Raw genomic sequence first — 72,089 nt, 5'->3', positions numbered from 1 at the left:
GATATAGTTGATGGTGACAATGTGTTAGGAAAATGCCTAAATATTTAATCTTTTGTTTGTGCCATTGAAATGGAAAGGAATTTTCCAAAGAGAGCCTAATCGGGCCAGGAATGTAAAAATTCAACACTTCAGTTTTATTCGCATTGATTTTATAACCTGAATGCTTAGAATAGAGGTCTGTTTCATAGAGGAGCGGCTGTAGCGACTGAGTCGGGGATCCAAAGGATAATAGGATATCGTCAGCATATAATGCAATTTTATGCTCAGAAGGGCCTACCTGCACTCCGGCTATATCTGTATTAGCTCGGATCCTTGCTGCCAGCGGCTCCATAACCAAGGCAAATAGCAGGGGGGAGAGCGGGCATCCCTGTCTGGTGCCATTAGTAATTCCAAAAGTGGAGGAGGTGAGGCGATTAACAGAAACCGTGGCAGTAGGGGATCTATAAAGCGCTGAGAAACCATCTAGAAATTTGCCAGAGAAACCCATCTTTCGGAGTACCGAGAAAGTGAAGGACCAAGATATCCTGTCAAAAGCCTTCTCGGCATCCAGTGCTAGTAGCAGTGAGGGTAATTTTTGTTTATGAATAGAATATATAAGATTTATGGCTCTCCTGGTATTATCGGAGGCCTGACGGCCAGAGATAAAGCCCACTTGGTCCGGGTGAATCAATTGCGTGAGTAGGGGAGCTAAGCGGTTGGCCAAGATTTTTGCATAGATCTTAAGGTCAACATTCAGCAATGAGATCGGGCGATAATTGGAACATTGTGTGGGATCTCTCTCCGGTTTCAGAATCACAATAATGTCAGCTTGCACAGTTGCCGGCGCAAACGATGCTCCTTCCAGAACATTATTAAAAAGTGAGGTAAGATGAGGGGCTAGTTTCGTGAGGAATGTTTTGTAATATTGTGTGGTGAAGCCATCTGGGCCAGGTGCGGCCGACGATCGCATAGATTTGACAGCGGCGACCGTCTCCTCCAACGAGATAGCCTCATTAAGAAGAGAGATTTGCCGCTCCGTCAGGCACGGCAAGGGAGTATCTAAGAGGTACGAACATACACCCTCCGGACCATCAGAGGAGAGATGAGGGGCAGGAAGGTTATATAAGGAGTTATAAAAACCTCGAAATTCCTCTACCATCAGTTTAGGGTCATAAGTGAGCGTATTCAATGTATTAGAGTATAATTTTTCTATCATTCCCATAGCCCGCTTACTTCGCAATTTATTGGCTAAAAGACTATCTATTTTATCCGCTTTATCATAGAATTTTTGACGGAGCTTCTGTAGAATGGCTGCCGCACGTCGCGATAAAAGAGTTTTTAACTGACCTCTGAGGTTGTTGATCTGCAAAAGTAAGGAGTCACTCGGGGAATTTTTATGTTGTGCTAAGAGCGCAGAAATTGAGATTCCAGTGAGGAAACTTCCAGTGTTGCTTTCTTACGTATGGCCGAGGCCTTGGACATAAGATGACCACGGATAGTGGCTTTGTGTGCTTCCCAAACAATACTAGGAGAGACTTCTGGGGAAACATTTTCTTTAAAAAAAAATTCCAGAATTGATTTAGTATCTAAAAGAGTGGAGGGATGTGAAAGAAGAGTGTCATCCAGACGCCATTTACATGTCTTATTAGGGGTCTTGTAGAGTTCTAACAGGATATACACTCCCGCATGATCCGTCCATGAACAGGGAGTGATGCCTGCATCAGAAATTAATGTTGTGAGTGATTGAGATACATGGATCATATCGATCCGAGAGTAATGTTGGTGAGGTGCAGAGAAGTGGGTATAATCCCTAGCTGTGGAGTGTTTAAGACGCCAGGTGCCTCTTAGATTAAGCTGGGTGAGGGAGGATATTAACGTGAGAGAGGCCTCAGTCGGGGATGCTTCCTTCTTATTTTTTGGAGAGTTAGATTTATCTAAGAGGGGATCGATCACAGTATTAAAGTCCCCACCTAAAAGGATGTGGCCCTGTGCTACTCTACTAAGACGCAGAAAGTGTGCGGAAAAAACGTGATTGGTCTTGATTCGGGGCGTATACAGACACAAGTGACAGAATTTCTGTGTTAAGCCTACCAATCACTATGACGTATCGCCCTTCAGGGTCAGCTATGGTTGTAGTGTGTACAAATGGGATGTTACGATGGATCAGTATGGCCACCCCCCTCTTCTTACAATCAGTAGAAGCAAAAAAGGTTTGGGTAAACTGCTTACCTTGAAGTTGAGAGTGTGTACCAGTGAAGTGGGTCTCCTGGAGAAAAACTATGTCAGCCTTTTCTCTTCTACAGGCGGACAACATTACTGTACATTTCTTGGGAGAATTAAGCCCGTTAACATTGACTGAGAATAACTTAAGTGCCATGTGAAACCAAAGAATGGAAAAGGATCAACAGAAACCCATCCCGGGGAGGAAAAGAGCAAAAAAGGAAGAAAAGGGACAGCAAGAAACAAGGAGCAGAGATGTAGAAGAAGAGAGAGTGATAGGAAACCCATACGGGTAAACACCCTGAAACATAGGGTCCCAATCAAGGACCGCTATACTAATAGTAGACATTATATACGAAATCACAAATAAAGGGAGCACGGGTGTAGTGGGAGCAGAGAACCAATGCAGGAGAAGCAGATTCTCCTGGACCGTGATAATTAAGGCGGTAATATCCGAAGAATCAGTTATATAGCTCAAAACACACAACAAAAAGAAAAACCAAACAAAACGTACTGTGTCGTGACAAGGAAGGAAAAAAAAAAGGGAGGAGGGGAGTAGGGGGAAAAAGGGAAGGAGACAAGGGCAAGGGGGGGAGGAGGGATAGGGGGAGGAAAAGGAAACAAAGGGGAATCAGGGTAAGCAAGGCAAGCTCAGCGTAATAACATAAAACTAGGAACAGCATATAACAAACATTAAAGCCCAGTAGTCGAAATCAAAACAATAACATTTGTATAAAGAAGGTAAGATGGAAGCTATAGCCCCCATCTGGCAACAAAAAAAACATATGATAAGGAGACACATCCCTAGAACAGTGGGAGTTATCTTATTGTAGCTAAGAGTGTCTGTCAAGATCAGGGAGGGTCATTGGTGTCATTGCGATGACGGGTCACTCTTGTTCATTCAGGCAAAGGGATCTGAGGGTGGCGTGATCCAGAGGAAGAAGCAGCCTCACCATCAGGCGACGGTACTGGGAGGAGATCTAGTTTAGCCAACAAGTCCTGACCCTGAGCTAAAGTTTTAACGGAATGGTTGGAGTTGTTCTCTGTAACCTGTAACATAAAAGGGAATCCCCATCTGTAACGTATTTGATGCTGTCGTAGTATCCTGGTAACGGGCTGGAGATCTCGTCGCTTTTGAATAGTAGATGGAGCTAGATCCTGGAAAATCTGCAGTTGCATATCCCGGAAATAAATTACTGGGGAATCTCGAACCGACATCAGGATCCGTTCTTTTGATCGATAATAGTGTAGACGAACTATGACATCCCTGGGTGGTTGCGACGGAGCAGGTTTCGCTCGGAGCGCCCTGTGAGCTCTATCACAGAGACAGTCGCCATCAGAGAGACCAGGCAATATGTGCTGAAAAAAGTCTTTCAAAAAGGACGGTAGGGCGGAGCTTAGAATTGATTCCGCTACATTGCGAATATGCAAATTATTACAACGGGACCAATTCTCCTGATCTTCTTGTCGTTCTTTGAGAGCCTCCATCTCATCATGGAGTCTAGAGAGTTCCGAGTCCAGGCGTTGCTGAGAGCGACAGAGGTCATCTGTCTTAGATTCAAGAGCGTCCGTACGATTACCTAGAGCTGTGAGATCAGATTTGAAGTCAGCAATGGCTGTGGAAAGTTCTTGCTTAAAGGCAGATTGGACCCCCTCAAGTAAACTTGTCATGACTGCTTGGATCTGTGGGTCTTTACCCGTCTCTGATGAAGAGGGGGAGGAAGGAGAGTCCGTGAGCAACGCAGGAGTTTGAGGGCCCTTAGATTTTGTCCCAAAAAAATTTGTGGGGGCCTGTGTATTTTTCTTATTTCTTTGCCTCATTGTGGGGGCCAACAGGGTAGGCGTGGTGTCACAAACGTAAAAGGAGACACAGACGCTGTTTGATAGATGTGTGTTAAGTAGAAAATGGGAGGGTAAAAAGACAAATATTGCGGTCCAGGTAGGATAAATTGCGGCGTTAGGTCAGCATCCTGGGTTAGTGCCCTAAGAGTGTGTTAAAATTACAGAAAGGGCTCTATGGGCGCTCTATCGGTGACAACTGCTGTAGAGAGTATATGCCCATACAATACGAACACACAGTGGTGCGTCTGGAGGGAGAAACAAAAGCCGGCGGAGTCACAGCTGTCCCGACAGTGCGGCAGATAACCAGTGCGAGGTGTCGAAAGCAGGTGGCTACAGTACGGCCCCGGAGCACAACACCCTGCAGGCTGAGGGGAGCAGGGATTAGGCTGCGTCAGGGGGAGAAACAAAAGCTGGCGCCCCACCACAGCACCTCCAATGCAGCTAGCTTCCAATGTGCAGCTCCAGGAACCGGCAGCTACAACGCGGCTTCGGAGTTCGCGGCCCTACAGGATAAGGCCCGGCCACGGTCCAGCCAGTGACCAGGATTCCCCCAAGGCCAGTTAACAGTGCAGCAGGAGAGGGGGAGTGATGGCTGCCAGAGCACAGGTCCCAGGAAGAAGGAGGCCTCCTGTGAGATACCAAGACAGGTAAGAACCTGGTCGGAGCCGTGGTATGGGTGGCGGGAGGTGCAGAGGCCAGCGGGGATCAGGGTGAGTGCAGCAGGGGGCTGAATGGGTGTCTAGACACCCGCCGATCGCAGCCCGCCCATCCCGGAAGTCCGCCGCGGGGGGCGCTCCGAACTTGAGGTCCCGGCCGCCGGAGGCCGCAGACCGCCGGAGTACACAGCTCCCAGAGCGGCATTGAGGCAGCGGCCGGCGGTTCACCAGAGTGGATCCAGAGAAGTGTGGAGGGAGCAGGGAGGGTTATGGATGGTGGGGTGGGTGTCTTCAGGCGGCCGGATGCCTCCGTCACGGGCGCACAGCGCTCTCGGAACTCACCCCCGGGCAGTCCCCAAACCCCAGGCCCCGGCTTCTGGAAGTGCTGTAGGCCTCAACCTTCATGGGCTGCAAGGTGGCGCCCAGCTCAGTATGTTACCTCTCACAGCCGTGGGCAGACCCAGAGGCAGCCAGGGGAGCCAGAGGGCACATCTGAAAGTGGTTTGGAGGTGAGGGTCTGCTTTTCTGGGTCAGCAGATAAATTGATAAATTGAGATCCCGGCTTCTAGTGGATCGGTATGCCGCAACCTGCACAGACGCAGAGCGCACCTGCCGGCTCCGCGCACCTCCCAATCCAATGTAGGGGGGCTCCAGGAGGCAGAAATTGGTCCCCAAAATCTCCAGGGAGCAGTATAAATGTTTAAAAATATATTCCTAAAGCAGGAGCTCCAGGTCAGCACATCTGCTTGAGTCTGCTGTCAGGCCACGCCCCCATTAGTCTGATTTTTCAATGGCTTACTGGACTACAATTTAGCTTCCACCTTTGTAGTTTAGTGTGCTTGCCACTCAGAATAATCCTAACAATCTATACCAGTCAATGCGTGAGTAAGAGGGAGCCTGCTAGGTCTATGGGAAAGGGGCTAATACAGGAGATGATCATATATAGCCCAGATTGATGGCCTTGGAATTAGTGGACCTATGTATCAGTAAATCCTGTTACTAAGTAATTATTTGGGATAAAACTTCTGCAATTAAGGTAATTGATCAGATACTTACAGTGCGGCAAAGAAATTCTTCCTGTACTCGTCCGTCGTCAGGCCAGACCACTTGAAAGAGACAAGTGCCATCAGAAGGAGCTACTAGGGAGAGAGAACAGTGTGAGAGAACTAGGGAGGTACTAGGGAGAAAGAACAGCAGGTAGTTGCATCAAAAGTATTATCCAGCAACTCACATTTATTTTGTGTATAGTCATTGCCCCATTACACACGAGAGGATCATTGTTATATGCCACACATACTGAGAATCAGTGTATCTGTAGCCCGTTAACACCCGCTGTAAGGCTATATATTCATATATATAGGGTTGTATTCAAATGTTTCCTCCCCTGCACGCACCCGTTCACACCCGCTGGGAGCTATTCAATTGTTTCTGCTGTCAGGCGCGATATCATCATTTCAGCTTGCTACCCCCGGGGGTGGCGAGCTGAAATGCACGAAAAGTGACCCAACGGCTAAACCCGACTACTAAGGGTGCGATATAGGCAATAACGGGAGCCACTTGAATATTGCCCCGCAATTTCCTGTCATAGATATAATCCCTGTCAGCTGCTACCATGTTCATCTCATTCATTGTAAATGGGAAAAAACCTTGTCGGAGATCCTCAGGCCGGTGTCCTGGAACAGGAATGCCTGGATGTTGTTGTCCTCTAAAATAGATAATGATAACTTAGCTGGAATATTCAATAGATACATTTATATATACATCTATAGTGACCAGAATCCTCTATAGGAGTGTCTATAATCTATAACATTACATACAGTATAGTGCTGTCCCTCCAAATCTTATTGCCCCCTGTTTATAGCACTCTGGGGGTTTCCCACCACTCCCTGAGTACCTGGGCTTCCCCTGGTTGCACCCCACTGAACTGATTAGATGCCATGTGCATGTATACAGCAACTACTCACCTGCTACGCTGCTGTGCAGAGCAGTGGTGAGGGAATGCTCCCCCATCCATTTCTCCTACTGCGGCCCATGGGTGTGATGTGGGACAATGCAACCTGTTCAGCAGTTCTCTATGGCAGAGCTATGGATGGACAGTCAGTAGTACTTTTATCACTGAACGAAAATAGGTTGCAGCACCATCCTGCAGCTGGCTTATGGGAACAGGAGTTCCCACTTCCCAGGTGATCATTCCCTATCTACAGATGTAGCCACTCTCATCATGGCTACATCGGGGTTAAACAAGCACACCCGGTGCATCTAGGCATGCCTGAGCCTAGCAGTGTTGAGCTGCAGGAAATTGCCACTCCCATTTATTAGAATGGGGTGCGTGCGCATCTAAGATGTGCGCACACCCCAGATGTGCATGCGGTTGCGCCAAACAAGGCATGATCTCAGCAAGATGTAGCCATGCTCATCATGGCTACATCTGTACCAGAGGATGCCCACAGATAGACAACACATGTACAGCTCTCTAGTACATAATTGCTTACTCGTGTTGGACTGTGTGTACAGTTTGGTTGTCCCTATAACTATTAATAAATGGAGAGCTAAGTTGTGACAATTTAATGTACATCAGATACATTGATATAAGAAGTATGCAGAGCCAGATTAAGGGGGGGCAGGGGGTAAGTTTTATGGGGCCACCTGGATGGAGCAGCTATGCCACAGCTCTGAAACTGTTGTCTTCCCTCTCCATCCTCCGCTACCAGCAGCAGTAGAGGCTGGAGATTACAGAATCAGTAAGTTCCTGCGCTACCTGAGAAGAGGGGGAGGGAGATGCTGCACACACTGCAGCTGAGACAGGATGGAGCAGGTACTAATTACCCGAGTCCACTGCAGTGCCAACCCCTGCCCCCCTTGCCCGCCCCCACCCCTTCCACGTGCTGCTAGCAGCACCAGAGGCTAGAGTTTACAGAATCAGTGAGTCCCTGTGTTACCTGAGAAGAGGGGGGGAGATGCCGCACACACTGCAGCCGAGACATGATGGAGCAAGTACTTATTACCCGAGTTCACTGCCAAATCCTGCCCCCACCCCTTCCTCGTCCTGCCAGCAGCAGCTGCATTATTGTTCTGCAGCCAGCACACTGCTGTGTGCTGGCTGGTCTGTGATGGTGCAGGGAGGCTGCTGTCACTTAGTAGCAGCCTCTTCTGCCTGTGCAGGGGATATGGGGTGAGCAATTACACTGATCTCTCTGGATTTGCACCTGACTGGGGGGCTAAATCTATGAAAATATTTAGTTCCCCATAATTTGCATAAGGGGCATGACCACACCTCCTGCGATTAGGCCTTTACACCTGGGGGGTGGTGACACTTTCATCTGGCACAGCATGTGTGCTAGTTGCTGACAAAGGGGGGAGGTCTTAAGTGCCCTGGGCCCCGCAAAGGCATACTCCGCCCCTTGGCAGTATGTCTTAGGATATCATAGAAAGCTGCCTGCTCCTCCAGCTGCAGGAAGGGATCCTCTACCTCACTGGCAATCCAGCCCCTTCTCCTTTTCTGTGTCTTTGGAGGTCCAGACGGTGAGCTGGGAGGGGAAAGAGAAATCACACTTTAGCAGATGCTACAGGATGAGATATCCTAATACAGATCTGTTATGTGTTATTGTTTTCTGCACAATTTGTGAGTATTACATAATATATATGCAGAAAATAAGAATTTACTTACCGATAATTCTATTTCTCATAGTCCGTAGTGGATGCTGGGGACTCCGAAAGGACCATGGGGAATAGCGGCTCCGCAGGAGACTGGGCACAAAAGTAAAAGCTTTAGGACTAGCTGGTGTGCACTGGCTCCTCCCCCTATGACCCTCTTTCATTCCTCAGTTAGGATACTGTGCCCGGACGAGCGTACACAATAAGGAAGGATTTTGAATCCCGGGTAAGACTCATACCAGCCACACCAATCACACCGTACAACTTGTGATTTGAACCCAGTTAACAGCATGATAACAGAGGAGCCTCTGAAAAGATGGCTCACAACAATAATAACCCGATTTTTGTAACAATAACTATGTACAAGTATTGCAGACAATCCGCACTTGGGATGGGCGCCCAGCATCCACTACGGACTATGAGAAATAGAATTATCGGTAAGTAAATTCTTATTTTCTCTGACGTCCTAGTGGATGCTGGGGACTCCGAAAGGACCATGGGGATTATACCAAAGCTCCCAAACGGGCGGGAGAGTGCGGATGACTCTGCAGCACCGAATGAGAGAACATCAGGTCCTCCTCAGCCAGGGTATCAAATTTGTAGAATTTAGCAAACGTGTTTGCCCCTGACCAAGTAGCTGCTCGGCAAAGTTGTAAAGCCGAGACCCCTCGGGCAGCCGCCCAAAATGAGCCCACTTTCCGTGTGGAATGGGCTTTTACAGATTTTGGCTGTGGCAGGCCTGCCACAGAATGTGCAAGCTGAATTGTACTACAAATCCAACGAGCAATCGTCTGCTTAGAAGCAGGAGCACCCAGCTTGTTGGGTGCATACAGGATAAACAGCGAGTCAGATTTTCTGACTCCAGCCGTCCTGGAAACATATATTTTCAGGGCCCTGACTACGTCCAGCAACTTGGAATCCTCCAAGTCCCTAGTAGCCGCAGGCACCACAATAGGCTGGTTTAAGTGAAATGCTGAAACCACCTTAGGGAGAAATTGAGGACGAGTCCTCAATTCTGCCCTATCCGTATGAAAAATTAGGTAAGGGCTTTTATAGGATAAAGCCGCCAATTTTGATACACGCCTGGCTGAAGCCAGGGCTAACAGCATTACCACTTTCCATGTGAGATATTTTAAGTCCACAGTGGTGAGTGGTTCAAACCAATGTGATTTTAGGAACCCCAAAACTACATTGAGATCCCAAGGTGCCACTGGAGGCACAAAAGGAGGCTGTATATGCAGTACTCCCTTGACAAATGTCTAAACTTCAGGAACTGAAGCTAGTTCTTTTTGGAAGAATATTGACAGGGCCGAAATTTGAACCTTAATGGACCCTAATTTTAGGCCCATAGACAGTCCTGTTTGCAGGAAATGCAGGAAACAACCCAGTTGAAATTCCTCTGTAGGGACCTTCCTGGCCTCACACCACGCAACATATTTACGCCAAATACGGTGATAATGTTGCACAGTTACATCCTTCCTGGCTTTGATCAGGGTAGGGATGACTTCATCCGGAATGCCTTTTTCCTTCAGGATCCGGCGTTCAACCGCCATGCCGTCAAACGCAGCCGCGGTAAGTCTTGGAACAGACATGGTCCCTGCTGGAGCAGGTCCTTTCTTAGTGGTAGAGGCCACGGGTCTTCCGTGAGCATCTCTTGAAGTTCCGGGTACCAAGTCCTTCTTGGCCAATCCGGAGCCACGAGTATAGTCTTTACTCCTCTCCTTCTTATGATTCTCAGTACCTTGGGTATGAGAGGCAGAGGAGGGAACACATACACTGACTGGTACACCCACGGTGTTACCAGAGCGTCCACAGCTATTGCTTGAGGGTCCCTTGACCTGGCGCAATATCTGTCCAGTTTTTTGTTGAGGCGGGACGCCATCATGTCCACCTTTGGTTTTTCCCAACGGTTCACAATCATGTGGAAGACTTCTGGGTGAAGTCCCCACTCCCCCGGGTGGAGATCGTGTCTGCTGAGGAAGTCTGCTTCCCAGTTGTCCACTCCCGGAATGAACACTGCTGACAGTGCTATCACATGATTTTCCGCCCAGCGAAGAATCCTTGCAACTTCCGTCATTGCCCTCCTGCTTCTTGTGCCGCCCTGTCTGTTTACGTGGGCGACTGCCGTGATGTTGTCCGACTGGATCAACACCGGCTGACCCTGAAGCAGAGGCCTTGCCTGACTTAGGGCATTGTAAATGGCCCTTAGTTCCAGGATATTTATGTGAAGTGACGTTTCCATGCTTGACCACAAGCCCTGGAAATTTTTTCCCTGTGTGACTGCTCCCCAGCCTCTCAGGCTGGCATCCGTGGTCACCAGGACCCAATCCTGAATGCCGAATCTGCGGCCCTCTAGGAGATGAGCACTCTGTAACCACCACAGGAGAGACACCCTTGTCCTTGGAGACAGGGTTATCCGTTGATGCATTTGAAGATGCGATCCGGACCATTTGTCCAGCAGATCCCACTGAAAGGTTCTTGCGTGGAATCTGCCGAATGGAATCGCTTCGTAAGAAGCCACCATCTTTCCCAGGACCCTTGTGCATTGATGCACTGACACTTGGCCTGGTCTCAGGAGGTTCCTGACTAGCTCGGATAACTCCCTGGCTTTCTCCTCCGGGAAAAACACCTTTTTCTGTACTGTGTCCAGAATCATCCCTAGGAACAGCAGACGTGTCGTCGGAATCAGCTGCGATTTTGGAATATTTAGAATCCATCCGTGCTGTCGTAGTACTACTTGAGATAGTGCCACTCCGACCTCTAACTGTTCTCTGGACCTTGCCCTTATCAGGAGATCGTCCAAGTAAGGGATAATTAAGACGCCTTTTCTTCGAAGAAGAATCATCATTTCGGCCATTACCTTGGTAAAGACCCGAGGTGCCGTGGACAATCCAAACGGCAGCGTATGAAACTGATAGTGACAGTTCTGTACCACAAACCTGAGGTACCCTTGGTGAGAAGGGCAAATTGGGACATGGAGGTAAGCATCCTTGATGTCCAGAGACACCATATAGTCCCCTTCTTCCAGGTTCGCTATCACTGCTCTGAGTGACTCCATCTTGAACTTGAACCTTTTTATGTAAGTGTTCAAGGATTTCAGATTTAAAATAGGTCTCACCGAGCCGTCCGGCTTCGGTACCACAAACAGCGTGTAATAATACCCCTTTCCCTGTTGTAGGAGGGGTACCTTGATTATCACCTGCTGGGAATACAGCTTGTGAATGGCTTCCAATACCGCCTCCCTGTCGGGGGGAGACGTTGGTAAAGCAGACTTCAGGAACCGGCGAGGGGGAGACGTCTCGAATTCCAATTTGTACCCCTGAGATACTACCTGCAGGATCCAGGGGTCCACTTGCGAGTGAGCCCACTGCGCGCTGAAATTCTTGAGACGGGCCCCCACCGTGCCTGAGTCCGCTTGTAAGGCCCCAGCGTCATGCTGAGGACTTGGCAGAAGCGGGGGAGGGCTTCTGTTCGTGGGAAGAGGCTGTCTGCTGCAGTCTTTTTCCCCTTCCTCTGCCCCGGGGCAGATATGAGTGGCCTTTTGCCCGCTTGCCCTTATGGGGACGAAAGGACTGAGCCTGAAAAGACGGTATCTTTTTCTGCTGAGAGGTGACCTGGGGTAAAAAGGTGGATTTCCCAGCCGTTGCCGTGGCCACCAGGTCCGATAGACCGACCCCAAATAACTCCTCCCCTTTATACGGCAATACTTCCATATGCCGTTTGGAATCCGCATCACCTGACCACTGTCGCGTCCATAACCCTCTTCTGGCAGAAATGGACATCGCACTTACTCTTGATGCCAGAGTGCAAATATCCCTCTGTGCATCTCGCATATATAGAAATGCATCCTTTAAATGCTCTATAGTCAATAATATATTGTCCCTGTCCAGGGTATCAATATTTTCAGTCAGGGAATCCGACCAAGCCACCCCAGCACTGCACATCCAGGCTGAGGCGATTGCTGGTCGCAGTATAATACCAGTATGTGTGTATATACTTTTTAGGATATTTTCCAGCTTCCTATCAGCTGGTTCCTTGAGGGCGGCCGTATCAGGAGACGGTAACGCCACTTGTTTTGATAAGCGTGTGAGCGCCTTATCTACCCTAGGGGGTGTTTCCCAACGCGCCCTAACCTCTGGCGGGAAAGGGTATAATGCCAATAATTTTTTAGAAATTAGCAGTTTTTTATCGGGGGAAACCCACGCTTCATCACACACCTCATTTAATTCATCTGATTCAGGAAAAACTACGGGTAGTTTTTTCACACCCCACATAATACCCTTTTTTGTGGTACTTGTAGTATCAGAAATGTTCAAAACCTCCTTCATTGCCGTGATCATGTAACGTGTGGCCCTACTGGAAAATACGTTTGTTTCCTCACCGTCTACACTGGAGTCAGTGTCCGTGTCTGTGTCTGTGTCGACCAGAGGTAACGGGCGCTTTAGAGCCCCTGACGGTGTTTGAGACGCCTGTACAGGTATTAACTGATTTGCCGGCTGTCTCATGTCGTCAACAGTCTTTTGTAAAGTGCTGACACTATCACGTAATTCTTTCCATAAGACCATCCAGTCAGGTGTCGACTCCCTAGGGGGTGACATCACTAACACAGGCAATTGCTCCGCCTCCACACCATTTTCCTCCTCATACATGTCGACACAACGTACCGACACACAGCACACACACAGGGAATGCTCTGATAGAGGACAGGACCCCACTAGCCCTTTGGGGAGACAGAGGGAGAGTTTGCCAGCACACACCAGAGCGCTATATATATATATATATATAGGGATAACCTTATATAAGTGTTTTTCCCTGATATAGCTGCTGTATATATTTATCTGCCAAATTAGTGCCCCCCCCTCTCTTGTTTTACCCTGTTTCTGTAGTGCAGGACTGCAGGGGAGAGTCAGGGAGCCTTCCTCCAACGGAGCTGTGAGGAAAAAATGGAGCCAGTGTGCTGAGGAGATAGGCTCCGCCCCCTTCTCGGCGGCCTTTCTCCCGCTTTTTTAAGGAAAAATTGGCAGGGGTTAAATGCATCCATATAGCCCAGGAGCTATATGTGATGTATTTTTTGCCAAATTAGGTGTTTCTATTGCGTCTCAGGGCGCCCCCCCCAGCGCCCTGCACCCTCAGTGACCGGAGTGTGAAGTGTGCTGAGAGCAATGGCGCACAGCTGCGGTGCTGTGCGCTACCTTATTGAAGACAGGACGTCTTCTGCCGCCGATTTTCCGGACCTCTTCAGTCTTCTGGCTCTGTAAGGGGGCCGGCGGCGCGGCTCCGGGACCCATCCATGGCTGGGCCTGTGATCGTCCCTCTGGAGCTAATGTCCAGTAGCCTAAGAAGCCCAATCCACTCTGCACGCAGGTGAGTTCGCTTCTTCTCCCCTTAGTCCCTCGGTGCAGTGAGCCTGTTGCCAGCAGGTCTCACTGAAAATAAAAAACCTACTTTAAACTTTTACTCTAAGCAGCTCAGGAGAGCCCCTTAGTATGCACCCTTCTCGTTCGGGCACAAAAATCTAACTGAGGCTTGGAGGAGGGTCATAGGGGGAGGAGCCAGTGCACACCAGCTAGTCCTAAAGCTTTTACTTTTGTGCCCAGTCTCCTGCGGAGCCGCTATTCCCCATGGTCCTTTCGGAGTCCCCAGCATCCACTAGGACGTCAGAGAAATAGATACCTGCCCAACGTTTATATCATTCACCCTAATCTGGGTGACACCCAGGGGCTGGAATGACAGGGGGCAGGGGGCCATTTAAGCAGGGCCGGTGCAAGGTCTCTCTGCACCCTAGGCAAAGCTTCAGCCTAGCACCCCCTAACCAGCAAACCCCCCACTACCACCACCTCTCGGAGGGGAGATGCAGGTGGCCACTAGGTGGGCTGGGGTGATTTTCATCATTATACATATACAGAGAAAAGGGACAACACTCAAGGACTCTTAAAGTGATAAAGTATATTGTACAATATATATTTCATTAGGGTTGGGTACGGAATACTGACAGTGTCATCCCGACCACCTTAATACCAACATCTTGAATTAAATTAACCTTACCCTTCCCCTAAACCTCCCTCCCTGAAGCCTAACCCTAACCATCCCCGGCATACTAACATTCTAGATGCTGGCTCTCAGGATTCCGGCGTTTGCATTCTGACTGCCGGCATCACAACTGCTGAGATGCCAACTACATCCCTTTAATTGTATGTGTACACATACTGTACATATTTACACAGACATACTTATATTTGTATGTTCCTTATTGTGTTCCATCATCCCATCTGTAAGTTCATTACCTACCCCCCCCCCCCCCCTTCCTCCATTTTGTGGCACCCTCCAGTGTCCGGCGCCCCTAGGCAGCCGCCTAAAGCCGCCTAATGGTAGAGCCGGCCCTGCATTTAAGTGTTCCCTGTGAAAAGCTGGGACATTTGCTTGAGTCTGCCCCCCAGGCTGAAAGTTTCCAGCCAACCCCTGGTGACACCACACCAATTTCTGTACCTATTTTCTGCTATTCTGTCCCTTTAGCAGCTGTCAGAGCACTGTAGACAGAGACCCATGCATGTCTCATGTAGAAGGACATTGTCACCCTGACAGCCACATCATAGGGGGAATTAAGTTATTACCCTTATCTGTAATATTACCCTATAGTACTACAGGTTGAGTATCCCATATCCAAATATTCCGAAATACGGAATATTCCAAAATACGGAAATTTTTGAGTGAGAGTGAGATAGTGAAACCTTTGTTTTTTGATGGCTCAGTGTACACAAACTTTGTTTAATACACAAAGTTATTAAAAATATTGCATTAAATGACCTTCAGGCTGTGTGTATAAGGTGTATATGAAACATAAATGAATTGTGTGTATGTACACAAACTTTATTTAATGCACAAAGTTATTACAAATATTGGCAAAAACTACCTCCAGGTTGTGTGTATAAGATGTATATGAAACATAAATGCATTCTGTGCTTAGACTTAGGTCCCATCACCATGATATCTCATTATGGTATGCAATTATTCCAAAATACGGAATAATCCGATATCCAAAATACTTCTGGTCCCAAGCATTTTGGATAAGGGATACTCAACCTGTATCTACATACTGTATACTTTTATTTTGTGAAATCTACTTACTGCTCTTCTCCATATTGTTTGCCAGCTCCTCTCTTCCTCTTCCTCTTCCTATTCCTCTGCTGGTCCTGGGAGGAGGTGGAGGGTCCTGGAGATGACCTTGATGATAGAAGGATTCATGAAACAGAATTATACTTCCATTTCTGTACACTGTGGCTCAGTACCCTATAGATATCTTACTGCATCTCTGCTGTACTCACTCATGTACCCCATGTAGGCTAATCTTTATTACTATCACCTAACACTGTCTGTTAAACATTGGTAGAAGGATGTGAAAAGTTGAATTAAGTAAAATAAATTTTATCTGTACTTTATACATATTGCTAGTATTTTATCTATTATGTGATGCCCCAACCTCTCTCATCTGTGTCATGCACAGTGGAAACTAGAATCCCCCCCTCATGACTCTCACTGCAGGAACGGTACAGACCACCAAGTTCACTGCACTGGGAATGAGTTAATTTAGTAAGGGAGCTAGAGGTCGGTAAGGAGACGAGACAGGGGAAGAATGGGGGTTGGACTGAGGGGATCTGTCATATGCCAGATCTAGTGTACTAGATACATAATATGTTAGTGATGAAAAATATTACAATTGACCTATTTGTGCACAAGTGAAAATCTTTATAATCAACCCAGGGAAAAAGGCCGGGTCATTGGTATGATTTTATCTGTAAAATGACATCCTTTATAAAAAAAAATACGTGTTAATGCTTTATTTGTAGAGAAAAAATATAACTTATCTTAAATAATATATTGTCATCTCTTTCCCTATCATATCCTGTCTCACCCTATATAGTTAGTAACTGGGGGGTAAATTTACTAAGATGGGAGTTCTATTCAAGATGGGATGTTGCCCATAGCAACCAATCAGATTCCAGGTATTATCTTCTAGAAGGTGCTAGATAAATGAGAAGTAGAATCTGATTGGTTGCTATGGGCAACATCCCATCTTAAATAGAACTCCCATCTTAGCAAATTTACCCCCGGGTCACAGCACTCCCTGCTTACCTGCTGGCCATGGCGCCTCCTCACACTCTATAACAAATAATAAATATGTAAAATGCACCAAACAATTGAAATTAAAATAACTATAAGAAAGTTTGCTATTGCTAAACTTTATGTATTAAGGATATATGTGCTAAACTACTGCCCTACTCAAGAATATCTAAATAGTAAATTAATAATTAAAGCTGATTGAATTCTTAAAAGCTACAAGCTAAACATATAATTTGCTTAAATTGATCTAAATAGTAAAAGGTAAATGAAATAATTAAAGCTAATTTATTACTTAAAAGTTATAAGGTAAATATATGGTACATACAGTATAATTTACATAAATTGATCTATATAGTAAATGAACTCTTATATAAGTTATTTAAATCAGTCTAAATATTCCAATTGTAAAGCGCAACAGAATTTGCTGCGCTATATAAGAAACTGTTAATAAATAAAATAAATAGTAAATTAATAATTAAAGCTCATTTAATTCTTAAAAAGCTACAAGCTATGCATATAATTTGCTTAAATTGATCTAAATAGTAAAAAGTAAATGAAATAATTAGAGCTGATTTAATACTTAAAAGTTATAACCTACATATGTATTATATATAATTTACATAAATCGATCTATATAGTAAATGAAATCTGTTATATCATATATTTAAATTGATCTAAATAGTAAACTAAATCATTATAACTAATTTAATACTTAAAAGTTGTAAGCTAACTATATAATATCAGTAAAATTCACATAACTCAGAAAGGATATTTGGGGCGGGATTCAATTCTTTTCAACCCTTTCCACACCCATTCTGTTTCTGCCCTCAGGGATGTTGTATCTTTATTTCAGCTCGCTACCCCCGGAGTAGCGAAGCACCCAACCCTTTACACAGCTAAACCTGATTACTATGGGCGCAATATGCGCGATAACGGAGATAATTTTAGATTGGAAATTGGGCGTGATATATCATTTGAATCTCACCCTTGATGTCAAATCCAACTGGGAAAGTCTCTGCTGCTGCTGCCTCCTCTTCAACCGTCACATCCTGTTTGAAAAAATAACTGTCACCTTAGTGGCACCTGCCACTCTCTACAGATATAGGGGGGAATTCAAATGTTTAAAAAGTCAGTTGGGTGTCTGTTTTTTCCTATCTAATAGACAGGAAAAAACAGACACCCAACTGACTTTTCAAACATTTGAATTCCCCCCATAATGTCGCCGCTACAGGTGTGGTCACCTGCATACAGCTCCCACCTATATCACAGCATCTTCTTTGTACAGATAGGGGCTCATTCCCTCATTCATCATGTAAATAACAGAATTATGTCAATAACTGATGGGTCTGGGCTGAGTGGGATTTTGGTTAAATACATTAGATTAATCAAGCTCAGCAGAAGAGTAACATATTCAGATTCAGTTAGTGACTCTCAGACACTGAGCAGAGTAATACAATTGCACTATGTTACATTACTGAAGAGACACTAGGGGTCCGATTCAATTAGCCACGGATTTCCCCCAAATTTCTTAATGTGGGTTAAAAACTTGCTACTTTTTGCTTTTCAATGAAAAATCTACGTTAACATTGCTCTCAATGGAAGTTAATGCAGTTTTTAGTCAGTAGCTCCAGACTAGGTAAAAAAAAGTAGGGTGAAATAGTTATTTTATGGGGGAAAAATGGGTGTCCTTGGGGGACTCGACTGTGTCCAAACATTTTCTTGGGACACAGTGGAGTCCCCCAAGGACACCCATTTCCAATGAATAATGAGGTATGTAAAGGTTTTACAATAGGAAAATATTGCCAATGAGTCATTTTTCAGGTGATTTTCTCTAAAATGCATAAATATAGGTTATATGATGTTGAGACAAGTCTCTGATTGGGGGCGGGCACTACCCCCTTCCCTATACATCTGCGAATCGCGGCGCTACACTTCACTGCTGCTGGGAGCCGGCAATATAGGGTGCAGAGTGGGCCGGGCTGGGGCAATGTTTACCGCAACATGGGGGCCCTTGGGAGACTGCCCCACCTATAATCAGACCCTGCTTGTTATCACTCATTACGAATGATAAATTCTGCACCAGCCAATAAGCTCTTGCCTTGTTATTGAAAAATGACAGGAGCCGATTGGCTAGAGCACCATTAATCATTCGTAATAAGTGATAAGAATATCACTCGATGATAAATCTGTTCTTATTTTCCTGTTTTTTTCCTTGTCATACATATCTCAGCAGCTTTCAGTCCTGCAGGTTTGTTAGTTGGGGGAAGGGGTGTTTCTAAAAATCCTGTGCCGCCGGGTCACTCTCAGAGCTCGGCGACATGACAGCAAACTCACATAGTAGCAGCACCTCCTATTGCTCCCTGACTGCCAACATGACTACTGGCAGAGCAATGCTGACCTTGTGATGTCACATTCCCTGGCGAGAAAAGGAGCTGACGGCGGTGACCCTGTCTGTCTGCCTACTCAGGTAGAGGAGCACAAACACAAGTGGTCAAAAGAAAAGGTAACTTGGCAAGGGGTCGGCTCTTAAGATGATACAGGAGGCTGGAATGACAGGGGGCAGGAGGCTGGAATGATAGGGGGCAGGAGTCTGGAAAGACTAGGGACAGCAGGCTGAAGGGGACATTGGGCAGGAGGTGACACAGGGAGCAGGAAGTTGGAATGACACAGCAAGCAGGAGGCTGGAATGGAGCAAGGAGTAAGAGGCAGGAATCATACAGGAGGCTGGAGGAAACACGTAGCAGGAGGCTGGAGGGGACATGGGGCAGGAGACTGAAGGTGACACAAGGAGCAGGAGGCTGGCGTGACACAGGAGGCTGGAGCAGACACAGAGAGCTGGAGGGGACATGGAGGAGGCTGGAGAGACACAGTAGGCTGGAGGGGACATGGGGCAAGAGGTGACATGGAACAGGAGGCTGGAGGTGACATGGTGCAGGGGGCTGGTGATGGCACAGAGCAGGAGGCTGGAGGCGACACGGAGAAGAATGATTGAGTGAAACATAGGCATGTAGCTGGAAAGACACAAGGGGCTGGATAAGACATGGAGTAGGAGGCTGGAATGACAGGGAGCACAAGGCTGAAGTGACACGGGTCAAGGCTGGAGGGGACACGGGATATGTTTCTGTTGTATGATGATGACATTGGTTATATATTCCTACACAAACAGGCATCTTCCGGACCATGGGATTTCCTACCTGAACACTGAATCCCGACTGTCTGCCCAAGGATGATCAATTTCTTCAGAAGTTCCCATTGCAGAGAAACCACCATATACAGTAGGTAAGGTGTCTTTTTTATTTAGTATACACATGCTGTGCCTGTGCCAAATATATTAGAGTTGCACATAGTACATGTGCTGGAGTTTTGAAATTGCAGAGAGAGAGTCCAATGAGCTGCAAAACAAAAGATATGGCAAAGCAATTCCACAGATCACATCTTTCGTGTTGCAGATCATTGCTCTGCTCTCTCTACAATTCCTAAATCCCAGCACCAATGGCATAAGTTCATCCTACTCACCCGGAGACAAGATAGCGTCTGGTTCCCCTCCCCACAGCAGTCTGGTGTCAGGGAGGAGTGCTATGTGGTGAGGGGTCCTGGCGGTGCCCTCTGGGGCCGTTGTTACAGCCCTAAGAGGGGTGAATATTGTGGAGACTGTATAGAGCCAGATAAAGACCCCACACAGTACCCTAGAAAATATACCGCCTCGGTGCCCCATATTAATGTACTAATATAGCTCTTTCCTCCTCGCACACCCCCCCCCCCCCGCAACACACGCACACAGTCCCCCTTGCAAAGCTCTACCCCCTAATACAGCTCTCCCCACACACTCGGATTCCCAACACAGCTCCCCCTGTCAGATTCCCCCCCCCTCACATATTGTATCTGTCCCTTCCTCACACAGACTACTCCCAAACTCTGCTCCCCTCTTCTCAAACACACACTGATCTTACCCCCTCACATAGTTTCACCCACACACACACACACAGCCAAAGCTGTCCCCGATCAGTGTAACATCCACTGTACCGGCAGTTGCATGGGGTCCGAGCTTAGCACAGAAGGTTCTCCTGCATCGCATGGGCTCATGTGTCCAAACATGACATGGCGCTTGGCCACCGCACAAGCCCGCCCTCTCCCTTGCCCAACTCACCAATAGGTGGGCTGAGCTTTTTCTGCTCCCTCTCTGGACACGCCATCCCCAATGGCTGCGCTGCTCTTTGCCCAGACTACCCATGACTCCTTCCCCGTCTGTCCCCAAATGTCATCATCCTACTCATCACCGTTGACTGGCTGCCCTCATACTGTAATGATGTTGGAGGTCCCCCTTCAGGACTGGAGTCTGGCAGCAACAGACTCCATTGTCTCTGGTACTTCTGCCACTGCCCAGTACATATACTTTGTACAATTTTATATGGCACAGGCACTGTACTATGCAAGCAGCCTGTTGTGAATGTTTTAATGGCAGAATGCAGTTTGTTAATATTCTCCAGGATTTGAATAACCACTTTTACCCCCAGAGGGCATATTGCCATGCCCCTTGTGACTCATGACCACACCCATTTTTACATGCACTGAGTACCTTTGAGAAAAAAATTCTACTTGCACCACTGCACAGAGGTCAGATCTAGCTGCTAGGAATAGTACTGGTGCTTTCTCAGTCTTATTGGTGTGTATAAGTAATATCATTTCCTCCCAGCAATATGGTTATAAAATGGAAAGAAATAAAATGAGATCATAGTGTATGATGACATGATTACATCATTTTGGCTGCATCCCCTGCCCACTTCACTAAGGAAGGGGACAGATTGAGTGAGGGAGGCTGCCCTTCTGTCCAGGGGAACTCTCAAAAAGTATGCAGTCTTCCAGACTTTCCGGGAGAGTAGGCCTACTGGGTCAGTGGCGTAAGTTTGTCCCAGTTGCCCGGAGGCAAGAAATATATTGGTGTCCCCCCCCCCCCTTCCCCTATGTATATATATAATTTGCTCCTGCATAGTAAGCCTGCAATTTCTAACTATATGAAGCTACTACAAAACCATTGCAACTAGGCAGATCTACAGTATATAGGGTCCAGCCACACACTACATAGATCTGCTCAGTTACTCACAATGCTGATTATTTCTCTGACAATTAATATGCAAGTGTCATATCCAGGGTTAGAACCTACATCCTTTTACACTGGTAGCATGCACCTTACTGATGGAGATATCTGCTGTTCCATAGGAAGTATGAGAATTCTAACTATATGAAGTTACTTGTAATTGTCAGAGAAATAATGTCATATAGTTAAAATTATCATGCTTCCTTTATAGGAGCAAACAGCTTCATCAGTAAGGTGTCTGCTTCCAGTATATCTATAATAAAGAGGGTGTGATTTGTAAGGTGTAGTGACTAGTGGGGAAGTCAGCTACGGAAGAGGTACCGGCTGCTGTCAATTAACTTAATTGATTAATGTCGCTGAACACACAGAACCGGAGGAGAGGTGCCCCCCTTCAAAGCAAGAGCCCGGCGGCAGCTGACTCCGTTGCCTCCCAGAGTTCTGCCTCTGTACAGGGTAAATTATGTTTTGTCTTGTCATTTGTACTAATGCACTTGGAAGTGAGGCATGGATTTTGCATACGAAAAATACAGCATCGGCTATATTTCACTTATTCTGATGGGAAAAGCTCATTTATGGCTAACCACATGGTGGACTGACAGTTCGGGGGAATGTGTTTTATACAGTGGGACTGCCAATGCAGTCTGGGAGTAGCAGAAAGCTAATGTGAAACTTCCAATGTGAAACCACTCCTGCTTCTTTTAAGCTAGCCTTATCTTGCTTCTAGGGGTCACAGTGAATGCTGAGTGCAAGCACAACATGCATTACTCTGAGTAAGCACAACATGCTTTTTATTATTTAAATTTTCTTTCTTTTTTTTACTGAGCAAGCAGTGTTAGGCAGTCCCTTGGACACCAGCACTGCTGCTCCATCACCCCCAACAGCACTGCAATGCCAGCCACAGCTCGTGGATTTTGGCAGGCCCCTGCAGCCTTCTATTAGCAGGAGCACACAGGGCTTGTGGGACCCGCGATCATGGCAGTCTTATACCGCTGGTCCCGGGAGATGGACTGGCAGTGCTGACGTGGACCCAGGCCATAGCATGCCTTGGGACTCCACTAGACCACCAGGGCAAATATATTACAGGGGTTCTAGTCTACTCTCTTTTAGGTTCAGAAACCCAATCGGTCTTATCGTCCCATACTCAATCAAAAGTTACTTAACAAATATGTGAAGGTTCCCAGGTTTCATATGGAAACTCTCCGTTCCACTATCCTGGATATGCAACCTGGGAATTTTATGGTCTCCCTGGATATACAGGATGCTTACCTACATGTACCTATAGCACCCTGTCAGCAACAATACCTCCAAATTGCTGTCCTACGTCAGCATTTCCAGTTTCAAGTCCTACCCTTTGGCCTTTCCACAGCCTCCAGGGTGTTTATCAAGCTCATGGTGGTGTTGGCTGCTCACCTTTGGCAGCAGGGAATCTGGATACTCCCTTACCCAGATAACCTCCTCTTCCTTGAACATTCTCTGGAGGTCCTCCGCCACCATCTCCAGGTGACAATGTCATTCCTTCAGAGTCACGGTTGGCTGATCAACTGGTCCAAGTCCTCCCTCATTCCATCTCAGAGGATGCTCCATCTCGGAGCTCTGCTGGATGCTCAAGTACAACGTATCTTCCTTCCTCCGGACAAGACTACAGCACTACAATTGCACATCCACAACTTCCTTCACAGTCGCAGAGTCTCTATTCACTCCGAGATGCAGAGCTTGGGATCAATGGAATCCGCCTTTGACATGGTGAAATATGCCCAATTCCACTCCAGGCCTCTCTAATGCCTGATACTCACCAGGTGGAATGGGCAGCCCAAGCAGATCAAATCTCAGATGAGGGTACTGTCTCCGAAGATCCGGACGTCCCTCTCATGGTGGCTACAAGCTTCCAACCTGGACAAAGGTCAACCGTTTCTAGATTCCACACTGGGTACTTCTCACCACAGCTGCCAGTCTTCGGGGGTGTGGAACTGTCATGGGAGGTCACTCATTTCAGGGCTGTTGGACTCCAACAGGAGAGAGATCTTCCAAACAACATCCTGGAACTTCGGGCAGTTTACCAGGCCCTCCAGATAGCCCAGGACCTCTTTACGGCTCTCCTGTGTAACTATAGCCAGACAACACCACAGAAGTAGCTTATATCAATCAGCAGGGGGGCACTTGCAGTGCCGCAGCAATGCAGGAAGTAGCTCAGATTCTTGCCTGGGCAGAACACCATCTTCCTGCCATCTCCGTGATCTTCATCCTCTACTGTAAAGCAGACTTCCTCAGTCATCAGGATGTGCACGCCGGAGAGTAGTCACTACACCCAGATGTCTTTCAGCTTCTGGTGAACAAATGGGGTCTTTCAGACACAACCACAATGTACCCGTGTACGGGTCCAGGACAAGGTATCCAAACACAACCTTCATGGATGCTTTAACAGTCCAGTTGTCCTTTTGTCTGGCATTTCTCTTTCCTCCGGTATCTCCTTCCCAGAATGCTAAGCAAATTTAAAGAGGAATCATCCTGGTGGCTCTGGCATGGCCCATACACCATTGGATCACAGATCTCCAATCCCTCTCCATAGATGTGCCATTCTCACTTCCTCTTCCACCAGACCTCTTGCCTCAAGATCCCTGTCTACACTCTGACCTAGCTCACTTTTCTTTGGCGGTGTGGCTCTTAAGTCATCGATCCTAAGGAATAAAGGTTTTTCTAGTTTGGTTAATCAAACTATGCTTCATGCTCGAAAGCCAGCATCAGCTCGCATATATTACCGTATATGGCACTCTTACTTCCAGTGGTGTGCTCATTGTCATTATGATCCTCTGGTGTTTCGAATTTCAAGACTCCTGCCATTTCTAAAGGCTGGCCTTGACATGGGACTATGCCTTGCTTCTCTTAAAGTTCAAGTCTCAGCTCTGTCTGCTTGCAGAAAATAATTGCTCCCTTGCCAGATGTACGTACCTTCATTAAGGGGTACTCCGCATTCAGCCTCCCTTTGTTCCTCTACTGGCTCCTTGGGATTTGTCCTTGGTTCTTCAGGCCTTGCAACAGCCTCCGTTTGAACCATTTGATGATGTTGACCTCAAATGGTTGACCGCAAAGACTCTCTTATTTCATAAAAAAGGTTGTAAGTGCTGCGCTCAGCCCTTTAACTTTTGTGTTGTAGGTGGCCCCCTGGGAAAGTATTCTTTGGTGTAATATAGATGCTGCAATCTAAATCACCACAATAAAGGATGCGTGCATATGAGTGAAAAGAATAATGTCCATGTCCTTGCATATGTTTAAACATATTTAGAGTTTGATACAGTTAAGGGGGGTACACACGGAGAGATCCGTGCTTAAAATCTAAGCAATCTTGCTAGATTGCTTAGATTTTAAGCACGGATCTGCCGTGTGTATGCCCTCCAGCGATAGCGATGCGCGGCCCCGCGCATCGCTATCGCCGATGCTAGATTGAGCTGCATGCAGGCTCAATCTAGCGGGTCGCTCACTTCACCGTTGTGTGAAGTGAGCGGCCCCCCCGTCGGCTTTCCCCCTCGCTCAGCACATCGCGCTGTGCTGAGCGGGGTGAGAGATGTGTGCTGAGCGGTCTGTGTTAAGATCGCTCAGCACACATCTCTCCCGTGAGTACCCCCCTTTACTGCTGATGCAGAGCTGAAGACTACAATAAACAAAAACAAAAAACAAAACCAGAAATGAAGACAGAGTCAAATCAGGTCAAGGCAAAACCAAAATAAAATAAAACAAGCCAAAACAAAGTCAAAAGACACTCACGGAGTCCAATTAATCTCAATTAATCTCTATGCAGAGTGTGAGCAAATGCAGAACAAATGAGCTGTCAGTCCCCACACTGTGGGTCAGTTACAGTTAATGTCATTTGGTAAGGTCTGCTGTAAACCAACTGTTGATTATTTAGAGTCTGCTGTTAACCAGCAACAACTAGAAAAAAATCACTGTACGGGCAGCCCCACCACCGCAGTGGTCGCGTGACTAAGCGAACCCAGAAGTGAAGAGCCGCTACCTAGCAATGAGTGACTGGCGAAGACAGGGTAAGCCGGTGTACGGCGTCAGGGAGGGAGTGAGGTGAGTCTCTGTATATGGAGAGGATGTGCAGCAGACAGTTCCCTGGAGCCTAAACCTCCCGGATCCAAGTCAGGCTCATGTTTTCACCGCCTGACTCGGAAACCCGAACGCGGCAAAACGTCATCATCCCACTGTCAGATTCTCATGGGATTTGGATTCCATATAAGGAGCCGCGCGTTGCGGCCATTTTCACTGCAGTCTCGGAGAGTGTATAGAGAGGACGTGTCCTCAGTGTTCAGTGTCTGTGTGGGGGCGGGAAAGTGGGGTGGCAAGTGTTGTGCTGTTCAGTCCAGTCTAGTGTAGTCACTCAGTGTATTGTGCTGTATCAGTCCAGCCAGTCACAGTGTTGGTGTTCTCTGCTGCCATATATCCAGTGTAGCAGTATAAGGTGGTGCCGTGTTGTGCAGACCAGTCAAGTGTAGTCAGTGTATTGTGCTGCATCAGTCCAGCCAGTCACAGTGTTGGTGTTCTCTGCTGCCATATGTCCAGCGTAGCTGTATAAAGTGGTGCTGTGTTGTGCAGACCAGTGGTAGTGTCCTGTCTCATCAGTCATTCCAGTGACGATATACGCTGCTGCTATATGTCCACTGCTGCAGTATAATAATTATAACAACAACCTGTTGTGCTGCATCAGACCAGTGGTAGTGTCCTGTGTCATCAGTAATTCCAGTGACGATATACGCTGCTGCTATATGGCCACTGCTGCAGTATAATAATTATAACAACAACGTGTTGTGCTGCATCAGACCAGTGGTAGTGTCCTGTGTCATCAGTAATTCCAGTGACGATATACGCTGCTGCTATATGGCCACTGCTGCAGTATAATAATTATAACAACAACCTGTTGTGCTGCATCAGACCAGTGGTAGTGTCCTGTCTCATCAGTCATTCCAGTGACAATATACGCTGCTGCTATATGTCCACTGCTGCAGTATAATAATTATAACAACAACAACAACCTGTTGTGCTGCATCAGACCAGTGGTAGTGTCCTGTCTCATCAGTCATTCCAGTGACAATATACGCTGCTGCTATATGTCCACTGCTGCAGTATAATAATTATAACAACAACCTGTTGTGCTGCATCAGACCATTGGTAGTGTCCTGTCTCATCAGTCATTCCTGTGCCGCATATTGTCTCAGATAACTCCCAAAATATAATGGAGAACAAAAATTTTGAGGATATAATGGGGAAAGATCAAGAAGAACCACTTCCTCCTAGTGCTGAAGATGCTGCCCCTAGCCATGACATATGACAATGAAATGCCATCAACGTCGTCTGCCAAGGCTGATGCCCAATGTGATAGTAGAGGACATGTAAAATCCAAAAAGCCAAAGTTCAGTAAAAAGAACCAAAAAAAGAAATTTAAATCGTCTGAGGAGAAACGTAAACTTGCCAATATGCCATTTACGACACGGAGTGGCAAGGAACGGCTGAGGCCCTGGCCTATGTTCATGGCTAGTGGTTCAGCTTCACGTGACGATGGAAGCCCTCATCCTCCCGCTAGAAAAATTAAAAGAGTTAAGCTGGAAACAGCACAGAAAAGAACTGTGCGCTCTGAGATGGTACCACAAATCCCCAAGGGGAGTCCAAGTGTGTCGGCAGTTGCAATGCCTGACCTTCCCAATACTGGATGGGAAGAGTTTGCTCCTTCCACTATTTGCACGTCCCCTGCAAGTGCTGGAAGGAGCACCCACAGTCCAGTTCCTGATATTGAAATTGAAGATGTCACTGTTGAAGTACACCAGGATGAGGATATGGGTGTTGCTGGCGCTTAGGAGGAAGTTGACGATGAGGATTCTAATGGTGATGTGGTTTGTTTAAGTCAGCCACCGGGGGAGACACCTGTTGTCCTTGGGACGAAGAAGCCCATTGTGATGCCTGGGCAAAATACCAAAAAATCCATCTCTTCGGTGTGGAATTATTTCTCCACAAATCCGGACAACAGGTGTCAAGCCATCTGTTGCCTCTGTCAATCTGTAATAAGTAGGGGTAAGGATGTTAACCACCTAGGAACATCCTCCCTTATATGTCACCTGCTGCGCATTCATCAGAAGTCAGTGTCAAGTTGTGAAACTTTGGGTAAGAGCGTAAGGAGTCCACTGACACCTAAATCCCTTCTTCCTCCTCCTGTACCCAAGCTCCTGCAAGCCACACCACCAACTCCCTCAACATCAACTTCCTCCTCAGTCAGGAACGTCCGTAGTCCTGCAGGCCATGTCACTGTCAAGACTGAGGAGTCCTCTCCTAACCGGGATTCCTCTGCAGGATCCTTGAGTGGTACACCTGCTGTTGCTGCCGCTGCTGTTGTTGCTGCTGGGAGTCGATCGTCATCCCAGAGGGGAAGTCGGAAGACCACTTGTACTACTTCCAGTAAGCAATTGACTGTCCAACAGTCCTTTGTGAGGAAGATGAAATATGACAGCAGTCATCCTTTTGGAAAGCGGATAACTGAGGCCTTGACAGCTATGTTGGTGTTAGAGGTGCGTCCGGTATCCACCATTAGTTCATTGGGACTTAGAGAATTGATTGAGATACTGTGTCCCCGGTATCAAATCCCATCTAGGTTCCACTTCTCTAGGCAGGCGATACCGAGAATGTACAGAGACGTCAGAAAAAGAGTCACCAGTGTCCTAAAAAATGTGGTTGTATCCAGTGTCCACTTAACCACGGACATGTGGACAAGTGGAACAGGGCAGACTAAGGACTCTAACAGCCCACTGGTTAGATGTATGGCCTTTCGCAGCAACAACAGCAGCGGCACCAGTAGCAGCATCTCGCAAACGCCAACTCGTTCCTAGGCAGGCTACGCTATGTATCACCATTTTCCATAAGAGGCACACAGCTGACAACCTCTTACGGAAACTGAAAAACATCATCGCAGAATGGCTTACCCCAATTGGACTCTCCTGGGGATTTGTGATATCGAAAAAAGGGGGGGAATGGTTCCTGTATAGTACCGGAGCCAAAAGAAAAAAGAAAGACTATATGTCTTTTCTGGGGCACACTTGTAATGAAGATGAAATGATGAGTTTTATTTAAAATGTAACTTTTATTGTCAACCTTCATAAAATATTGACTTTAGGCAAAAAGGAAGGGGGGGAGTGAAGGAAGGTAATGATAACTACAAAATGTTGTTAAATGGCTATACTATAGTCTTAATAACTCAAATCAAAGGAATATTTTCGATATAATAACGATAAAGATTGGCTTAATGGTTCTGTGAGCGAAAATATATGGGTGTCTCCAAAAAATTATTATTATGAAAATCATATATATTAGTATGAAAATTTTCTCCCTGAAATTGTGACAATTTGACTTGTGGTGAAAATATCACTGGAAGAAAAAATCAAAACAAATAACCAAATAATAGATTGTACCTGGCTCTACTCAAATTTCTGAGAGTATTAAGGATTTACAAGAAAAAAGGGGGAGAAAAGAAGGAAGAAAATAATCCTAAGTCCTGTGTCCTGGGTTTGGATAAAAATACCTGAAGTACCCGGTATTCCCTGGTGGTCTCCCAACCAGGTACTGACCTGGCCCACAGTGCTTGGCTTCCAAGATCAGACGATGTTGGGCATACTCAGTATGGTCTGACCGCAGGTAGATATATCCCACAACTGATGACACCAGGAACTTTGTATCCTAGATTCTGAGAGAGTTTCCCAGAGTTTTCTTGTGGAGGCCCATAATTCTGTAATGATGTGATGAGCGCTCCTGAATCTGGAAAGAAGTAGTGTCAAATGTCCTCTGATCTTCTCCCACACCTGAGAGATAGCGTAAGGTCTGCCGGGTCTTGATTTCAAGGGGCGGGATGTTTCGGTGCCACCTCTTTTAAGAGGGGAGTCTTCTAACCCATATAGTAATGGCTGTAGGTCCTATTAACACCAAAGCAGTCACTGGTTCTGATACTTGAACTCTCTCTTCAAAAATAATAATGTGTGACTCAGAAATATCAGATGGGGTCTCCCAGGTTAGTGGAAGTCCTGAGGCTTTAGAGGTGTGGCCCTGCTGTGTATGAGGTGGGCAAGGACTAGAGAGTGATAGAGAGAGAATATGAGAGAAAAATGAGCGGAGAAACAAAAGAGGATCTGGTAGAGTAACTCACCACTTCTGCTGTTTGATCATCTGCCTAGGCATCGAATGAAAAAATGAGAGGGTGGTGTGGAACGACACTGATCCCGAAAAAAGGTTAGAGGAACATTTCTACTGTCCTGTTTTGTAACAAAAAAGGTGCTCTGTTGACAAATTGCATTGCAGAGCCACCAAAATTGTTTAACAGAATGAGAGGGTGTTCCAGAAATAGGTTGAGCCTTGAAGATGGTTGCTTCCAGAAAAGGAATACAATTATGTGATAAATCACGTGTGTTAAAGAAGTACTACAATAATCCACTCAGATGGATCATGTGTGCAACCCATTTCAAATGCATGATGTATCAAAAAAATCCCCTATGTGAAAATAGGATAGATACATGAATAAGAGCAGGACCCTCTAGCTGCTAGGATATTACCAATATAAAAGTCTCTCTGGCTAAATTAACCTGGTTGTCAGGAAAAAAGTGCCTCTGATGGATGCTGGTATAAACTTATAATCATAGAGAAATGTTCCTGCAGCAGAGGAAGAATTGTCCGTGAAACTGGTAAGTATGATTACTTCAGACCAAAAGCCAGGGACCTACTGTTACGTAGGGGGGTGTGGAGTACCTTCACTGGTCGCTGATCGCAGCTTCAGAGAGTCCGTGGGAAGGGGTGAGCCAGGCGTGGAGACGCCGGTGTCCGCGGTCCGCCGACCGGAAGTTCGGAACACCGGACCGGAAGTGACGTACGAACAAGCTCCGTAGAGCGAAACGTACGTCACTTCCGGTCCGGTGTTCCGAACTTCCGGTCGGCGGACCGCGGACACCGGCGTCTCCACGCCTGGCTCACCCCTTCCCACGGACTCTCTGAAGCTGCGATCAGCGACCAGTGAAGGTACTCCACACACCCCTACGTAACAGTAGGTCCCTGGCTTTTGGTCTGAAGTAATCATACTTACCAGTTTCACGGACAATTCTTCCTCTGCTGCAGGAACATTTCTCTATGATTATACGTTTATACCAGCATCCATCAGAGGCACTTTTTTCCTGACAACCAGGTTAACTTAGCAAGAGAGACTTTTATATTGGTAATATCCTAGCAGCTAGAGGGTCCTGCTCTTATTCATGTATCTATCCTATTTTCACATAAGGGATTTTTTTGATACATCATGCATTTGAAATGGGTTGCACACATGATCCATCTGAGTGGATTATTGTAGTACTTCTTTAACACACGTGATTTATCACATAATTGTATTCCTTTTCTGGAAGCAACCATCTTCAAGGCTCAACCTATTTCTGGAACACCCTCTCATTCTGTTAAACAATTTTGGTGGCTCTGCAATGCAATTTGTCAACAGAGCACCTTTTTTGTTACAAAAAGGACAGTAGAAATGTTCCTCTAACCTTTTTTCGGGATCAGTGTCGTTCCACACCACCCTCTCATTTTTTCATTCGATGCCTAGGCAGATGATCAAACAGCAGAAGTGGTGAGTTACTCTACCTGATCCTCTTTTGTTTCTCCGCTCATTTTTCTCTCATATTCTCTATCACTCTCTAGTCCTTGCCCACCTCATACACAGCAGGGCCACACCTCTAAAGCCTCAGGACTTCCACTAACCTGGGAGACCCCATCTGATATTTCTGAGTCACACATTATTATTTTTGAAGAGAGAGTTCAAGTATCAGAACCAGTGACTGCTTTGGTGTTAATAGGACCTACAGCCATTACTATATGGGTTAGAAGACTCCCCTCTTAAAAGAGGTGGCACCGAAACATCCCGCCCTTGAAATCAAGACCCGGCAGACCTTACGCTATCTCTCAGGTGTGAGAGAATATCAGAGGACATTTGACACTACTTCTTTACAGATTCAGGAGCGCTCATCACATCATTACAGAATTATGGGCCTCCACAAGAAAACTCTGGGAAACTCTCTCAGAATCTAGGATACAAAGTTCCTGGTGTCATCAGGTGTGGGATATATCTACCTGCGGTCAGACCATACTGAGTATGCCCAACCTCGTCTGATCTTGGAAGCCAAGCACTGTGGGCCAGGTCAGTACCTGGTTGGGAGACCACCAGGGAATACCGGGTACTGCAGGTATTTTTATCCAAACCCAGGACACAGGACTTAGGATTATTTTCTTCCTTCTTCTCTCCCCCTTTTTTCTTGTAAATCCTTAATACTCTCAGAAATTTGAGTAGAGCCAGGTACAATCTATTATTTGGTTATTTGTTTTGATTTTTTCTTCCAGTGATATTTTCACCACAAGTCAAATTGTCACAATTTCAGGGAGAAATTTTTCATACTAATATATATGATTTTCATAATAATAATTTTTTGGAGACACCCATATATTTTCGCTCACAGAACCATTAAGCCAATCTTTATCGTTATTATATCGAAAATATTCCTTTGATTTGAGTTATTAAGACTATAGTATAGCCATTTAACAACATTTTGTAGTTATCATTACCTTCCTTCACTCCCCCCCTTCCTTTTTGCCTATAGTCAATATTTTATGAAGGTTGACAATAAAAGTTACATTTTAAATAAAACTCATCATTTCATCTTCATTACAAGTGTGCCCCAGAAAAGACATATAGTCTTTCTTTTTTCTTTTGGCTCCGGTACTATACAGGAACCATTCCCCCCCTTTTTTTGTGTATCAGTTTACTGAACTATCTCTGGGAGCACCACCAACCCAGCGCCTAATACTAATTATTTGTGTTGTATACTGGCCAGATGTTGGTTTATATATATTAGAGCTTTTTGCTTTAATAATATCATTCTACAATATTTATCACCTCAATTGAGTGATCCTGTGCAGACTCTACCAATCCTTTTTCTGATTTGTTATATCGGACAACGCCACCAATATTGGGGGTAATTCCAAGTTGATGGCAGCAGGAATTTAGTTAGCAATTGGGCAAAACCATGTGCACTGCAGGGGAGGCAGATTTAACATGTGCAGAGAGAGTTATATTTGGGTGGGGTGTGTTCAATCTGCAATCTAATTTTCAGTGTAAAAATAAAGCAGCCAGTATTTTGCCTGCACAGAAATAAAATAACCCACCCAAATCTAACTCTCTCTGCACATGTTAAATCTGCCTCCCCTGCAGTGCACATGGTTTTGCCCAATTGCTAACTAAATTCCTGCTGCCATCAGCTTGGAATTAACCCCCTTGTGCGTGCATTACAACTGGTCAAATTCCAGCATGTCCCATGTTTTGCACATACAATTAGTTTGGTGGTGCAGAATTTTTTTTAAAATAACAGGGGTGTGCAGGAGATGCTGTCGGTGGCCCGAAAAATTGTGGGCCACTTTCGGCATTCTGCCACCGCTTGCCAAAGACTGGAGCGCCAGCAAACACTCCTGGACCTGCCCCGCCATCAACTGAAGCAAGAGGTGGTAACGAGGTGGAATTCGACACTCTATATGCTTCAGAGGATAGAGGAGCAGCAAAAGGCCATTCAAGCCTATACAGCCACCTACGATATAGGCAGAGGAGGGGTAATGCACCTGACTCAAGTGTATTGGAGAATGATTTCCATCTTGTGCAAGGTTCTCCAACCCTTCGAACTTGCCACACGTGAAGTCAGTTCAGACACTGCCAGCTTGAGTCAGGTCATTCCCCTCATCAGGCTTTTGCAGAAGCAGCTGGAGAAATTGAAGGAGGAGCTAAAACGGAGCGATTCCGCAAAGTATGTGGGACTTGTGGATGGAGCCCTTTATTCGCTTTGACAGGATTCAAGGGTGGTCAATCTGTTGAAATCAGAGCACTATATTTTGGCCACTGTGCTCGATCCTAGGTTTAAAGCATACGTTGTATCTCTCTATCCAGCAGACACAAGTGTGCAGAGGTGCAAAGACCTGCTGGTTAGTAAATTGTCAACTCAAGCGGAATGTGACCTGTCAACAGCTCCTCCTTCAATTTCTCCCGCCACTGGGGCTTCAAGGAAAAGGATGACATTTCCTAGCCCACCCGCTGGCAGTGATGCAGGGCAGTCAGGAGCAAAAGCTGACATCTGGACCGGACTGAAGGACCTGCTAACGATTACTGACATGTCTACTGTCACTGCATATGATTCTGTCACCATTGAAAGAATGGTGGAGGATTATATGAGAGACAGCATCCAAGTAGGCATGTCAGACAGTCCGTATGTATACTGGCAAGAAAAAGAGGCAATTTGGAGGCCCTTGCACAAACTGGTTTTATTTTACCTAAGTTGCCCCCCCTCCAGTGTGTACTCCGAAAGAGTGTTTAGTGCAGCCGGTAACTTTGTCAGCGATCAGCGTAGGAAGTTACTTCCTCTAAATGTGGAGAAGATGATGTTCATCAAAATTAATTATAAATTCCCCCGGGAAGACCTTTTCCAGCAATTGCCTCCAGAAAGTACACAGGGACCTATGATGGTGGATTCCAGTGGGGACGAATTAATACTCTGTGAGGAGGATGTACACAGTGAAAAGGGTGAGGAATCGGAGGATAAGGATGAGGTCGACATCTTGCCTCTGTAGAGCCAGTTTGTGCAAGGAGAGATTGATTGCTTCTTTTTTGGTGGGGGCCCAAACAAACCAGTCATTTCAGCCACAGTCGTGTGGCAGACCCTGTAGCCGAAATTATTGGTTTGTTAAAGTGTGCTTGTCCTGTTTATACAACATAAGTGTCGGTGGGATTTCCCAAGGACAATTCCATCTTGCACCTCTTTTTCTTCTTTGCATCATGTGCTGTTTGGGGACTATTTTTTTTAAGTGCCATCCTGTTTGACACTGCAGTGCCACTCCTAGATGGGCCAGGTGTTTGTGCCGCACACTTGTGTCGCTTAGCTTAGCCATCCAGCTACCTAATTGCACCTATTTTTCTTCTTTGCATCATGTGCTGTTTGGGGACTAGTTTTTGAATAGTGCCATCTTGTCTGTGTGGTACTCTCAGGTTAGCCCCTTATGGCAATGTGCTTACCAGAACTCAGCTTCACGATGATACTCCTATTCTCTTCGCGGAGAGGTCTGAAGGTATGAGTAACACACTTTTGAATATGAAAAACAACGTTCATTAATAATGCAGGTGTATATATTTCAAGAACCAGTGCATGCAATATAGCCTGTACACTAGCACAGTAGCAACTCAGTATAATACATGGGATCACAATAATGACAACTTTAAGCACAAACTTTGCATATGATTACTTGTTGCCTGATACTATCTTTCTTTCACCGTAATGACAACTTGTATATAACTTACTAACCGTTATCTGCATAAATCAGTAATAGGCACAACCACTCTAGGGTTATTACTTGAGTGACTCAGATTATTGGACCTTTAGGCAGGGCCCAACTCTGTGACCCTTTATTAGGCCTGTTAAGGGATTTTAACACCTTTCAAAAATAGACTTCAAACAAGACACCAATCAATTATCACAACTATGCTTAATTACTGTATAAACATTAGCATCGGGTACCCGAACACACATAACATGAATAGTGTCCAAATGTTGATTTTATACCTGTGCACAGGATTTTAGGATTGCAGTCCTTTGATAAAGCTTGATTTCCATATAATATGTAGGGACTGGCAAGTATAGTGGAAATTTCACCAAATGCTGTATCGAGGAGGAGCCCCAACAGATCACTATTTAAAGTGGAGATCCCAAACTGGAAGTCTGCTTAATTTCCTCTCTGTATGAGGGATATAGTCTTGTTAATTTCTATTTGTTCTCAGGTGGTGCCCGCAGTGTGGAGGATCACTTCTAAATGCTCAATGTATAATCAATGTCAGTTTCACTGAGATAATAGTGATTTACCTTGTAAGGCAGTGTTCAGTCATTCGTGACCAGAGTCTCTCTCTTATAGGCTGCCAGCCTTGTAGTCTACGGAGGGGCAGAGGGGGGCTTTATATTACTTCACTCTTCTTCAGAGGCTAATTATGAGTCTTTACACCCGAACGCAGATGTTTAGTACAGTATATGAGACTGTCCCAGTCTTTAGGCTACTCCAGAACTCAGTGGCTAACTTAGCCAGACTCACGTGTCCTATGACTGTAGTGATGATCTGTTTACTCAGGGGCCCACCCCACACGAACTCTGTTGTCTCACCGTGCAGCGCTGCTTCTCCTCTGTGCACAAGAACTATTGCTGTCTCCGTCTGAGCTGCAGTAAATCACAGCATGTGGAATGTTTACTTCAAACCACGCTGATCACTGCTTGAATCTCACAGGCACTCTGTAACACTCCGGCAGATACAGGCTTTCTCAGCACACATCCCACTGGCGTCTGACGTCACATCCCCCTCTGCAGCCTATAAATCTTCTCTGCTTTTTCCTGCTCTCCTCTCAGGCACAGTCAGATTCTCCCGGGTCTCAACACCTTCCAGATTGCTTCCGTTTTGCACAGCCTCGGTAGCCTAGCACCCAGGCTGCAATTGCAGAATTCCAGACTGTCACAGTTCATTAAGTTCACAAGTGACACAGCCGAGCCACAGCTTGTAACCCTTTCCTATGTTTCCATAAAAGGGGTATCCCTCAGGACTGGGATGCCACAAATTCCCCACTGAAATGAGGCGTGTCCTCACGCCTTATAATACAGAGACCTGTCAAAAGTTAATGAATAAAAGTACATTAATATCTGTATCGGGCCGGCAGTTGGCCCCGCGTAGAGCGGGTCGACCATCTCTCTTCTGATGGGCCAATTACCTCACTTTGATCAATTGACTCAGTTACATCAGGAAAAGGCACATTCGGTACAAGGGGACAGACATCTACCACATTATCATTACCAATGTCAGACATAGAACAGGGTACAGTTTCAGACCTGATCGTAGGGTGTAACAGCCCCCACACTGGCCGAAACACATTCAACATTTCAGCAGTAGGATCGCTACTGCACGGGGACTCAGGTGTACTCGACCTCTCCGCCTCTGTGAGCTGTGGTTCCACCGCCTCTCGATGACTAGACAAGTATTTCTTTAGCTGGTTACAATGAACAACCATTGACCTCTTGTCACCACTTATGGTACTATACTCGTTAGCAGGGCCATACCTCCCTGGGTACAGATATGACATGGGATTTTCGCCCACACCTCTCTCTTCAGGCCTTGGAGGGACAGCGTTCCTTCTATCAGTGGCACTTTCGACTACTCTCATCCTCTCTCCACCTTTGCAGTATTGGTCGTTTCTCTGACAGTTGTGTGGAGGACCTCCATAACGTGGATAGCACCAATGTTGATCGCGATCTGTCGCATACTTGTTGCCTTTTACTGGAACACCACTGGGACCAGTCACGTTAATGGCTTTGATGCCTTTCTTCCCATTCGCCAATTCAAACTCGACCATGTCGTTTCTTCTCAGGCTCCGGAAGCACTCTTTCGGGTTGGTCTTCTGAACGCCAGTATAGTGCACGTATACTCTTTGTTTAGTGTCCACTCGCTTTATAAAACCATAGCCATGTGATACACTGAACCACATGACATTGCCTGCAATTCTTCGTGCGCTAGCTTGCTGAACATCACCATCAGATTGTCACTGGCCTAGACTGAGGGTGTTGTGAACTCGGGGATTCTTCCGATGGTTGGGAAGAGGAACCACAACTGAACCGGAAAAGGGGTGGCCTAATATAGGATTTCCTCATACAGGATGCTGACAGTGGAGTTTGATGAAATATTGAAGAACTTTATTGCAGGGAAAAAACAACTTAAAGTCATATGTCAAAGAGGAATTAATGAGGGAATGTCCAGACCCACTGAAGGGTATTGTGAGCAATACTAGAGATACTGGTAACTGAAGAAACTGTGGGTGATGTTTAAAAGTCACTGATAACTTGAGGAACTTATAAATGATGATTAAAGGCACAGATGGATAAAGAACTTGTGAGCGGAGTTGAAGACACTGGTAAATTGAAGAACTTAAGGGCAGAGGTTTAGGACGCTGATGATTTGAAGAACTTAAGTGCAGTGGTTTAAGACGCTGTTGATTTGTAGAACTTGTGAACGGTGACTGAGACGCTGATGATGTGAAGAACTGAAGTGCAGGGGTTAAAGACGCTGTTGATTTGTAGAACTTGGGAACGGTGACTGAGACGCTGATGATGTGAGAACTGAAGTGCAGGGGTTTGAGACGCTGTTGATTTGTAGACTTGTGAACGGCGACTGAGATGCTGATGATATGAAGAACTGAAGTTCAGGGGTTTGAGACGCTGTTGATTTGTAAAACTTGTGAACTGTGACTGAGACGCTGATGATGTGAAGAACTGAAGTGCAGGGGTTTAAGACGCTGGTGATTCGTAGAACTTGAGAACGGTGATTTAGGCCCGCAACCCACGCTGATTCCTAGGAGCACTGGTGACTGGACCGCAGAGAGATATACCGGCCGCTGACTACACTGGAACCGGTGCAGCGAACTGGCACCTGGAAATGCCGGAGACACTGGAGTACAACTGCAGAGATCCTCGCCGGAAACAAGAGCGCTGGCATCCACATCAGGGAAAAACGATACTCAGGTGCTGAGGCTCTGTCCGGCGTCTGACTTTGAATTCCCCGCCACCGCTGGATTGGCGGAGCAGTCTGATGACGTCACCTGCCCCCCGTCCACGTGATGCCGGGTGTCATGGCGGCGCCCATGCCCCGGAGAACCGCCGGGAGCCATGCCAGCCAGACGCCAGAGCCCGTGGCCCACCGAAGGCAGAGGCAGCAACACCGACCAGCAGACACGCAGGGGTAAGCGCAGCGAACGCCGCCTCTGGCGTGTGACAGTACCCCCTCCTCCATGAGTGGCCCCTGGACACTTTCCAGGTTTTGTTGGATGTCTGGAATGGAACATCCGCACCAGTCGAGGAGCCGTAACCTCAGGAGCTTTGACCCAGCTCCTTTCCTCGGGGCCAAAACCTTTCCATTCCACCAAATACTGTAGATTCTTGTGAAGATAGCGAGAATCAAGAATAGCTTTGATCTCAAAGTCCGTACCCACTTCAGCCTCTGCAGAGGTTGGCCTTGGGGACTTGGAATGAAACCGGTTCAAAACAAGAGGGCGAAGAAGAGAGACATGGAAGGAATTTGGTATCCGGAGATGGGAAGGCAATCCCAATTTGCAGACAACTGGATTCAAGACTTGTAACACGGGATAAGGACCAATGAACCTTGGAGCGAACTTCATAGTGGGCACCTTTAAACAGAGATTGCGGGTAGAGAGCCATACCCTGTCACCAACCTTGTATTGAGGAGCTGCCCGTCGCTTCCTATCCGCAAAGAACTTATAGCGGCCAGAAACTCTCTTGAGGTTGGCATGAACTCGACTCCAGATTTGACTGAAATGCCGGAGAGTAGAGGCTGCAGCAGGAACTTCTTCTGGAGGACAAATGGGTAATTCTGGAACTTGGGGATGAAATCCATAATTAATGAAAAATGGAGACTCACCAGTCGAGCAGTGGTATAGATGATTATGGGCGAACTCGGCCCAAGGCAACAACTCCACGCAATTGTCTTGTGAGGGGGAGAGGTAAACACGGAGAAAAGTCTCTAAATCTTGATTGACGCGTTCAGTTTGCCCATTGGTCTGTGGATGGTAAGCGGATGAAAACTTGAGTTTTATTTGTAGTGCCGTAAAGAGGGCTCTCCAGAATCTTGCCGTAAACTGTACCCCTCAATCAGAAACTATTTCCAGAGGTAACCCGTGCAGGCGGAAGTGTTCCCGAATAAATAACAAAGCCAACTTAGAAGCTGATGGTAACCCGGTCAACGAAACAAAATGTGCCATCTTAGAGAATCGGTCGATAATTACCCAGATGGTGTTATGACCCTTAGAGAGAGGCAGTTCAGTAACAAAGTCCATAGAGATATGAGTCCAAGGCCTCTTAGGAATGGACAATGGGTGCAACAACCCCGCAGGAGGTAGACGAAGAATTTTGTGCTGAGCACATTGAGGACACGAGCTGACATACTCTTGAACGTCCTTCTTCATAGTGTTCCACCAGTAAGATCTTCGTAGAAATTCCCACATCTTTCGAACTCCAGGATGGCCAGAAAACTTGGAAATGTGAGCCCACTGCAATAATCTTGGTCGAAATTTAGCTGGCACAGACAGTCTTCCAGGAGGAGGACCCAACGCGGTGGGAGCCGCAGAAATAGAAACTGGACTGAGGATCAACGCCTTTTCAACTGAATTTTCCTCATCCGAAGCCATTAAGGAACAGGATAGGGCATCCGCCTTGGTGTTAAGAGTTCCAGCCCGGTACTTAATGACAAACGAAAATCGGGCAAAGAAGAGCGCCCATCTTGCTTGACGGGGATTCAAGCACTGGGCCGTCTTGAGATACAGCAAATTTTTGTGATCCGTGAAAATCGTAATTAGGTGTTTAGCACCTTCCAAAAGATATCTCCATTCTTCCAAAGCAGATTTTATTGCCAACAGCTCCTTGTCTCCAATGGTGTAATTTAGTTCAGCAGGGGAGAACGTGCAAGAATGGAAACCACATGGATGTAACTTCCCATCTGGAGCGTACTGCGAAAGTACGGCACCAATGCATACCGTAGAAGCATCAACCTCCAGAAAGAATGGTTTTAGAAAGTCTGGTTGCTGAAGTACCGGAGCGGTCATAAAGGCTGCCTTCAACTGAGCGAGCGCTGCCACAGCTTCAGAGGACCAATGGCTTGGGTTAGCCCCCTTCTTGGTTAGGGCAGTAATAGGCGCCACAATAGTAGAGAAACCCCTTATGAATTTCCGGTAGTAATTTGCGAACCCTAGAAATCGTTGCACTGCTTTCAAGGAAAGAGGCTGAGTCCAGTCCCGAATAGCAGAAAGTTTCTCCGGATCCATACGCAACTCCGTGCCTGAAATAATGTAACCCAGAAATGGAATAGAGGGGACCTCAAAGGTGCACTTGGAAATCTTGCCGTAAAGATGGTTCTCTCGCAACCAAAGGAGTACCTCTTTAACTTGTATTCTGTGCTCAGTGAGATTCTTCGAAAATATCAGGATATCATCCAAATATACCACTACATTTAGGTATAACATGTCCCGAAAGACTTCATTAATGAATCCCTGGAAGACGGCGGGGGCGTTGCTGAGGCCAAACGGCATTACCAGGTACTCATAATGCCCGTCCCTAGTATTGAAGGCCGTCTTCCATTCGTCCCCTTGTCAGATACGTATCAAGTTATAAGCTCCCCTTAAGTCGAGCTTAGTGAAGACTCGAGCTCCGCGAACTCTATCAAAAAGCTCCGTGATGAGCGGCAAAGGATACTTATTCTTAATGGTGACTTCATTTAGACCACGATAGTCGATACATGGCCTCAGGCCTCCGTCTTTTTTCTTCACAAAGAAGAAGCCTGCTCCCGCTGGGGAAGTAGAGGGGCGGATGAATCCCTTCTGCAGATTAGACTTGATATATTCTGACATGGCTTGAGTCTCAGGTATTGACAAAGGATAAGTACGACCCCGAGGTGGCATTTTCCCCGGAATGAGCTCAATAGGACAGTCCCAGGGTCTATGCAGTGGTAACTTATCGGCCGCCTGTTCCGAGAACACATCTGTAAACTCCCGATAAGCCTCTGGAATAAGCTCTACATCCGACTTGGACGATACACGAAGCGGGTAGACAGGAGTAAGACAATTCGAGTGACAGAATGGACTCCAAGAAATTATCTGTGTCGACCTCCAGTCGACGTGAGGGTTGTGAAGCTTGAGCCAGGGAAGACCAAGGATGAGATCATGAGGCATCTCCTGAATCACAAGGAACTCCAGATGTTCTTGGTGCAAAGCTCCCACTTGCAGCTTGATTGGCATAGTACGACTTGTAATCAGAGCATTAGGAATTTGGGTACCATTAATAGCAGTTATCGTAATAGGTCGTTCGACCGACTGTAACTTCAAACTCAGATTCTGGGCACAGGAAAGGGAAATAAAATTCCCTGCAGCTCCTGAGTCCAACAGTGCCTTAACGGTTTTGACTTCAGACTCAGAAAACAGAGACACAGAGAGTAGACAATCCACTGCCGGAGAAGATTGAGAAAAAAACCCTAGCTCGACTTCTCCAGAACAAGCTAGGACTGCCCGTTTCCCGGGCGAGACTTGCAAGACTTGAGAAAATGATCCGCGGCTCCACAGTAGAGGCAAAGTCTACCCTCACGACGACGCTGACGCTTTTCTGGGGACAGCCGAGACCGATTAATCTGCATGGGTTCGTCTGAACTTGAATTAACTGTTTGCTTAGAAGGAAGAGATCGGAGTCTCGACCGATCTGACCGACTACGTTCACTACCTCGTTCCTGCATGCAAAGATCTACCTTTACACAGAGTGAGATCAACTCTTCCAAGGAATCTGGCAGATCTCTAGTAATCAATTCGTCTTTTAAACGATCCGAGAGCCCGTTCCAAAAAGCAGCCCGAAGGGCATCATTATTCCAGCTCAGTTCAGAAGCTATAGTTTGAAAGTGAATTACATACTGTCCCACTGTACGAGAGCCTTGTCGAACTCGGAGCAAGTCAGCTGAGGCAGCAGTCGTCCTGCGGGGCTCATCAAAGATCCTTCGGAATGACGTGATGAAGTTGGTATAACTAGAAACTAAAGGATCTGATCGCTCCCACAAAGGTGACACCCACTCCAACGCTGAACCCTCAAGCAAAAAGAGATAATGTATGCCACTTTAGACCGATCAGTAGGGAAGTTATGTGAGAGGAGTTCGAAATGTACCTCCCACTGCTTGAGGAATCCACGGCAATTTTTCGGATTCCCGTTATAACGAGGAGGAGTGGGAAGCTGAAGGCGTGACCTGGTTCCAGACAAGGAGGGAACATTGCCAGAGACAACCACTGGAGCGGATACTGGAACTGGAGCTGGAACCACTGAAGCCAGCGAAGTCTGGATTTGATCCAGCCGGCCAGATAATTCCTGGAGATAATGCATCACCTAATTCTGTGCTGCTTCCTGACTCTGTACCCGGGAAACCAGGTCCTGCATGGTGCTTGCCTCTGGGTTCCGATTCCCCGGGTCCATGGGGCCTGAGTATACTGTCACTGGCCTAGACTGAGGGTGCTGTGAACTCGGGGATTCTTCTGATGGTTGGGAAGAGGAACCACAACTGAGCCGGAAAAGGGGTGGCCTAATATAGGATTTCCTCATACAGGACGCTGACAGTGGAGTTTGATGAAATATTGAAGAACTTTATTGCAGGGAAAAAACAACTTAAAGTCATATGTCAAAGAGGAATTAATGAGGGAATGTCCAGACCCACTGAAGGGTTTTGTGAGCAATACTAGAGATACTGGTAACTGAAGAAACTGTGGGTGATGTTTAAAAGTCACTGATAACTTGAGGAACTTATAAATGATGATTAAAGGCACAGATGGATAAAGAATTGTGAGCGGAGGTGAAGACACTGGTAAATTGAAGAACTTAAGTGCAGAGGTTTAGGACGCTGATGATTTGAAGAACTTAAGTGCAGTGGTTTAAGACGCTGTTGATTTGTAGAACTTGTGAACGGTGACTGAGACGCTGATGATGTGAAGAACTGAAGTGCAGGGGTTAAAGACGCTGTTGATTTGTAGAACTTGGGAACGGTGACTGAGACGCTTATGATGTGAGAACTGAAGTGCAGGGGTTTGAGACGCTGTTGATTTGTAGAACTTGTGAACGGTGACTGAGACGCTGATGATGTGAAGAACTGAAGTGCAGGGGTTTGAGACGCTGTTGATTTGTAAAACTTGTGAACTGTGACTGAGACGCTAATGATGTGAAGAGCTGAAGGGCAGGGGTTTAAGACGCTGGTGATTCGTAGAACTTGAGAACGGTGATTTAGGCCCGCAGCCCACGCTGATTCCTAGGAGCACTGGTGACTGGACCGCAGAGAGATATACCGGCCGCTGAATACACTGGAACCGGTGCAGCGAACTGGCACCTGGAAATGCCGGAGACACTGGAGTACAACTGCAGAGATCCTTGCCGGAAACAAGAGCGATGGCATCCACGTCAGGGAAAGACGATACTCAGGCGCTGAGGCTCTGTCCGGCGTCTGACTTTGAATTCCCCGCCACCGCTGGATTGGCGGAGCAGTCTGATGACGTCACCTGCCCCCGTCCACGTGATGCCGGGTGTCATGGCGGCGCCCATGCCCCGGAGAACCGCCGGGAGCCGCGCCAGCCAGACGCCGGAGCCCGTGGCCCACCGAAGGCAGAGGCCGCAACACCGACCAGCAGACACGCAGGGGTAAGCGCGGCGAACGCCGCCTCTGGCGTGTGACACAGATAATATGCCACACACGCTAACCTGGTTCTGCACTACTGTATTTGTACCAGTATCCCTTGGCTGTCTTTTCCTGGGCGGTCCTACTCTCTCCTCTCTTCTTGAAGGCTGTCGACAGTTACATTCAATGTGCCCACTTCATCTGCATCGTCGCCATATCGGTCGTCCCAGTGAGTCAAATAGGTCGGTGATGCGTCGGCCTGGCTCTCTTGGAAGGTCCCATCGCGACCTGTTTCTTCCTCCTTGATCTTGTCGTCGATCTTTGCACCCAGCTCCCAGTTGATTCTGCTGAAGGTCAGTCAACACCTGTCCCTGTAGGGTTCTTATCGTCACGCTGAGGGCCCTCTGTGTATCGGATGGTACTGCGATAAGTTCTGTCTTTAAGGCTGAGATTAGCTCGGTTGGGCAACTTTGAAGTATATTCATCCCCACAATGATAGGAGGAATAGTCAGATCATCCACATCAGTGATCAGGCACCCTTGATTAATCAGCTCGGCTTGTCCAATCTTGACGTGTAGCCCCTGCACTGGATATCAAGCCCGTTGCTGGCCATCAGCCTTAGCCATGATGGGGGTGGAGGGATCATGTCCATCGTGCCCCAATGCTGGTAGTATGCCCCTGCCTGGATGGTGGTCACTTGTGATCCTGTGTCGAGCATGGCTAGTACAGGGGTTCCATTAATCCAAATGGTGATGACAGGGCACCGGCCCACGTATTTGGGACACCAATCTTCTGGGGTTGGACCTATAGGGTTGATTCTCCCCGAGGGGTGGTCCCTGGCCTCGGGGAGTTGTCGTTTAACGGCTCCGATAGCCGGCAATTCCGTTCTACGTGGCCACTTCGGTTACATCTTCGGCATATAGGTCAGCCTAATGAGTCAAATTGGTCAGTATCTCTTCTACCTCTTCCTGGAGGGGGTTCCCACCAATCGTTTTATCCTTCCCTCCGACCTGCCCTCCAATTGGACTCATTCCTTTCTGGAGGCGCCCGTCTCCTTAACCTCTGTAGCTCCCGACTCATGGTATCCATCTCTATGGTTAATTCTTCTATTCGACCTTTCAGGTCATTCACTGAATCGACTTGGGAATTCTGTCCCGTCTGTACAACTGCTCGTTTTGATTCAGGGGCCTCTTGGGTCGGCTTTTAGAGGACTTCATTATCCTTCTTCTCTTGGTAACCTGGCATCTCTTGGAAGTGAGCTTTATTGAGCCGGGGTGAGCCAATCACTTTAATAGCAGCCTCCTTGAAATCTAGAAACGAATCTCTAGGGCATTGGATCCTCAGTAACCGCAGTTGGGCGCCGATTCCTTCTCCGCTTGCGCCTTCCATGAACTGGTTGATTAGCGTCTCATCCTTCTCTTTTACTTCCGAGGGGTCCATCTCTTGTATTTTCTTCAGCGCCTCTTGTAAGCTCAGGGCAAAATCTCGTAGTGACTCCCCGGAGTGTTGCTTTCTGGCATATAAGTCAGATTTTAATTCTGCCACCGTGCTTGTGTCGAATATTGTCGCTAAACGCTGGAATATTTGTTCTACATCTCTTTTCTCGGTGTCCGGCGATAATACCTCTCTTAGAGCTGAGTCTTTTAGTTGGCCGATCAATATTTCGACTTGTTGTTGGTTAGCCAGGGGATAGAGTCTATACATAGATTGTAACTTGTTCTTGAATACTGTCCATGAACTTGAATCTTTCTTGTTCTTATCCCCTGAGTATGTAGGAAGCCATGGTGCTCCAAAGTAATATGGGAGTGTAATAGGATTCTCATTTGCCATTGTTGGTGCTGCGGTTATTCTTGTTCCCGACGTACCCGGCTGTGGCGTTGCCGGTGTCTCTTTGTTTTGGTCTGTCACGGACATGTTCTTTTCCCCGTTCGTTATCCTGTTTGTAGGACGCCAAATTCAACTTGTGGTACCCTCAGGTTAGCCCCTTATGGCAGTGTGCTTACCAGAACTCAGCTTCACGATGATACTCCTATTCTCTTAGCGGAGAGGTCTGTAGGTATGAGTAACACACTTTTGAATATGAAAAACAACGTTCATTAATAATGCAGGTGTATTTATTTCAAGAACCAGTGCATGCAATATAGCCTGTACACTAGCACAGTAGCAACTCAGTATAATACATGGGATCACAATAATGACAACTTTAAGCACAAACTCTGCATATGATTACTTGTTGCCTGATACTATCTTTCTTTCACCATAATGACAATATGTATATAACTTACTAACCGTTATCTGCATAAATCAGTAATAGGCACAACCACTCTAGGGTTATTACTTGAGTGACTCAGATTATTGGACCTTTAGGCAGGGCCCAACTCTGTGACCCTTTATTAGGCCTGTTAAGGGATTTTAACACCTTTCAAAAATAGACTTCAAACAAGACACCAATCAATTATCACAACTATGCTTAATTACTGTATAAACATTAGCATTGGGTACCCGAACACACATAACATGAATAGTGTCCAAATGTTGATTTTATACCAGTGCACAGGATTTTAGGATTGCAGTCCTTTGATAAAGCTTGATTTCCATATAATATGTAGGGACTGGCAAGTATAGTGGAAATGTCACCAATTGCTGTATCGAGGAGGAGCCCCAACAGATCACTATTTAAAGTGGAGATCCCAAACTGGAAGTCTGCTTAATTTCCCCTCTGTATGAGGGATATAGTCTTGTTAATTTCTATTTGTTCTCAGGTGGTGCCCGCAGTGTGGAGGATCACTTCTAAATGCTCAATGTCTAATCAATGTCAGTTTCACTGAGATAGCAGTGATTTAGCTTGTAAGGCAGTGTTCAGTCATTCGTGACCAGAGTCTCTCTCTTATATAGTCTGCCAGCCTTGTAGTCTACGGAGGGGCAGAGGGGGGCTTTATATTACTTCACTCTTCTTCAGAGGCTAATTATGAGTCTTTACACCCGAACGCAGCTGTTTAGTATAGTGTATGAGACTGTCCCAGTCATTAGGCTACGCCAGAACTCAGTGGCTAACTTAGCCAGACTCACGTGTCCTATGACTGTAGTGATGATCTGTTTACTCAGGGGGCCACCCCACACGAACTCCGTTGTCTCACCATGCAGCGCTGCTTCTCCTCTGTGCACAAGAACTATTGCTGTCTCCGTCTGAGCTGCAGTAAATCACAGCATGTGGAATGTTTACTTCAAACCACGCTGATCACTGCTTGAATCTCACAGGCACTCTGTAACACTCCGGCAGATACAGGCTTTCTCAGCACTAGAGATGGCTACTGACTCACTGTCTCAACACAGTGACTGGAATCATCAGGAAGTGTGAATGATTCGAGTTACTCACTGTGTAATGAGTGGAGACAGCTGCAGCAGCAGCTTCTCTCAGCCAGAGGGAGGAAACTCAGTGTGTCCTTCACTCAGTGTCTTCTGCTGAGTGTCTTTAGCTGTGATTGGCCAGCGGCTATACCAGGTGACACCCAGTGGGAGGGGGGAGGGAGCAGTCACGACTCACCAGTCAGTGAGTGCTGTGCTGCTGTGCCTGAGTCATGTCATGAATCATGATTCATCCTGAGTCTGCCAGTGAGTTGAGACAGTTGTACACTGTGTAGACTCAGTGACTCAGTGGATGGATCTGATTCATGCAGCATAAGCCTGCAGGAGGTGGAGCCCCCGTGGTACAGTGTTCTCAACTCACAGTTCCTGCTCATTGTGATTGTGGGTGGCAAACTCCCTGCAGGCTAGATAGTGGATAATATAATAAATCCAAGCCCACCTAAAATCATCCAATTAGCAAAGTATGCAAAGTAAAAATATATATATATATATTTGGTTTAGTTACAGACTGGATGATGTGTTTCATGGCTGTTAAAGCTTTTTCTCCTCAGCCAGAAGTAATGTGCATATTCTGTAACTAGTATGCAATAAGCGGTTATTAATAATATATCAACATAACAGTGAATCTATGTTAATATATTATTAACAATCAGTGCATAAGCAGCTGCCTCCCCCAGATACACTGCACAATCACTGCAGCTGAATAACTCCCTTAATGAGTCCAGCACTGATCTGCCAGCCCTGGCAACTCACTGATTCATGTGCAGTGCAGTCTCTGCAATACATTAAAATACAAATGAGTCATGAGTCATGACTCATGAGCCGAGACACTGACTCAAGACACTTCACTGAACTGAGTCATGTGTCTCAACTCAGTTCAGTGAATCACTTTGCCCATGACTACTCAGCACACATCCCACTGGTGTCTGACGTCCATCCCCCTCTGCAGCCTATAAATCTTCTCTGTTCCCCCCCCCCCCCCCCCCCCCGCTCTCCTCTCAGGCACAGTCAGATTCTCCTGGGTCTCAACACCTTCCAGATTGCTTCCGTTTTGCACAGCCTCAGTTGCCTAGCACCCAGGATGCAATTGCAGAATCCCAGACTGTCACAGTTCATTAAGTTCACAAGTGACACAGCCGAGCCACAGCTTGTAACCCTTACCTATGTTTCCATAAAAGGGGTATCCCTCAGGACTGGGATGCCACATCTGCAACTGCAGTGCCACTCCTGGATGGGCCAGGTGTTTGTGCCGCACACTTGTGTCGCTTAGCTTAGTCATACAGCCACCTCGGTGCAATTTTAGACCTAAAAACAATATTGTGAGGTGTTCAGAATAGACTGGAAATGAATGTTATCGAGGTTAATAATACCATAGGAGCAAGATTACCCCCAAATTCTGTGATTTTAGCTGTTTTTATGTTTGTTTTTCAAAAATCATCCAGATCTAAAAACCAAAACACGAAAGGGTGGTTTTGGCAAAACCAAAACACGAAAATGGAATTAGAACCAAAACACAAAACACGAAAAGTGTCCGCCGCACATCTCTAATTTTATTTAGGTTATTCCAGCCAAATCAAAACTTTGAATTTTGAAAAAAATGTAACTATATCACAATTAAATTATTGCTTCTGTTATAAATTCACACCAAGAAATGGTTTGGCTTCTTCAGGTAGCAAAACAATTATTCCAATTTTGAAATTTTTGAACTCATGCCAAATTTAATGAAAAACTTCCTGCCAAAAGTACAGATCCGTCTAATGAAATCTGGCATTTGTTTGCTGGTCACAAATACATGTTTGCAGATGTGTTATTGATTGTGTTATTGATTTTTTGTGCTTACATATACAGTACATTACTTTTGAGCATAACTTGAGCATGTATTTTGAGCATAACTTCCATTCTCCCGGGACCAATTACGAGTGGGTGTGTAGCAAGGGCCTTTAAAATGTATAACTATTTGTATTGTTGACCTCATTCTCAGAACTAATTCATCCGGCCTTCAATATCAGTGCTCTATATACACCCATGATGTTTTATTCACTTTAACACAATAGTCTGAGTTAAAAGGTTTCATTAACATGACATGTTACTGTGCAATATGGAATATCCCCATTCTCTCAGGGATCCTGCTAGACATTCATAGACAAGGTGTCGTCATCTATCACAACTATGAACTGAATAAGAAACAAGCATTAAGAAAATATTTACTAATTACTAATGCTGTATGCAGGACTAATTATGCAAGTGCCAGTTCTTTCGATAAAAGCCGCCCCTTGCAAAGAGAAAGATTCCGGGTTTATTGTTAGTATATGGTGCATTTCGTACCTGTCTCCTTATGCATGGGATTACATGGGCGCATCCTCTACTGTTTGTCCCCTAGAACCAATGTCTCAGGAAGGCGGAGCTATGACACTGAACTCCTCTGTCTTAGAATGTGCGTATGAGAGCAGAGAGCGCAGCATCAGCGTGTGAGAGCTGAGAGAGACTTACAGCGTTCCTCCGCGTATCGCTTGTACCACGCTGCCGGAGTCAATACAGAGCCGGGCGGTGCATCACTTCTCCCTCACAGCGGGAGTCAGACTGCACGGTTGTGCAGTCTTCCGTCCCTCACCACAGGAGCATATCCCGCAAGTCATACCGCAGCCACATCAGGACACTGATAAGTGCCGCCAATACCTGTGTTACCCTGTATGTTATACCAGACCCAATTGCCTACTGTTGCTGCATATTCAAGTCACCTGCGTGTATTACAAATAAACCTGCATTGCTATTTAACTCATTAGTGTGTGGACTAACGTCACTATGCCAAGCACCGCAATACTCTGCCAACATTTATTTCCTGGCAGCTATATTGCACAGCCACCAGCCAGCACATTAGCAGGGGGAACAGAAAGGGATCCTTTGGGTCCCTCTATGGGGAATTCTATTGTAAGAAGGCCATAGGCTTCTATAGGCAATGCCATTTATAGACGACATTGCCTATCGAGCACAAGTCCTGGAATTAAAGTTTTGCTTTCTGGACTTTGGTGCATAGTGCATACCGGCACATCGTAGCCCAAAAGCACTCTATGGGGACTGCAGTGCTAGCGGGCCGCACATTAATATATATGGGGATTGTAGTAGTGGTGTAAGTGGGAGCTTGGATGCCCTGGCAAAATCTCAAGGAGGGCCTCCGTAGGTACATATGGAGCAAACGGAACCAGCAGACAAAGAGAAAGCTGTACAGAATGCTGGTCAGAGGCACGCCCATGTGACAGACACACCAACGAGGTACCCACAAGGACCTTCACCTCTACAGACAGACGCCAACCACAGAGGAGTCTCCTTAGGTATGCAGCAGACAGTGGGGGATCAGGCTGGCCCAGCAGGTAGCAAAATCAGTGTGGTCAAGACAGTCGATGATCGGGGAGTCCGGAAATCCAGGCCACGGCTTCAGGTCTATCCAGATGCTGGAAATTGGATGCCAGATCTCAGTGTGCCCCCTTCACCTTGTGGGCGCCTGGATATTTGCCAGTCTAGCCACCCTGTAGTTATGCCACTAGATTGCGACACACTTCACAAAACTGAAGTTTTTCGAGGTTAAGTCGCATTTTGGGGTTAGTACATCCTGCTAAAAAGCTTTGCAGCTTACATCATTGTATAATATGGAAATAATGTCATACAGTGATATCATTAAAACTGTTTCATTTAGCGTTTCTCATACAGTAAATCAGGGGTGGGGAACCTTTTTTCTACCAAGGGCCATTTGGATATTTATAAAATCCTTCGGGGGCCATACAAAAATTATCAACTTAGAAATTAGCCTGCCCCCAGTCAGTAGTTATGGCCCCAGTCACTTGTTATGCCCGATTAGATTTGCCCCCAATCAGTTGTTATGCCCCATTAGATATGCCTACTCTCAGTTGTTTTGGCCCATTAGATATGCCCCGTCAGTTGTTGTGCCCCATTAAATATGCCTCCTGTATTTATGCCCCATTAGATATGTCCCATTAAATATGCCCCCTAGTAGTGCCGCTTACACACACACATTAAAAGAAAAAAAAAACCACAATGCTCACCAGCCCTGCTCCTGCTTCCGGACCGCTGCCCTCCCTCTCCTCGAAACTATGGGAGATGTCATGACGTCTCTCCCATAGCACCGCACAGCCACACATGTACACTGCCTGAGCCAGAAGCTGGAGCACAGGAGTGAGCTCCTTCCTCCGGCTGCTGCTGAGGAGCCGGGCGGCCGCTGGTGGTAAAATCTCAGCGGGCGCTCTGCATCTCCTCTCGTTTAGGTGAGCCTAGCCGGTACCGGATTAAGTGGCTTTGAGGGCCTTATACGGCCCTCGGGCCTGAGGTTCCCCACCCCTGCAGTAAATGAACGTGTCCATAAGTGTTAGAATAAATTTGGGTGGAAAAGTAGTATAATCACGACTGTTTGTATATACCAGTTTGTCTGAGAAGGCATTATACAGTTTTTGTTAGGAATGTTTTATATTATTTGCCTTGTTGCTCTACATATATGTATTGTGGCTTTACAAATGTTTGTCAAGATGGAAACAGCCAATAAATAGTTTTATGCAAAATAAGTTGTGCAAAATAAAATAGAACTACACTTTTTGGTGCATTGAATGCTTTTACTACTTTATGAATATGATTTTACATGTGGGAATAGTATCTTATTTTGGGTTCCTGTCTATAGATAGACAGTCATTAGCTAGACACTATATGACTTGGGGTGTCGTGGACACCCCAAGAGGGAAAATTGTTGTCGGTATGTCGGGTGTCAGGATTCTGGCGCCAGTATGCTAAGCGTCGGGATCCCGACAGCCGGTATATCAAGTGCCACCCATTTCCGTGTGGGTATATATATATATATATATATATCGTCAAAATGTATGTGTGCGCTCATGTGGATCAAATATAATCTGTAGTGAAATATTAAAATATTTTCTTATAATTAAAATATTTTCACATGCATTCCTCACAAACGTGGGTGGCAGCTGATAACAAATTATGGCGATTAGAATGTGTAAAAAATAGAAGTAATCAGCGCCTAATAATGCCCAGAAAATGACGGTGGGGACATAGAATGAAATTTAGTGAAAAAAATGGGACAAGCACTTATCTCAGATAGGAATCTTCGGTCCTCAGACCAATATCATCACAGTAATATGCAAAAGAGAAAAAGAAACAACCAATGTCCCCACCGTCATTTTCTGTGCATTAGGCGCTGATTACTTGTATTTTTTACACACATATATATTATATATATATATATATGTATAAATATGGATATATAGATAATTATATACATATATTACATATACACAAATATATAGCACACAAATTCATACATACACACATACATACATCCACAAGCACACAAGCAAACACACATACTTACATAAATACATACCTACAAACACACATACTTCATATACAGTGTACATACTGTGGAGTAAATTCAATTGCGGTCGAATTCCGCCGTAATTTCGACCGTTTTTGGATTTGACACTATTCGACAGCCGAAACCCTCCACCCGGGACCATGAATTCGACATATTCAATTCATAACGGATTCGACACTCCCCCTGTCGAAGAAACGGACCAATCGTCGAATAGTAGGCGGCCTGGATTCAACTTCCCGCCGTTTGGAGTTCTATATAGGGCTTGTTTGCTGCGTGCTCGGCAGCCATTTTGTGAACCTGCAGAGAGGTGTGGAGGTGCTGCAGAGCTAGCAAATTGGTTGTTTTTTGCTGTGGTATCGTTTGTACACCCAGCAGACTTTAATCCAGGACGGACAGAAGACCTGTTACCCCGGAGGAGAGTCGTTTTTGGAGCGATTTCTACATTTGTAGGTAAGTACCACATGTGGTCTGGTGTTGCATGTAGGTGTTTGTGTAGTGTATGGGTGTTGTTCTGAGTGCTTGGCTACTGTTTTGGATGAGGTATGAGTGCAGTATGTAATATCTGGGTGGTGGGGGGGTGCCATGAGGTGTACATGTGGCGTTGCTTTGGGGTGTTTGGGGTATGTATATGTGTACAGGTATGTGTATATAGGTCCTGTTTGTATTGCTGAAGGTCGGGTTGAGAGAAAGAAAATAAGGAGGAACTGTATGGTTGACGCTCTAGAAGAAATTACTTTATCTTAAAACTTAACCTTTATTGAATATACATTAAATTTGAGTTAATTACCCAGACAACAGTGAAACATAAGAGTTAAAATCAGACAAACTAACATATAAGTGAAACCTATAAGATGGGAAATTGTGAATAAAGAAATTTTAAAAAGCGTGTCCGCGTGTATTTGGTATGTATAATACTCGTGGGATTGTTGTATCTCTTTAAATGTTACTATCACTGGCAATATAATTCTGTAATGGCTGTTACTCTGATGTTATCAACCGTCTATTCTGTAATGTCTGTTTATTCAACAAATATCATCTGGGAATAAATCCCAAAACCTGGAGACTGTGAATAACACCAGATTATGTGGATGCAGATTGACTACGAAAAACAGATATGGAGAGTTATATGTAGCCACTTAGTACTGTTAAATCTCAAGTTATTATGCTGCTGAGCCGGAATCAGCTATGAGATGAATATCTCTACCTCCCAATTATTCTTCTAGAAGGTAAGTATTGATTCGCACTCGCTGTCAGTATTAGTACATAGGTGCAGATTTTTCAAGGGTATATGTAGAGGGGAATGAGCAAGGAGGGGAATTTATTTAGAGGATATGGCAGTCCCGACTATGGTATGGCTCATTAAGGGATGTAATAGTCACTATTTCTCATATCCATAACGTATGGCAATCCCAACTGTGGTATAGGTCATTAAGGGATATAGTAGTCCCTATTTTTAATAACCACCACATATATTTCCAGCCTCGTGCGGTAGTCTGTATTTCATTCTGTCAGACCCGCTTGAAATCACTCCTCTGTTGAAGATATTCTGTTTAGAGGTATAGGGCTGTAGTATTCAGGGAGACCATGCTCCTTTCAGAGTATATATCTATCCCATACATCATATCCCTTGCTGATATTTAATTGATATAATATACTTAAATATAATATCAAGTAATGCTAGACAGAGTAGTGCCAATACAAAACTTTATAAGTCCCACACTTATTATACCTTCCCAGTGATGGTAAATAGATTCATCTATTGTGGCATATTTGTTATAATGTGGTGCATTGCAGTGTGACGTGTAGATGTTATGACTTTTTCACTATCCCTTAATTTCAGGGAATATTTGACTGTAGCTTTTTTAACACACATACAATGTATCACGAGTATTGCAGCTGATATATATAATAATAGCTATATCGTCCTATATAAAGGATCACCTGTTTTCCATACAATAGGATTATTTCTATCGGTAGGAATCAGCTACTATCACTATATATTATCTGGGACCCCAGCTGCTATGCTTAAGGTATTGGAGGTTCTGTTGCCAACAGCATGTGGTATTCACAACTTCTAATGCTGTCAGCCTATAATACTTGACACATTTGTTGCAAACTCTAATAATAAGTATCCTATTTTAAATATATGATGTTAGAGTCAGCAACTATCAGCAGGTGGCGTTAGATACATTTGTTACACTTTACAATGTTTGATATCCTCTCCTCAGTTATGAGCAGCCTCATATAATTTTTCTAGTAACAGCCATTTCCCTACAGGTAAATATACATTCTATTTTATAATGACATATGTCGGATACACGCGGGCACGCCGTGCCCTACACGCGTGTTTCACTGCACTACAGGCAGCTTCGTCAGGGAGCAACACGAGCGTCTTCCCTGAGCATAGTTAAATCAGATTTACATCATCCAATGGTATCAATGAGAGCGGTCACGTGCAGCCGCCGGCCAATAGGTCGCGGTCACGTGCTGTCGCTCTCCAATCACAAGCCGCACATCGCGGTTTGTGATACATTCTTGGGACGGGGATTTCATTCTCTCCACGCCCCGGTATCTGTATAGTTTTAAACAGCCTTGCTATTTACTACCAGCCCGATGTTTATTAATCCCGTTCGGTGCCGCATATCCTCCCCGCATCATGTAGTACATCCATGATCTTATCATGTCTATTTAGTACTTCGTGCCAACCTCTCTGTTCCGATGTTCTAGTGAATGCATTAGCTTGTATACAGGTCTCAGGGTCAGTATGGTAATGTGAAGCTCTCTTATTTTACCAGTCCGGAGCATGTATTTTTCATACCAGGGCTATGTATCTCATCCAATCGAGATACAGTTCTAAATCACTAGTATCAATGTAATGTTTATTGGTATCATATTGCAGGAATACAGTAATGAGAAAATGAAAATTAACAGTAAATATAAGCGAACTATGAGGCAATGAAAGGTTTGTTGGTTTAAATATGTATAAAGTCTCATCCTATTTATTGCCTTCATTCATAAATAATAATAAATCTAATATAATTGGGCTAAGATTGGGGAGACAATGGTAAGTATATTTCCCAGTCAAACATCTGAACGAATTCTTAGATGAGTTCTTAAATGTCCTACAAATCCATTATATAGTTTGATCTTCTGGGCAAAAAAAGGAAAAAAAAAAAAGGAAACTATTTTGTGTATTGCTGAAGGTCCTGCTTGTATCGCTGCATGTATATTTTGGAGTTTAGTGTTTCAGGTTAGTTTTTCACATTTTTTGGCATAAAATGTTTTTTGGGTCATGCTTTAGCACTGGTGTACTACCAGCATGACATGTTGGGGTGCAAGGATGCATTTACTGGCTTTTTGGATTGTTTGGGTGAGGTTTTTCATGTTTGTTTTGTGCCATGAGGTGTACATGTGGTCCACTTGTATTTGCAAAACATGTTTTTTGGGTCATTCTTTAGCACTGGTGTACCACCAACATAACATGTTGGGGTGCAAGGATGCATTTACTGGCTTTTTGGATTGTTTGGGTGAGGTTTTTCATGTTTGTTTTGTGCCATGAGGTGTACATGTGGTCCACTTGTATTTGCAAAACATGTTTTTTGGGTCATTCTTTAGCACTGGTGTACCACCAACATAACATGTTGGGGTGCAGGGATGCATTTACTGGCTTTTTGGCTTGTTTGGGTGAGGTTTTGCAATGTTTTTATTTTTATTTTATTATATATGTGTGTTTGGTCCTGCTTGAGCACTGGGGTCCCAGCAGCATGTCATGTTGGGGTGTCTCTAATAGCTTTTTGGTAGTTTTCTCATGTTTCTTTTTAAGTTTGGTCATGCTTCAGCACTGCTGCACCCCAACATGTCATGCTGCTGGCACATTTACTTGCTTTTTGCCAGTTTGGGCGTGGTATTTTATGTGCGAATGGGTGTTTGGTCCTGTTTGGGCACTGTGCTCCCAGCAGCATGACATGTGTGGTTGCATGTAATTATGTAATGTGGGGTAAATTTGTAAAAATACTTTTTATTTTTACACCAGGGATGTCCAGGGACAAGCGCCACCGATCCACCCCCCCCCCCTTCCCCCCACCCCTCAGAAGAATTTTCCCTGGCCAGCAACGAGGAGTGGGAGCTGACCCAGGAGGAGGAGATGACCGAACAGGCATCCAGCGATCAGCCGCGGTCATCAAGGGACCAAACGGAAAGAAGAAAAAGAAAAGGCCTAGACAGGTAATTACTGACAACACCTGCAGACACAATAGCATCCAACTTGACACACCCATGGGCTAGTTTGCGCACTGCCAGGCACACCTACAGGTATCTTTGCGCAATGCCAGGGATACTGACACACTTCCAGGGACATACAGATCATTAATTGCATGTTTTTTATCCCTAAAGGCAAGAAGCCAGCCAGAGGATCAGTCGGAGGAGGAAGCCTCTGGTGAAGACACAGGACGGAAGAATCCACGTGGACCCAGATACACCGAGGCGGAAAACTGTGCCCTAGTGGATGGCGTCGACAGGTCCTACGACGTTCTGTATGGACCAAGGGCACAGACCACAGCAGCAAAGACAAAGCGAAACATCTGGGATGCCATCGCGAGACAAGTCACTGCAGTATCTGGAAACCGCCGGAGCACCAGAAACTGCATGAAGCAGTACAGTGATTGCCGTAGACAGACCAAGAAAAAGATGGGGATTCAGCGCCGACATGAGACAGCTACCGGAGGTGGTCCGGCTCTCAATTTGAAGTGGCTTCCTTGGGAGGAAGTTATAAAAAGGTGCATGAACCCTGTCATGGTCCAAAGAGTTCGCAGAGGTGTGGACTCCAGCCGTCCTGCTGGCTTTCCCAAGGAGGAAGAAGAACCGCCCAGAAGATGGAAGACGGCGGGAGAAAAGCAGTCCAAAAGGAGGCGTGATTGTAAGAATACATTCAGATGAGCTGTACTAAACATTTTTTTTTTATTTGCTAATGTATGTGTTCTTTCCCTCAGACATACCTGCCCAGAGGACATCACCTGCGCGCAGGACATCACCAGCGCGCAGACCATCACCTGCGCAGCAGGCATCAGCAGCGCGCGGACCATCACCTGCGCAGCAAGCATCAGCAGCGCCAGACATCGTCAGCACGCAAACCATCACCTGGGCGCCAGACATTAGCAGCGCGCAGAAAGTCACCTGCCCGCCAGACATCGTCAGCGCGCAGACCATCACCTGCGCGCCAGACATCAGCGCGCAGAACGTCACCTGTGCGCCAGACACCGTCGGCGCCCACACCACCAGCTGGGCGCAAAACTACATTACCTGCGCGCAGGGCATCACCAGCTCGTGATCTCTCCAGGAGCTCTGGGACTGTGACACAAGAGCCTCAAGAAGACACTACCCTTGTGGACCAATCACCTGAACTGTTTGAGTCGACAGGGTTAACGGACGAGACTTTTCTAGGGTTTTGTGACAGCCGTGCAGACGCATCCAGCCATACCCAAGAAAAGTCTCCAGAATTGAGGACCAGTGAAGCTCCTGGAGCAGAGGCACCACAGGATGGAGAAGGTAAATGTTTTGTTTTTTTTTGGGTGGGGGGGTCACCATTTTTGTATAGTTTCTTAACTTTATTGTTGTGTTTTTTTATTTTGCAAATAGAGGTGCCACGGACCAGCAGCGGATTTGCATCAGGGATTGGTCCCTACTTCAGGCCGGATCTCTTACAGGATGAGTCGGATGACGAGGTGGAAGTGCCGCAGCCCGCTGTTTCTACATCCTGTGTGAGTAATTATATAACAAACTGTGAACCTTCAAACATATGTATGAATGTGTATTCTAATTTTTAATTTCTTTTCAGCTGCACAAATGCAATTGGTGGCAGACATTCAGCAAGGGCAGGATCCCTCAAATGTTCAGAGGGTAAACACCCTGGCAGCAGAGATGAGTGCCCGCCAGGAGAATTATACGGTTGTTGTTGATTCCAGACTGGACGCCATTGAGAAGACAATGGAGAAGATGGCAACCAGTATGGTTGACATGCAGAAGGCTCTTGCCGACAGCACGGCAGAAACGAGAAAGACCAGGCAGGAAGATCACCGGCAAACTATGGACATCATTCACGTTCTGGTCACATCCATCAACCGGTTGGTGGATAACACTGCATGCCAGGCACACAGCATTCAGAACATGTCGGAGAGCCAACGACATTCCGCAGCCAGCCACCAGGTCATCGCAACAACGCTACAGATGATATACAATAAGCTCCCAGAGCTAGCTCATCAACACGCTGGTCAACCACCACATCCGCCACCACAAGCCACACTGACGCCTCCTCCCCTTGCTCCACCACAATCCTGGTATGGACAGTAACAGCTGTACCAAGGATATACAGGGATGTACCCACCTACCAGATGCCTCCACCACCAACACCGGCCGCAACATCTACACCAGCACTGCCACCAAGGCCAAGTCAACGCACTCCACAGCCTCCCAGGACATCGTCACCACATCAGGAGGAAGAGGATCCGGACAGCCAACAACCACCATAAGCGCGGTCGTATTGTTTTATTATTTCCAATGTTTTTCATGTTTCCCTTTCTCTCCCTCCTATTAGTTTTTTTTTTTTTTCCTACTATTGTTTTAAATTTGTGTTGGCCTCCCCCACCCCCGACCGAGTACTACCAAGGAGCTATATGTATAGACATACATGCGCGGGCATATATGAGTGTGGTAACTGATGAAAGCTCCTTGTGGTTACATATATGATGGGCCAAAGAGCTATTCTGATACCACTCTTTTTTTTTTTCAAATAAAACTCCCTTTTGAATTTGTGTAAATTAGGCTTTCGCTGTTGTGTGAATTTACTATTCACTAGTGTTTCTTTTTGGCTTCTTCATAGGATTGGGTGAAAAATTGTCGTGGACAGCGTAGTTCATGTTGAGCGTACCAAGGTGAGTAAAGCCATGTTTCAATGTATATATTCAAGAAACTTTGTCCCACCTGCCCGTGGGGAACAACACAGTCCAGCAATGGGTCATGCTGGACTGTGTGGTTCCACAAGTGCAGGCGTGTCAAAGTGATGAACACTGACACGACTCTGCCACTTTGGACCGCCTGCCCTTGGGGAACAACACAGTCCAGCAATGGGTCATGCTGGACTGTGTGGTTCCACAAGTGCAGGCGTGTCAAAGTGATGAACACTGACACGACTCTGCCACTTTGGACCGCCTGCGTTTGGGGAACAACACAGTCTAGCAATGGGTCATGCTGGACTGTGTGGTTCCACAAATGTTTTTGGGAAAGGAATGTGAACATGACATCATTACAGTGCCTTTACTTAATATGGAATTTCTTTTTTATTTAACAGATATCTACACAAGAAAAAGGAATGTATAAAGAAGAACAAATGCTTATTTTTTATTTTAAGACAATTTATTTTTTCATACAAAATAAAATTCAAGTGTAATTTTCTTCAATAAATTGTTAAATTTAGAAGTTTTGTGTTTTTTCTATAAATTACAGGTTGAGTATCCCTTATCCAAAATGCTTGGGACCAGAGGTATTTTGGATATCGGATTTTTCCGTATTTTGGAATAATTGCATACCATAATGAGATATCATGGTGATGGGGCCTAAATCTAAGCACATAATGCATTTATGTTTCATATACACCTTATACACACAGCCTGAAGGTAATTTTAGCCAATATTTTTTATAACTTTGTACATTAAACAAAGTGTGTACATTCACACAATTCATTTATGTTTCATATACACCTTATACACACAGCCTGAAGGTAATTTCAGCCAATATTTTTTGGAACTTTGTGCATTGAACAAAATGTGTCTACATTCACACAATTCATTTATGTTTCATATACACCTTATACACACAGCCTGAAGGTCATTTAATACAATATTTTTAATAACTTTGTGTATTAAACAAAGTTTGTGTACATTGAGTCATCAAAAAACAAAGGTTTCACTATCTCACTCTCACTCAAAAAAGTCCGTATTTCGGAATATTCCGTACTCAACCTGTATTAGTAAATGAAATGTAAAATAGGGCATTTCAGAGATGCGGTGGTATTGAAGGTCTTCTGGTAGGCCGTCCATGGTACAGCTGGGGTACTGTCGTGTCAATTCACATCCACGCTGGTTACAGCACTTTGGGAAGGATACTCCGCAAGACCTGTGGAAGAGAATAGTATGAGGTTCCAGGTATTGGTAATGGTGTCATTGTTCGTGGAAAAGACAAGGGGGGTAAATTTACTAAGATGGGAGTTCTATTTAAGATGGGATGTTGCCCATAGCTTTAATTATTTCATTTACCTTTTACTATTTAGATCAATTTAAGCAAATTATATGTTTAGCTTGTAGCTTTTAAGAATTCAATCAGCTTTAATTATTAATTTACTATTTAGATATTCTTGAGTAGGGCAGTAGTTTAGCACATATATCCTTAATACATAAAGTTTAGCAATAGCAAACTTTCTAATAGTTATTTTAATTTCAATTGTTTGGTGCATTTTACATATTTATTATTTGTTATAGAGTGTGAGGAGGCGCCATGGCCAGCAGGTAAGCAGGGAGTGCTGTGACCCGGGGGTAAATTTACTAAGATGGGAGTTATATTTAAGATGGGATGTTGCCCATAGCAACCAATCAGATTCTACTTCTCATTTATCTAGCACCTTCTAGAAGATAATACCTGGAATCTGATTGGTTGCTATGGGCAACATCCCATCTTGAATAGAACTCCCAGCGTAGTAAATTTATCCCAAGGTACCAGCAACATTGCAAACAAACAGGTTACATCGTCCTTTGTCCCAAATGCAATCCTCCAGCGGTTGAGAAACTACACATCACAGCATGCCCTGACACAGCGTAAGCATTGCTGTGTCAGGGCATGATTTGATATGCAGTTTGGCAAATGCAGGAGGGCCGCAGTTTGGACATGACTGGGTTACTTGGACAAGAGGGAGTTTTGGGCAATACATCTCACCTGAGGGGGGTGTCTGCTACATGGCGGAGTTTCAGGTCCACATCACAACTAGGTCACCCATGGTACAGCTGGGGTACTGTCGTGTCACTTCACATCCACGCTGGTTACAGCACTTTGGGAAGGATACTCCGCAAGACCTGTGGAAGTGAAAAAGGATTAACTACCAGGTAATTTGAGAGCGTTTCCACCACCCTGGGAAAGAACAAGAGGTCCCAGCAACACTGCGCATACACACAGGTTACTCAGACAAGATGGAGTTTTGGCTAATGCATCTGACCTGAAAGAGTGACTCTGTAACATGGCGGTGGTTCAGGTCCACATCACAAGTAGGACATCCATGGTAGAGGGGGGTAAACTGGCCCAATAACTGCAGCAACCCAACAACAGGAAAAAACTGGTGATAACAGGGCGTCAACAGGACGAAAATATTCCTGGGAAGGGCCGTCAACAGGACGTAAACTATGCAACTCTGTAATACATAAATAAACATTATTTTTTAGAATATGACAATCTCAGTTTACAGGAAAATACAAATATTACAAGTATACTCACAGGTAGTGGGGAAAAAAGTGTTGATCAGTGTACTTCGAGAATCATCTCCTTCGCCCATAACCACCGGTGGAAAAGAAGAACGGTTCCCGCGTCGGAAAGCCCTGCGACGAAGAGTCACCGGCAAACGGTTTACGACACATATGTTGTGTAAAATACAACATGCATTTACCATGCCGCAAACCTTTGCTGGTGAGTACAAAAGAGCACCACCGGAAGTGTCTAAACATCTAAACCGGCTTTTAAGTACATCGAAGGCACGCTCAATTACTCCCCTCGATGCAATGTGTGTCTCTTGGTACCATTCTTCAGCTTCACCGACAGGATTAGACAATGGGGTCAAGGGCCAAGATTTGTTGGGATAACCCGCATCGCCTATGGGAAAAAGAAAAATGGTGGGTAATATAAAAAAAAAATTACCTAACAGCCAGCCACTCGCCATTTTTCCTGTCTCGAAATTGTCAAACAGCGATGACTGGCTTAGGATGAAAGAGTCGTGAGATGACCCAGGAAATTCCACAAAAATATTGGTTAATTTCATATTGGCATCACAGACCACCTGTATATTCATGGAATGGAAGCGTTTTCGGTTCCGAAAACATTCTTCCGAATTCCGTGGCGGCCTGATGTGCACTTGGGTACAGTCAATCGCGCCCAGAACATTGGAAAATTTGTGTTTGGTGAAAAAGCCTAATTGGATCTCACGCCATCCGCTGACTGTATCTGGAAATCTGATGAACTGGGTCGTCAATTTGCAGAAAGCCCTAATGGCCTGGGTTATACAGCGCGACAGTGTCGGCTGTGAAAAACCGCATGTTTAAGACAAAGTAGGCTGGAATGTGCCTGACGCCAAAAAATGTAACGTAAATGGAAACCGCTGGAAAATGGAAACCGCTGGTAAATGGAAACCGCTGACTGCGCGATTGGTCCGTGCCCAAGGATCCAGGTCAGCCTCCAACAGATCGTACAGCGAATATATTTCCCGAGTCGATAAGCGATAATTTTGAATTACCTCGAACTCAGAGAGATCCTCCAGTTCACGCCTAGTGCGATACTGGCGTGGATGTGGAAATGAAACATGCACTACTGACTCACCCAATACAGACATTTGCTGACCTTGATCCTGATGTTCAGCAGCATTTTCTTCCTCCATACTTTCAGCCAGCATGAACATCACAATCTGGTCAGAAAAAGGCCCCATTATTGTAGTCAGTAAAAAAATAGGATATAAATGTGGTAAAACGCAGGGATCATCCTAAAAAAAACGATTCCACAAGAGAGCTGACTGTAATGGCTACTCTCCCTGAAGTCTCAAAAATGGGAGTGAGGAGAGAAGAGTGGCCTTGGAGAAGTGTATCCTGGGTAAACTGTGGAATCATTGGTACATTTACCTCAGCCGAGTGCAGGAAAAAATATTCTTTTAAAAAATCAGTTGAATAATAGAGATGAGCGGGTTCGGTTCCTCGGAATCCGAACCCCCCCGAACTTCAGCCTTTTTACACGGGTCCGAGGCAGACTCGGATCTTCCCGCCTTGCTCGGCTAACCCGAGCGCGCCCGAACGTCATCATCCCGCTGTCGGATTCTCGCGAGGCTCGTATTCTATCGCGAGACTCGGATTCTATATAAGGAGCCGCGCGTCGCCACCATTTTCACACGTGCATTAAGATTGATAGGGAGAGGACGTGGCTGGCGTCCTCTCCGTTAGAATAGATAGAGACACTTGAGTTGATTACTTAGTAATTTTGGGGAGCATTAGGAGTACTCAGAGTGCAGAGTTTTGCTGATAGTTAGTTACTAGTGACTGACCACCACCAGTTTTATTTATTATTTAATATAATCCGTTCTCTGCCTGAAAAAAACGATACACAGTCACATACCATATCTGTGCTCAGCCTCAGTGTGCTGCATGATAATATCATCTATGTATATCTGACTGTGCTGAGTGCTCACTGCTCACACAGCTGAATTGTGGGGGAGACTGGGGTGCAGTTATAGCAGGAGTACAGTGCACACTTTTGCTGCCAGTGTGACTGACCAGTGACCACCAGTATATTGTCTGCCTGAAAAAGTTAAACACTCCTGTGGTGTTTTTTTTTTTTATTCTATAAACGCATTCTGCTGACAGTGTCCAGCAGGTCCGTCATTCATTATATTATATAAATATTTACCTGCAGTAGTGTTATATTTTTTTTGTTCATCTCTATCATCTTTATCATCTCTATATTAGCAGACGCAGTACGGTAGTCCACGGCTGTGGCTACCTCTGTGTCGTCAGTGCTCGTCCATAATTGTATACCTACCTGTGGTGGGGTTTTTTTTTTCTATCTTCTTCATACTAGTAGTTTAGGAGTCTGCTGACAGTGTCCAGCAGGTCCGTCATTATATTATATATACCTGCAGTAGTGATATATATATATTTTTTATATCATTATCATCTCTATACTAGCAGACGCAGTACGGTAGTCCATGGCTGTAGCTACCTCTGTGTCGTCAGTGCTCATCCATAATTGTATACCTACCTGTGGTGGGATTTTTTTTTCTATCTTCTTCATACTAGTAGTTTAGGAGTCTGCTGACAGTGTCCAGCAGGTCCGTCATTATATTATATATACCTGCAGTAGTGATATATATATATATTTTTTATATCATTATCATCTCTATACTAGCAGACGCAGTACGGTAGTCCACGGCTGTAGCTACCTCTGTGTCGTCAGTGCTCGTCCATAATTGTATACCTACCTGTGGTGGGGTTTTTTTTCTATCTTCTTCATACTAGTAGTTTAGGAGTCTGCTGACAGTGTCCAGCAGGTCCGTCATTATATTATATATACCTGCAGTAGTGATATATATATATTTTTTATATCATTATCATCTCTATACTAGCAGACGCAGTACGGTAGTCCACGGCTGTAGCTACCTCTGTGTCGTCAGTGCTCGTCCATAATTGTATACCTACCTGTGGTGGGGTTTTTTTTTCTATCTTCTTCATACTAGTAGTTTAGGAGTCTGCTGACAGTGTCCAGCAGGTCCGTCATTATATTATATATACCTGCAGTAGTGATATATATATATATTTTATATCATTATCATCTCTATACTAGCAGACGCAGTACGGTAGTCCACGGCTGTGGCTACCTCTGTGTCGTCAGTGCTCGTCCATAATTGTATACCTACCTGTGGTGGGGGTTTTTTTTCTATCTTCTTCATACTAGTAGTTTAGGAGTCTGCTGACAGTGTCCAGCAGGTCCGTCATTATATTATATATACCTGCAGTAGTGATATATATATATTTTTTATATCATTATCATCTCTATACTAGCTGACGCAGTACGGTAGTCCACGGCTGTAGCTACCTCTGTGTCGTCAGTGCTCGTCCATAATTGTATACCTACCTGTGGTGGGTTTTTTTTTTCTATCTTCTTCATACTAGTAGTTTAGGAGTCTGCTGACAGTGTCCAGCAGGTCCGTCATTATATTATATATACCTGCAGTAGTGATATATATATATTTTTTATATCATTATCATCTCTATACTAGCAGACGCAGTACAGTAGTCCACGGCTGTAGCTACCTCTGTGTCGTCAGTGCTCGTCCATAATTGTATACCTACCTGTGGTGGGGTTTTTTTTCTATCTTCTTCATACTAGTAGTTTAGGAGTCTGCTGACAGTGTCCAGCAGGTCCGTCATTATATTATATATACCTGCAGTAGTGATATATATATATTTTTATATCATTATCATCTCTATACTAGCAGACGCAGTACGGTAGTCCACGGCTGTGGCTACCTCTGTGTCGTCAGTGCTCGTCCATAATTGTATACCTACCTGTGGTGGGGTTTTTTTTTCTATCTTCTTCATACTAGTAGTTTAGGAGTCTGCTGACAGTGTCCAGCAGGTCCGTCATTATATTATATATACCTGCAGTAGTGATATATATATATTTTTTATATCATTATCATCTCTATACTAGCAGACGCAGTACGGTAGTCCACGGCTGTAGCTACCTCTGTGTCGTCAGTGCTCGTCCATAATTGTATACCTACCTGTGGTGGGGTTTTTTTTTCTATCTTCTTCATACTAGTAGTTTAGGAGTCTGCTGACAGTGTCCAGCAGGTCCGTCATTATATTATATATACCTGCAGTAGTGATATATATATATATTTTATATCATTATCATCTCTATACTAGCAGACGCAGTACGGTAGTCCACGGCTGTGGCTACCTCTGTGTCGTCAGTGCTCGTCCATAATTGTATACCTACCTGTGGTGGGGGTTTTTTTTCTATCTTCTTCATACTAGTAGTTTAGGAGTCTGCTGACAGTGTCCAGCAGGTCCGTCATTATATTATATATACCTGGAGTAGTGATATATATATATTTTTTATATCATTATCATCTCTATACTAGCTGACGCAGTACGGTAGTCCACGGCTGTAGCTACCTCTGTGTCGTCAGTGCTTGTCCATAATTGTATACCTACCTGTGGTGGGGTTTTTTTTTTCTATCTTCTTCATACTAGTAGTTTAGGAGTCTGCTGACAGTGTCCAGCAGGTCCGTCATTATATTATATATACCTGCAGTAGTGATATATATATATTTTTTATATCATTATCATCTCTATACTAGCAGACGCAGTACGGTAGTCCACGGCTGTAGCTACCTCTGTGTCGTCAGTCACTCGTCATCCATAAGTATACTAGTATCCATCCATCTCCATTGTTTACCTGAGGTGCCTTTTAGTTGTGCCTATTAAAATATGGAGAACAAAAATGTTGAGGTTCCAAAAATAGGGAAAGATCAAGATCCACTTCCACCTCGTGCTGAAGCTGCTGCCACTAGTCATGGCCGAGACGATGAAATTCCATCAACGTCGTCTGCCAAGGCCGATGCCCAATGTCATAGTACAGAGCATGTAAAATCCAAAACACAAAAGATCAGTAAAAAAAGGACTCAAAAATCTAAAATAAAATCGTCGGAGGAGAAGCGTAAACTTGCCAATATGCCATTTACCACACGGAGTGGCAAGGAACGGCTGAGGCCCTGGCCTATGTTCATGGCTAGTGGTTCAGCTTCACATGAGGATGGAAGCACTCAGCCTCTCGCTAGAAAAATGAAAAGACTTAAGCTGGCAAAAGCACAGCAAAGAACTGTGCGTTCTTCGAAATCACAAATCCACAAGGAGAGTCCAATTGTGTCGGTTGCGATGCCTGACCTTCCCAACACTGGACGTGAAGAGCATGCGCCTTCCACCATTTGCACGCCCCCTGCAAGTGCTGGAAGGAGCACCCGCAGTCCAGTTCCTGATAGTCAGATTGAAGATGTCAGTGTTGAAGTACACCAGGATGAGGAGGATATGGGTGTTGCTGGCGCTGGGGAGGAAATTGACAAGGAGGATTCTGATGGTGAGGTGGTATGGCCATTGACATGCCTGGTGAAAATACCAAAAAAATCAGCTCTTCGGTGTGAAAGTATTTCAACAGAAATGCGGACAACAGGTGTCAAGCCGTGTGTTGCCTTTGTCAAGCTGTAATAAGTAGGGGTAAGGACGTTAACCACCTCGGAACATCCTCCCTTATACGTCACCTGCAGCGCATTCATCATAAGTCAGTGACAAGTTCAAAAACTTTGGGCGACAGCGGAAGCAGTCCACTGACCAGTAAATCCCTTCCTCTTGTAACCAAGCTCACGCAAACCACCCCACCAACTCCCTCAGTGTCAATGTCCTCCTTCCCCAGGAATGCCAATAGTCCTGCAGGCCATGTCACTGGCAATTCTGACGAGTCCTCTCCTGCCTGGGATTCCTCCGATGCATCCTTGAGTGTAACGCCTACTGCTGCTGGCGCTGCTGTTGTTGCTGCTGGGAGTCGATGGTCATCCCAGAGGGGAAGTCGTAAGACCACTTTTACTACTTCCACCAAGCAATTGACTGTCCAACAGTCCTTTGCGAGGAAGATGAAATATCACAGCAGTCATCCTGCTGCAAAGCGGATAACTGAGGCCTTGGCATCCTGGGCAGTGAGAAACGTGGTTCTGGTATCCATCATTACTGCAGAGCCAACTATAGACTTGAATGAGGTACTGTGTCCCCGGTACCAAATACCATCTAGGTTCCATTTCTCTAGGCAGGCGATACCGAAAATGTACACAGACCTCAGAAAAAGACTCACCAGTGTCCTAAAAAATGCAGTTGTACCCAATGTCCACTTAACCACGGACATGTGGACAAGTGGAGTAGGGCAGACTCAGGACTATATGACTGTGACAGCCCACTGGGTAGATGTATTGACTCCCGCCGCAAGAACAGCAGCGGCGGCACCAGTAGCAGCATCTCGCAAACGCCAACTCTTTCCTAGGCAGGCTACGCTTTGTATCACCGCTTTCCAGAATACGCACACAGCTAAAACCTCTTACGGCAACTGAGGAAGATCATCGCAGAATGGCTTACCCCAATTGGACTCTCCTGTGGATTTGTGGCATCGGACAACGCCAGCAATATTGTGTGTGCATTAAATATGGGCAAATTCCAGCACGTCCCATGTATTGCACATACCTTGAATTTGGTGGTGCAGAATTATTTAAAAAACGAGAGGGGCGTGCAAGAGATGCTGTCGGTGGCAAGAAGAATTGCGGGACACTTTCGGCGTACAGGCACCACGTACAGAAGACTGGAGCAACACCAAAAACGCCTGAACCTGCCCTGACAACATCTGAAGCAAGAAGTGGTAACGAGGTGGAATTCAACCCTCTATATGCTTCAGAGGTTGGAGGAGCAGCAAAAGGCCATTCAAGCCTATACAACTGACCACGATATAGGAGGTGGAATGCACCTGTCTCAAGCGCAGTGGAGAATGATTTCAACGTTGTGCAAGGTTCTGCAACCTTTTGAACTTGCCACACGTGAAGTCAGTTCAGACACTGCCAGCCTGAGTCAGGTCATTCCCCTCATCAGGCTTTTGCAGAAGAAGCTGGAGACATTGAAGGAGGAGCTAAAACAGAGCAATTCCGCTAGGCATGTGGGACTTGTGGATGGAGCCCTGAATTCGCTTAACAAGGATTCACGGGTGGTCAATCTGTTGAAATCAGAGCACTACATTTTGGCCACCGTGCTCGATCCTAGATTTAAAACCTACGTTGTATCTCTCTTTCCGGCAGACACAAGTCTGCAGGGGTTCAAAGAACTGCTGGTGAGAAAATTGTCAAGTCAAGCGGAACGCGACCTGTCAACATCTCCTCCTTCACATTCTCCCGCAACTGGGGGTGCGAGGAAAAGGCTCAGAATTCTGAGCCCACCCGCTGGCGGTGATGCAGGGCAGTCTGGAGCGACTGCTGATGCTGACATCTGGTCCAGACTGAAGGACCTGACAACGATTACGGACATGTCGTCTACTGTCACTGCATATGATTCTCTCACCATTGAAAGAATGGTGGAGGATTATATGAGTGACCGCATCCAAGTAGGCACGTCAGACAGTCCGTACGTATACTGGCAGGAAAAAGAGGCAATTTGGAGGCCCTTGCACAAACTGGCTTTATTCTACCTAAGTTGCCCTCCCACAAGTGTGTACTCCGAAAGAGTGTTTAGTGCCGCCGCTCACCTTGTCAGCAATCGGCGTACGAGGTTACTTCCAGAAAATGTGGAGAAGATGATGTTCATTAAAATGAATTATAATCAATTCCTCCATGGAGACATTCACCAGCAGCAATTGCCTCCACAAAGTACACAGGGAGCTGTGATGGTGGATTCCAGTGGGGACGAATTGATAATCTGTGAGGAGGGGGATGTACACGGTGATAAATCGGAGGATGATGATGGGGTGGACATCTTGCCTCTGTAGAGCCAGTTTGTGCAAGGAGAGATTAATTGCTTCTTTTTTGGTGGGGGTACAAACCAACCCGTCATTTCAGTCACAGTCGTGTGGCAGACCCTGTCACTGAAATGATGGGTTGGTTAAAGTGTGCATGTCCTGTTTATACAACATAAGGGTGGGTGGGAGGGCCCAAGGACAATTCCATCTTGCACCTCTTTTTTCTTTCATTTTTCTTTGCGTCATGTGCTGTTTGGGGAGTATTTTTTGGAAGGGCCATCCTGCGTGACACTGCAGTGCCACTCCTAGATGGGCCAGGTGTTTGTGTCGGCCACTAGGGTCGCTTATCTTAGTCACACAGCTACCTCATTGCGCCTCTTTTTTTTCTTCTTTGCGTCATGTGCTGTTTGGGGAGTATTTTTTGGAAGGGCCATCCGGCCTGACACTGCAGTGCCACTCCTAGATGGGCCAGGTGTTTGTGTCGGCCACTAGGGTCGCTTAGCTTACTCACACAGCTACCTCATTGCGCCTCTTTTTTTCTTTGCGTCATGTGCTGTTTGGGGAGTGTTTTTTGGAAGGGCCATCCTGCGTGACACTGCAGTGCCACTCCTAGATGGGCCAGGTGTTTGTGTCGGCCACTAGGGTCGCTTATCTTAGTCACACAGCTACCTCATTGCGCCTCTTTTTTTTCTTCTTTGCGTCATGTGCTGTTTGGGGAGTATTTTTTGGAAGGGCCATCCGGCCTGACACTGCAGTGCCACTCCTAGATGGGCCAGGTGTTTGTGTCGGCCACTAGGGTCGCTTAGCTTACTCACACAGCTACCTCATTGCGCCTCTTTTTTTCTTTGCGTCATGTGCTGTTTGGGGAGTGTTTTTTGGAAGGGCCATCCTGCGTGACACTGCAGTGCCACTCCTAGATGGGCCAGGTGTTTGTGTCGGCCACTAGGGTCGCTGAGCTTAGTCACACAGCTACCTCATTGCGCCTCTTTTTTTCTTTGCGTCATGTGCTGTTTGGGGAGTGTTTTTTGGAAGGGCCATCCTGCGTGACACTGCAGTGCCACTCCTATATGGGCCAGGTGTTTGTGTCGGCCACTTGGGTCGCTGAGCTTAGTCATCCAGCGACCTCGGTGCAAATTTTAGGACTAAAAATAATATTGTGAGGTGTGAGGTGTTCAGAATAGACTGAAAATGAGTGGAACTTATGGTTATTGAGGTTAATAATACTTTGGGATCAAAATGACCCCCAAATTCTATGATTTAAGCTGTTTTTTATGGTTTTTTGAAAAAAACACCCGAATCCAAAACACACCCGAATCCGACAAAAAAAATTCGGTGAGGTTTTGCCAAAACGCGTTCGAACCCAAAACACGGCCACGGAACCGAACCCAAAACCAAAACACAAAACCCGAAAAATTTCCGGTGCACATCTCTATTGAATAATACTTGTGGGTCATAAAAAGACAAACCAAGTAGATAATCCCTACAAATATAAATAGATATGCTATTAGCAATCAAAAAAGCACCAAAAAATACTTGTATTTAAAATTTCTTATCAGCTCACGACAGAAAAATGAGGCGGAATTAAATTGACGAAATGACTGTCGAAAAGCACTGTTGTCGAATCCACATTCTTCAATTGAATATACTTTTGTCGAAAAGCCGCATTTTTAACATTGCAGAAATGTCGAATTGAAAAATTGTTGAATTGCAAAAAGTCGAAAATGAAACGGCAGGTTTTTTGTCCAAAAGTACTGTATTGAATTGTCGAATCCAATTCGACAGGTTTTTTTTTTTTGTCGAAAATGCCCCGTTTTTCGACAATTACATGAATTCGACCGCAGTTGAATATACCCCTGTATATGTTATACATACCAGGCACCAGGGTCTGGGAGGCAAGAGCACACTAGCGGCAGTCACTGTGAGGACGGAGGGAGCTGCTATGGCTGAGCAAGTGCACCCAGCAGCTCCCCCCAGACATTCTTTATGCAGAGAGCTACTGTACGTAGCTCTCTGCTGCAGGAGCAGTTCCGCGGTCGCGATTGTGGTCGCGATCACATCTTTTACTGAGGTGGAGACACTGCTGTCTCAGTCTCAAAAATAAAAAGTTTGGCTCATC

The 72,089-nt window shown here is 45.6% G+C and overlaps 1 protein-coding gene and 1 pseudogene across 1 annotated transcript; both read left to right on the top strand.

The window, feature by feature from the left end:
* Positions 1-31,696: 31,696 nt before the first annotated feature.
* Positions 31,697-31,814, top strand: LOC134946022 (5S ribosomal RNA; annotated as a pseudogene).
* Positions 31,815-50,431: 18,617 nt separating this feature from the next.
* On the top strand, positions 50,432-59,559 carry LOC134944174 (serine/arginine repetitive matrix protein 1-like). Its single transcript, XM_063932748.1, has 4 exons — positions 50,432-50,576; positions 57,442-57,554; positions 57,628-58,395; positions 58,473-59,559. The coding sequence occupies exons 1-4, from the start codon at positions 50,432-50,434 to the stop codon at positions 58,536-58,538; spliced, it is 1,092 nt and encodes a 363-aa protein (XP_063788818.1). The 3' UTR covers positions 58,539-59,559.
* The last annotated feature ends 12,530 nt before the right edge of the window (positions 59,560-72,089 follow it).

Source organism: Pseudophryne corroboree, chromosome 7 (assembly GCF_028390025.1).
Source record: "Pseudophryne corroboree isolate aPseCor3 chromosome 7, aPseCor3.hap2, whole genome shotgun sequence".
NCBI classification, from domain to species: Eukaryota; Metazoa; Chordata; class Amphibia; order Anura; family Myobatrachidae; genus Pseudophryne; species Pseudophryne corroboree.
Note: the sequence above shows the minus strand (reverse complement) of the source record. Positions and strands in the feature narration are given on the sequence as shown.

Bases quoted from the DNA above. Each gene is read 5' to 3' on its own strand.
- LOC134944174 (XM_063932748.1), top strand. From the start codon at position 50,432: ATGGAGCAAACGGAACCAGCAGACAAAGAGAAAGCTGTACAGAATGCT. The intron at 57,555-57,627 runs GTAAGAATACAT...TCTTTCCCTCAG, and splicing joins GTCCAAAAGGAGGCGTGATT to ACATACCTGCCCAGAGGACA. The intron at 58,396-58,472 runs GTGAGTAATTAT...ATTTCTTTTCAG, and splicing joins CCGCTGTTTCTACATCCTGT to CTGCACAAATGCAATTGGTG.